Source organism: Canis lupus, chromosome 25 (genome assembly GCF_048164855.1).
Source record: "Canis lupus baileyi chromosome 25, mCanLup2.hap1, whole genome shotgun sequence".
Taxonomy (NCBI): Eukaryota; Metazoa; Chordata; class Mammalia; order Carnivora; family Canidae; genus Canis; species Canis lupus.
In genome coordinates this window covers 17,001,819-17,073,907 of record NC_132862.1, presented here as the reverse complement: position 1 = coordinate 17,073,907, position 72,089 = coordinate 17,001,819, and the positions used below count along the sequence as shown (strand labels likewise).

Sequence of the window (72,089 nt, the reverse complement as noted above, 5' to 3'; positions counted from 1 at the left end):
GTCATAGTATTTTCACAAAGACATATATGTTCATTTGGATATTTTCATTTATTTTGGATAAATATCTGAGAGTTAAATTGTTGGGTCATGTGGTAAGTGTATTTTTGCTCTATAAAAACTACCAAAAGGAAGTAGAAGAAAAGAAGAAGAAGAAGAAAGAAGAAGAAGAAGAAGAAGAAGAAGAAAGAAGAAGAAGAAGAAGAAGAAGAAGAAAGAAAAGAAAGAAAAGAAAAGAAAAGAAAAGAAAAGAAAAGAAAAGAAAAGAAAAGAAAAGAAAAGAAAGAAAAGAAAAGAACTACTAAACTGAGAATGGGGAATCCTTTTGCACTGTTGGTGGGAATGCAAACTGGTGCCCTCACTCTGGAGAACAGTATGGAGGTTCCTCAAAAAGTTGAAAATAGAACTACTCTACCAACCCAGCAGTTGCACTACTAGGAATTTACCCAAAGGATACAAAACACCAATTCAGAGGGATATATGTACCCCGATGTTTATAGTATTATTTAAATAGCCCAATTAAGGAAACAGCCTAAGCATCCACTGATTGATGGAGATAAAGAACAGGTTGTATATGTACATATAATGTAATATTACTCAACCATAACAAAGAATGAGATCTTGTCATTCGCACCAACATGGAGGGAGCTAGAGAGTATTATGCTAAGTGAATAGGTCAATCAGAGAGAGACAAATACCATATGATTTCATTCATATGTGGAGTTTAAGAAACAAAACAAATGAGCAAAGGGGAAAAAAGGGGAGGGCAAACCAAGAAACAGATGTCAATTTGATGGTTACCACAGGGGAGCTGGATGGGGGGGTGGGTGAAATGGTGATGGGGATGAAAGAGGGCACTTGTGCTGAGCACCAGGTGATGTATGGAAGTGTTGAAGCACTATTGCTTGTGCACCTGAAACTAATGTTACACTGTATGTGAAGTAACTGGAATTTAAATACAACATTTTAAAAAAGAAAAGAAACTAACAAACTATTTTCAAAGTATTTGTACCATTTTTAATTTTTATTAGTAATTAATTAAAGTTCCAAATGCTCCACATTCTCAACAACACTTGGTATTGTTAGTCTTTTTAATTTGAGACACTCAGGTGGGTGTGAAGTGGCATTTCATGGTTTTAATTTGCATTTCCCCAATGACTAAATGATGTTATTTGCCATTCATATAACTTCTTTGGTAAAGTGTGTTTTCACACTTCTGTCTTGTTTTTTATTACTCTTGCCAGATTTGTGTATTCTTTTAAAATAAGTGTTCTTTTCTACTTGGATTTATTTTTGTTTTTGAGATGATGGGGTTCAGGACATCCTGCCCTAGGCAGCCTGGGTGGCTCAGTGGTTTAGCGCTGCCTTTGGCCCAGGGCCTGATCCTGGAGACCTGGGATCGAGTCCCACATCGGGCTCCCTGCATGGAGCCTACTTCTCCCTCTGCCTGGGTCTCTGCCTCTCTCTCTCTGTGTCTCTCGTGAATAAATAAATAAAATCTTAAAAAAAAAAAAAAAAAAAAAAGAAGAAGAAGGACATCCTACCCCTAAATATGACACCTTGGTATATGGAACATTTTAACATGAAAGGGTTTGAGAAGAAGGAAGGTCTCTTTGACCTTTCACCTGTCCTCTTCCTCTGAAACAGGTCATAAAAGAGGTGCCCTCCCTATGCTGAAGGAAAGGAGTATCCTTATCTCCAAGGACAGAGAAACAGGGAGAGGAATAACAATAAACAAGCCTTGCTATGTTTCTCCCAATTTACTATTATATTTCTAAAGGATTACCCACTCTTCACTGAACCTATCATAAAATACTCAGCTCTATTTCTTTGGATCTACATTTCCTAATGGAGGTTTCAATGTCACACAAAAAGATATAGCAAATAAATGTGTATGCTTTTCGTTTGTTAATCTTCGTTTAATTTTCAGACCCAACTGGGGACTCTAAAAAGATCAAGGAAAACTATTGTCCCCTACATTGATTGATTGTAGATGTTTATTTATTTTCTTTTATTTTTCTAATACAAGCTTTTTAAGTTTATACATTTCTATTTCTTACCTGCATCCTGCATTTGCCATCTGTAATATTTTTATATTCATTTTTATATTCACTCTTATGCTGTTGGTGGGAATGCAAACTGGAGCAGGCACTCTGGAAAACAGTATGGAGATTCCTCAAAAAGGTACAAATAGAATTACTCTATGACCTAGCAATTTTATTACTAGGTATTTAACCAAGGGATATAAAAATACTGATTTGCCGGGATACATGCACCCCAATGATTATAGCAGCATTATCAACAATAGCCAAACTATGGAGAGAGCCCAAATATCCATTGATTGATGAATAGATAAAGAAGGTGTGGTATATATAAACAATGGAATATTACTCAGCCATCAGAAAGAATAAAATCTTGTCATTTGAAATGATGTGGATGGAGCTAGAGTGTATTATACAGAGTGAAATAAGTCAGTCAAAGACAAATAGCATATGATTTCACTCATATGTGGAAGTTAAGAAACAAAACAGATAAACATAGAGGAAGGGAAAAAAAAAAGAAAGAGGGAAGCAAACCATTAGAGACTGTTAAGGATAGAGAATAAACTGTGAGCTGATGGAGGTAGGTAGGTAGGGGATAGGTTAAATGGGTGATGGGTATTAAGGAGGGTACTTGCTATGATGAGCACTGGGTGTTATATGTAAGTGATGAATCACTAAATTTTACTCCTGAAATCAATATTACACTATATATTAACTAGAATTTAAATAAAATTTTGAAAAGAAAAAAATCATTTGGTTCAACATATTATAATTTCCATTCTGAATTCTTAATTTGTGTCTTTCTTAATTTCCTAGCACATGGAGATTTTCTAGTTACCATTTTGTTGTCTACTTATAACTTAATAGCATTATAGTCAGAAAATATCAGCTATCTGACTTCAATTCTGGGAATTTTGTTGAGATTTGCCTTATGGCTAAATACATATTCACTTCATAAGTTTCATGTGTGTTGAAAGAGAATTAGTTTTTTTGCAGTTGTCAGTGCAAGAGTTCCATGATTTCATTATTTCAAATTTTGTAAGTTATGTATATCAAATCTTCTATGTTGTCAAACATTTTTTGTTAGTTACTACAGAAATATGATAAATTCCTTCACTATAATTATAGGTTTATCTGTTTCTTCTGTGATTCTTTCAGTCTATGCTTTATGTATTCTTCAGGCTTTGATTTTAGGTACCTATAAAAGAAATTCCTACCTATGTCCAAAATAGTGAAATTTCACAACAATGGCAAGAGGCTATCAGTGGGAATAGGAGGGAAAAGAAGTAATCTTCAAAGAATCCAAGTTAGTCACACCTGGTTTAGGGGCACTATAATCTACAAAACAATGAAGTGTTCTCTTCAATGTGATGAGAGTAAGTAACTGACAACCTGGAATTCTAAACCCAGTGAAAGTATCTTTCAAAAATGATGACAAAATTAAATCATTTTCAGGCACATAAAATGGAGTCTCCAAGATAGGGAAAACTTATTCAGAAGGAAAGTAATCCCAGATGAAAGGTCTAAGATACAAGAAGAAACAAAGGGTACAGAAAAAGTAGTAAATATTTGAATAAATCTAAACACATATCAATTATAAAACAATTACAATATTTGATGATTGTATAATTAAAAGAAAAAATCTAATTAGAATTCCTCACAGATTTCAGTGTCTTTGTCTAAAATATATAAAAACTAATGTATATATATATATAAAACAACTGCTTCTCTTGATCATTGGGCCTCCATGTGCACCTAATGAAGCTTTGTTTGTTTGCTTTTATTTATTTATTTATTTTAAATTTTTTAAAAATTTATTTATGATAGTCACACAGAGAGAGAGAGAGAGGCAGAGACACAGGCAGAGTGAGAAGCAGGCTCCATGCACTGGGAGCCCGATGTGGGATTCGATCCTGGGTCTCCAGGATCGCGCCCTGGGCCAAAGGCAGGCGCTAAACCACTGCACCACCCAGGGATCCCTGTTTGTTTGCTTTTATTCTGTTACTCTGTCTCATATCAATTTAATTCTTAGACCAGCCAGAGAATCTTGAAGGGTAGGGAAAAATTTTCCTCCCCAACACCTTGCTGACTAGCTGGCTTTCAGGAATATTGGGCTGTCTCTAATTGATTGGTTTTCAGAGGCATTTTTACAAAAGCAAATTGATTAACAGTGTTGCTTGTTATCATGGCAATAGAACTGTCAATCTTTCTTCAAGGAGCCTAAAAATACTCTAATACTCTAATACTCAGTTTTTATATTAAGGATATTAAGCTGTTGTCATATAAATTTTTGTTTTTAGTTTGTCTTTCAATTTGGAGATTCTTCAAATGTAAAAATCTACAGTTTGTCAAATTTCCTTATCTTTATGCTGCCTATCCTTTCAGTTTAAAATCTTTCAGTGCTCATGGTATATGATGGATGGGATATTTCCATTTTTTATCATTAATTTTCATGTTCAAGATGACTCTTTATACTGATTTATAATAGTTTCATATCTATATAATTTGTTTCCTTATCTAAAATTCCAAGCTTCATGAAATCAAGGTTAATCTTTTTTTTCCCTCCCACAGCACATATTATGGTGTATATATGATATGTGGGTTGGCAGTGTGAAGCCTGGATTGGAATAGGATTACACTGTAGACTATCTATTGGGATAAGAGTTAGTAATGATTAATGTAAACCAAAGACAAGTTGGATATGGGAAAAGATTTGATAAGAGGTAAATGAGGATCTAAATTTGATAGAACTTAAATTTTTCACAAAAACTAATTTTCTTGGGTAGAAAAAATTTCTATCATATTTTTATTTTTTTTTAAGATTTTATTTATTTATTCATGAGAGACACAGAGAGAGAGAGGCAAAGACCCAGGCAGAGGGAGAAGCAGGCTCCATGCAGGGAGCCCAATGCAGGACTTGATCCCAGGACTCCAGGATCATGCCCCAGGCGGAAGGCAGGCATTTAACGGCTGAGCCACCCAGGCCTCCCTCTATCATATTTTTAAAAATAATTCTACTCTTTTTTTGTTTGTTATAAATTCTGTGGACTGGAAATAGTGGAGTTCTCTTGTGGGATCTTAGTAAAGGTAAGATGGTTAAACATAAATTCTTGTCTTGTAAAAAGCATCCCTAACAACTGAGCTTAATAAATCCCAGAGGAGGATTAGAAGACTGAGGACTCAGGTGGCATCTTTATTTAAATGGCTACTTCTAAACCTAGCGGACAAAAGTAACCATTATTAGTGTGTTTATCCTCAGGTGGTCCCTACAGGTGCCTAAATCCCCAAGCCATACTGAGGCCATCCTAAGGGTAATAAAGATCAAGTTTTCCCAAAAGAGTCTCAAAAATTTTTGTACTTGTTGTATTAGGTTAAAAGACAGAACATTCTGCATCTGTGCTTCCTCTTAAGTGAGATCATGAATTTCCTCATGATGGTGAAAGAAAGGAGAGGAAAGGATAAGAGAAGAAAAGAAAGGGAAGGAAGGAATGAAGGGAGGAAAGAATGAGGGAAGAAAGAAAACAGAATAAAAAAGGAAAAAGCAAGTAGCCTAGAAATTAAAAGTCAGGGGCACCTGCGTGGTTCATGGTTGAGCATCTGCCTTTGGCTCAGGTCGTGATCTCGGGGTTCTGCTTCTCCCTCTGCCTATGTTTCTGCCTCTCTTTGTGTGTCTCTCATGAATAAATCTTAAAAAAAAAAAAAAAAAAAGAAAAAGAAATGAAAAGCCATACTCTGTGTCCTCACAGATGTGAAAGAATAAAGCCTGTAGTCTAGGTTTCCTTGGAAAAAAGTGCTCTGCCAGTTATGGGCTAATTGTATAATGCCATAGTTTGGAGATGCAAAGAGATCTAGAAGCAGCCTAGTTCAACTCTTCGACTTTTTAAAGAAAAAAAATCAAATGCTTAAAGGTTAAATTACTTGCTAAAGTTAGCTAGTACCAGGATTATAAGTATAATTCAGATCTTCTGATTCATAAACTAATGGTGTGTAGTTTGTAAGATGCTTTGTTATACACCCCAACCCCTCTCTCTTAGTTCAGCAGCTAATAGGTGAGAGAGCAAACTCATCTAAACAAAGAGTTTAGCTACCTTTTAATGATTCTGGATAAGATGATATCTCTGGATGAATTCCTGAGGATGTAATTAATATTTCCCAGGAGTCTTAAAGTCAATTTTTCAATTCCTTATGCACCTCACTTGTTCTAGGTTTGTTAGGCCCTGTGAGGAAGAGAAGTCATTTATGGTGTCTCTGATAAATATAGTCTTTGCTTCCTACATCTTGCAAAATAATTAATGGGTATGAAAAATAAAGTTTTTAAGGAAAAATTGCCTTATCTTGGTTATGTGTGATTTTTTCCTGGTAGGACATTCTATTCTTTTGCAGTAATAAAACCACACACATAAGAAGATTTATTTTATTCAGATCAGAGTATCTCATCAGGGTTGTATTGCCTTTGACTTTTATAAACAAGGGTAAACAAGCTACAGTTGGGGTGATTTACAGTGGAGGTTGTTTTGTAATCAGGGGATGTCTCAGTCAGTTATTGGAACAAATATTTTTCTCTCTAGTTAGCTAGTTCCAAGAAGACAAATAGTTCTAATCTCAGGAGACAAAGAATGGAAAGTTGGTGAAGTAGAAAGCAGGTTCAGGCAAAAGGAAAAAGTATGTGTTTGGCCTCGTCACAGCCTTTACCTAATCAACAATTATAGAATCACTTGTTCTTTTTTCTTCTTTCTTTCTTTCTTTCTTTCTTTCTTTCTTTCTTTCTTTCTTTCTTTCTTTCTTTCTTTTCTTTCTTCCTTCCTTCCTTCCTTTCTTTCTTTCTTTCTTTCTTTCTTTCTTTCTTTCTTTCTTTCTTTCTTCTTTCTTTCTTTCTTTCTTTCTTTCTTTCTTTTTTGAAGGATTTTATTTTCTTTTAAAAGATTTTATTTTTGTAAAGAGAGACAGAATGCAAGTGGTGGTTGGGGGCTGGTGGGGGTGGGGGACTTGGGGAGCAAAAGAAGAGGGAGAAAGAGGAGGAGAGAATTTCCAAGTAGACTTCAAGTGCAGAGCTAGACATGGGACTCAGCCTCACAACTCTGAGATCATGACCTGAGACAAAACCAAGACTTGGACACTTTACCAACTGAGCCACCCAGGTGTCCCTGAATCATTGTCATTTCTTGATTGAACTAGTAGGTTCCTAAATTAACCAGATCTTCCATTATCTTGGTCTAGTCTTGGAAAGCTCTCTGTTATAAAATTAATTTATGGAAAATATAACAGTTTCTTGTGAATGCTTTCAAACTTTTAGTTACCAGTGTTTTTGCAATTAAGGTTGTCAACCAGGAGCTCTCAGAATGGACAGACTTGGTAAGTAGCCACAAGTAAGATAAATATAGGAATAACTTAGAGGATAGTGTGATGGTTGTATAACTTTGTGAATGCACTTAATGCCACTGAAGTATATACTTAAAAATGGTTAAAACGGGGAGCTCATTCAGTTAAGCATCTGATTCTTGGTTTTGACTCAGGTCATGATTTCATGGGTCATGAAATGGAGCCCTATGTTGGGCTTCCTGCTCAGCAGGGAGTCTGCTTGAAGATGCTCTCCTTTTGCCCCTCCCTACTCATGCATACACTCATTCTCTCTCTCAAATAAATAAATAAACCTTTAAACAAAACAAAACAAAACAAAGGTTAAAATGGTTAATTTTATGTTATATATATCTTACCACAATTTAAAAAAGTATATATAAAAAAATAAATTAGAAAACATAATGCAAAGATCTTTATAACAGTAAAAGAAACTAGACTATCTAGGAAGAAAATTATAGCATCATATAAAAAGGCATAAAAGAACACCTGGATAAATGGAGAAATATACTGTGCTCCTGGATTGGAGGACTCAATGTAAAAAAAAAAACAACAAAAGCACAAGAAAGTTCTCCTCTAATTTATCTATGCATTCCATGCAATACAAAGAAAAGTCTTTATAGAATTTATATACATATATAATATAGGTAGATAGACACACATACACATGTACAAAATCTGATTCTATAATTATCAATAATCTGAAATGGATTATTCAATAAGTAGTTTTATGACAAGTAATTAGCCAAATAGAAAGTGATAGCTGAACTCCTACAGCTCACCATACACCAAAATTAATTGCAGGTGGATTAAAAATGTAAACTTAAAGCTGTAATGGAAACAAAGAAAAGATAGACTTCTCTTTCCCAAATATACTGAAGTCTTCAATAGACATTACATAAAACAGAAATTCCAAATGGCAAATAGGTAAATGTGCTAAGTCCCATAATAATCAGTAAAAGCATAGGATGTATCTATATCCACAGTAAGTTATGTCTATATACCCACCAGAATGACTGAGTTTAAAAAGGTTAATAAAGCCATGTATTGGTGAGAAAGTGAGCAATGCAAACCTTTGTGCCCCACTGTTGGGAGTGTAAACTGGGACAATTTTGAGAAAGTTTGACATTAAACATATCCAACAACTCCAAAATTCCACTGATATCAATTTAAAAGAATATAATTTATTAATAAAAAAATCTTCTGGAGGGTAGGTTCATATAAATATTTTGAATAGAAGAATAAACATAGGGGACATGCTCTCCTAGATAATCAAAATATAAAGTTATTAAAACATTGTAATAATGAAGCAATTATAAACAAATTGACCACTGAAAGGGTAGAAATTTCAGAAACAGTTAAGGACATATGTTTATATTGTGTAGTTACCTTAAGGACATATGTTTATACCATGTAGTTACATTAGGGATATATATTTATATTGTATAGTTACCTAAAGTTTCATCTCAAACCAGTGGGGAAAGATGAACTCTTCATGAAGTGGTGTTTTGTCTGTTCTGATGAAAAAAAGATTCATACATCATGTCAAAAATAATAAATGTTTTGAGGGGCACCTAGACGGTTCTGTCAAAAGAGCATAAGACTCTCAATCTCAGGGTTGCGAGTTCAAGCCCCATTTTGGGTGCAGAGATTACTTAAATCAATTAAAACTTAAAATAATAATAAATATTAGGGGGAGACTTCAAAAGTAAACAAAGATAGAAGTTTATCATTAAAACATTTTTAGAATATCTTTATAATTTTGAAATGACAAGGGATGTGTGTGTGTGTGTGTGTGTGTGTGTACCTTAAATATACATTGTATATACATTGTATATTTATTTAAGGAAAATTAATCTCAAACTTGGAAAGAGGTAAAATGATAATTAGTTGATTTTTTTAATACGCAGTCAGTCTGCTTGCCCTGATGTTACCTGAAACTGGATTCACCTCTTGGTGGCTGTTGAGCCAAAAAGATACAATGAAGCCAAAGAACCAGAAAAGAAGGGTTTTGCTTGCAACAAGTGAAGAACATAAGCTATTTCCCAAATGAACAAATCTGGGGAAGCTTTAAGCTAAGGGTGCATACATATTCATGAAAGGGCTTGTGCAATGAGGAATTTAGCATGGAATTGGGGCAAAAGTCATCTTAAGGTGACAGAGTCTAGGTCTTAGTTGATTGAGGTTATGAGGGCCCGAAAGGGTCAGAATCCTCAATTCTCTGGCTCCAGCAGGTCTGGTATTTGAGTGCTCAAAGAGGTTTAAATCCTGCAAAGATAACTCAAGAATGTGCATAAGGTCAATCTTTACTTTTGAACCAGCACTGGGAGTTTTACTACTGATTTATTGTCTCTGATATGATTAGGCTATCTCCTGGCCTGATAATGGCTGTTTGTTCTTACATTCTTTTGTTCTCTTAAAATCATTAACTACTGAGGTCTATTCTTCTGCCATTTTAATATCCCAGGAAGTTCTGCAAAAAATGTGCTGTGGACAAGCATTTTGATCAAGCAGAGATCACAAGATGGCCAGGCTCTACAATGACTTTTCTTATGTCAAGAAAGTGATATCTCATCTTTCTTTTCTGGAGCCCCCCCTAACTCTACACTAATGGGATATGGAATATGGCACTATATATTTGACAAAAATCAATATCTGATAAAGGTGCAGAAAGACAACTGCTCTATAAGATTGGAAGTCAACATGTAAACCTATTAAGTTGTTAGGATACTTACTACCTGCTAGAGCTGTTAACCCCAAACGTGATAGGCCTTTATTGCTTTGAGAAAGTTAACCACATTTATAAGTAATTTTGCAATCTTACTTGGCATGTTTTTTCTCCTCCGACTATATAAATAAAACTCTGTTCTTCAAAAGTTTACACTAGCTCTTTTCTTACATGCTGGTTCCTTCACAATTTAATAAAAGCTTGGCAAGTACTGGGGCACCTGGTGTCTCAGTTGGTTAAACATCTGCCTTCAGCTCAGGTCATGATCCCAGGGTCCTGGGATGGGGCCCTATGTCAGGCTACCTGCTCAACAAAGAGTCTGCTTCTCCCTCTCCCTCTGCCCTTCTGCCCTCATGCTTGTGCTCTGTCTCAAATAAATTTTTAAAAATCTTAAAAAGAAAAAAAAAAAAGCTTTGCATGACCCTACAGATTTATCTAAGAATTCTGCCTTACAATATAATTGTATATTCACAGACAACACAGACAAAGCTTTGGAAGGAGTGCACAGAAGAAAATTAGACGATGGTTTTACTTCTGGGGATGCAAGTAGGAAATTTTTATATTTCTTTATTACTTTTGTATTTTAAACATCCCTTAATTGGGAAACACAAAAATGTTATTGTGTCTAAGTAAAAGCAAAGAAAACAGAATGTTTTCATGAACTCTGTGTTCACTAGAGAAATGATTTAGCAAACTATTAAAATTACATTTGTGAAGATTTTATTTATTTTATTTTATTTTATTTATTTATTTATTTTTTTATTGGTGTTCAATTTACCAACATACAGAATAACCCCCAGTGCCCGTCACCCAATCACTCCCACTCCCCGCCCTCCTCCCCTTCTACCACCCCTTGTTCGTTTCCCAGAGTTAGCAGTCTTTACGTTCTGTCTCCCTTTCTGATATTTCCCACACATTTCTTCTCCCTTCCCTTATATTCCCTTTCACTATTATTTATATTCCCCACATGAATGAGAGCATATAATGTTTGTCCTTCTCCGACTGACTTACTTCACTTAGCTGAAGATTTTATTTTAAAAATTTTATCTTTTATTTATTTTTAAAAGATTTTATTTATTTCCTTGAGAGCAAGAGAGTACAAATAGGGAGGAGGGGCAAAGGAAGAGGAAGAAGCGGACTCCCCACTGAGCAGAGAGCACCAACTCTATCCTAGGACCCTGGGATCATGACCTGAGCTGAAGGCAGACACTTAACTGACTGAGCCACCCAAGTGCCCCTAAAGTGTTTATTTTTAAGTAATTGATATACCCAACGTGGGGGTCAGTTACATGCTCTACTAGAGCTAGCCAGTTTCCCCAAAGATTACATTTTGTTTGTTTGTTTATTTATTTATCTATTTAATTTTTTAAAGATTTTATTTACTTATTCATGAGAGACACAGAGAGAGGCAGAGAGAGAGAGGCAGAGACAGGAGAAGCAGGCTTCATGCAAGGAGCCCCATATGGGACTTCATCCTGGGACTCTGGAATCACGCCCCCAGCCAAAGCCAGATGCCCAACCACTGAGCCACCCAGGCATCCCCCAAAGATTACATTTTAATATGTAAAACTATTATAAAAAAAAACTCCTATGCATAGAAAAGAAATCATGGGAGGAAGAAACCAATATATTAATGATAGTTATCTTTAGGTAATGGGCTATTAATATTTTTAATAATTTTAATTTTTATTAATATTTTTATTTTATTTTTCAGTATTTTTCCTCATTGTCTAATGAGCACATATTACTTTAAGAATGAGGAAAATGTTCATACAAACAAAACAGCATGTTCAGCCCATCCCTGACTCTTTTGAGGATGTGTGATGCAATAGTTTGATCTTTTGTGACTTTTACAAAAACTTATAGTTTGTGTTCCCTCCCACAACTAAAAATCTTATCCCACATAATGGATATTTGATAGGTGACTTTTTTTAAAGGAGTGCAAGTTAACATTTTAAACTGTGATTGAATTAAAGTCTTGCAAGTTTTGTCTAAGAAGACAACATTTCCATACTGTGTTGTTAAAGGAACTTCTTTAGATGGTTTACCTATTTGGAAAAAATATTTTTAATATATATGGGGAGGAAAAAAGCTCTACCTCTTTAGGTTTAATGCCTGGGGGTATATAAATTAAATAACAACAGGAGAAAAGGCACTTTTTTTTTTTAAGTGCTCTGTCTTAGTGCTTAAGTGTCTGTCTTAAGTGCTCTGTGTATAGGAGTTCATAAAAAAGAAGTGAAACTCAAAGAAGCACTGCTTATATACTCTTTTAACAAAAGAAAGGGAGTTTGGGCTTCAAAGGACAATAAATGCTGAGGAAGTGAAACTGATGGAAGATAAGGGCTATTTTAATAAGGTTTTGTTTATGCAAACTAATCCTGGTGATGGTTCCTTGGCTTGGACAATAAGTCACCTTTGTCTTTGGTGGTGGTGTTTGCGGGTTGAGGTAGGAGTCTTAATGTCTTTACCACAAAAATAATCCTTATGCCAAAATGGCATATTTTGAGGTGGCATATTTAGATCTTTTTCAAACAAAAATCAATAAAGTCAAAATGCCTACTGGGTAAAAATTCACCATTCTTTTTTTTTTTTTTTTTTAATTCACCATTCTGTGTACAGAATTTTTTTATTTTTTTAAAGATTTTATTTATTCATTCATGAGAGACACAGAGAGATAGAGAGAGAGGCAAAGACACAGGCAGAGGGAGAAGCAGGCATCATACAGAGAGCCTGACGTGGTACTCCATCCAGGATCTCCAGAATTACGCCCTGGGCTGCAGGCGGCGCCAAACCGCTGTGCCACCGAGGCTGCCTCTGTGTACAGAATTCATTGCTGTGCAGAATTATGTTTTTAGGGGAGGCAGGAAGCCACAATGGTTATGAGCAAAAAGTATTTTTTTAAAGTTAATTAATTAATTATATATTTAAGTAATCTCCACACCCAACATGGGGCTCAAACTCATGACCCAGAGATCAAGAGTCCCATGTTCTTCTGACTGAGCCAGCTAGATACTCCTGACCAGAAACTCTTGATTGCTTAGCTTTTCATATTCTAGTAGTATACCATTCAGCAAAATTATTAATCTCTTTAAGCTCAATTTCTTCACCTATAGGATATTATTGTGGTAAAGATCAAGCAAGATAAGTCATAGTTAGCTAAATGTCTGGCACGTAGCAAACAATAAATGCTACCAATGCCACTTTATGTTTCTCTCTAGAAGATATCTGTTTCATAAGTGCACCGAAAGTGTTAGATTTGAGAAACTATTAATAATAGAAAAAAGAGTTTATTGTAGGCGTTGGAACTTAGATAATTATGGTAGCTGGTTAAGAGGCTGTTGTAATGAGCCTGAGGTCATGCAGGCTGGCAATCAGGGAGCTGAATGTTAAGTAGGGAAGAGAAAGAAGTGGATTCCATAGAGAGAAATTAGATACCACAAGGATGTGTGATGTTGGGTGACTTGTGATAGAAGCTGATGCTCTTCATCATGGAACTCTCCACACACCTGGCCCAGGATTAGGAAAAGGTGAAGGAGGTATATGGTATGTACTTGGAGAACTATGAACTGAATATTTCCATTTACCACTAGGTGAGCTAGGACATCATCAACATGTGCTCACTACCACAATACCTGGCACCACTACTTGACTTTTAGTATGGAAAAAAAAATGACAACTGCTTCACTTATGCCTTCTAGATGAGATCGGGCATGTTCAGGGTGGTATGGCTGTAGACTCACTTATGCCTTCTAAAACACACTCCTATTTCTCCTGTGGCCAAGTATAACTCAATCACACAAGGAAAGAAATTCTGGGAAAGTTAGTTTGAAGTTAGCTAAGTTGACATAGTACAAAGTCATGATACTCCTTGTTTGTAATCCCATCTACTTCACTCTGAAACTGAAAAAGCACCATACCATTCAGATATTTTAAGCCTAACTCTTGTATTTTGAGATTTGGGGACTTCTATTCACCACAATTTACTTTCTCTATTCTATTTGATGAATCTGTAATGAAGAAAACAAATATCATTTATTTCAGAACATGTAATTTCAGGTGAATCAGGCATCATAGCATACAGAAACTTGTTTAGCAAAGGGCTATCAAAGTCTTGTGCAGAATTGGCCTGTGGGAGAGGATTGAATCCAAGGAAATCTGAGTAGGTTGTAACAGCATATCCAGCACGATAGCCTTCTTGTTTGGTTCTCAAACAGTGCCCATCCACGAAGAACTGATTGATTGATTAATTGATTGATTTAAAAGATTTTATTTATTTGAGATTTTATTTATAGAGAGAGCACTAGCATGGCAGGGGACAGAGGGAGAGGGAGAAGTAGACTCCCTGCTCAGCAGGGAACTCAATGTGGGGCTCAATCTCAGGACCCTAAGATCATGACCTGAGTTGAAGTCAGAAGCTTAACCAACTGAGCCACCCCGGCACCCCTACAGAAGGCTTTAGATATAGATCACTAAAGGAGTTTCAAAGAAATGAGATTGTGGTAGGTACAATTCCCAAATAAGCCCATGACAGTTATGAGGTTTGCCTTCTTTTGAATATGGAAGAACAGTGGTGGGTTCTAGAGTTCCTACAATGAATAAATAGGTATAGGGGAAAGGAGATGATTTTTTTAGGAAGCCAATCTAGAAGAAGAAAAATGCTAGCTACTTTCATTTAAGAATAAATGTCTGAGAAGCCTCAGGGACCATGAGGTTAAATGCAGATAATAAGGCTAAGTCACCAGACTGTGGCAGCTGCTGTCATCACATGCAAACAAGGTGGGTGTCCTTTTGCAATGGGGTCAAATAAGGGGACATAATCAATGGATCTCCAATGTCCATTATGCTGTTAAGACCCCTAGAGTATGTCCTGATTTTTTATATACAAATAGGAAGAAAGGGTTGTGACAGTTAGAGAACCCAAGGGTAGTAAGTCTATTTAAGGCAAAGACTCAGCTGTGTGTAGAGGCCAAGCGCTGGCTGTCCTAAAATGCACCACTTTGGCATGAAGATTACTTCAAATTAAAATGCAATCAAAACGCAGTAGATTCAGGAAAAGCTCTTTACTTCCCTCTCAACTCTCTAAAAAGAATTTAGATAGGCAACCTGTTCCAGGAAAATAGTTGTTATAACCACATTTGGAGAGGAACTAGGTATGGTAACCAGGGAGGAACCTAGCAAGGCTGGTTTGAGCAAAGTCCTCTGTGTCTTGTTATTTCTGAGTGACCCAACAAACATATGTTTACCAAACATTTACTTTTTTCAACTTCCTGGGAATTGCATTCCTTCCTTCTGAGGTCCCAGAGCCCTACCCCCCTTCTCTTTAGTTCAGAACAATATAAACTCATTTTTGCCTGATCATCTGTGGAATTTCCATGTCCATATGGGTTCCCTGTACATACAAAATTAAATTGATTTTTTCCTGTTAATCTGCTTCATATCAATTTTATTCTTAGTCTGGCTAGAAGGACCCTGAAGGGGAAAAAGAAATTCCTGATCCTTGACATGTGTCAACTAAAGATCATATAAAGGGCAGCCAGTACAAAAAGTCAGGAATGTGATATCTATAATATCCCAGGAGTCCAAGAAGTCTTCCACATTATGCTTTGGTGATTAGTAAGGTAAAGTCATGAAAAGCTTCCACTCTGTGAGAAAGAAACTCTCCATTTTGTGCAATAATGGACATGGTCCAATAGACATGGTCGTGACCAAGGTAACATTTCTTGCCCTTATAGAATCAACATTTATTGGAGAATGCCAGGTATGAGAAGGCTCCAAATGAGCAGTCTCACTTGTAAAAGGATGGCATCTTAGCAGGAGGGGTCTGTTGAAGTTTGGCTAATTTGGGGAACAGAATGTCAAAAATGAGTCCTTGGGAAAGAGGAATAATTCTTGTGGATTGGTAATCATTGTTTGGTCGAGAGTAAAGCAGGAGGTGAAGTTCTTCTCTCACAGAGTCTAAGAATGAATCATGTGGACAAATAAGAGTGAGCAAAGTGATAGTTTTATTAAGCAAAGATACAAAGAAAGCTCTCCACAGCAAAGGGGTCCTGACTGGGTTGCCAATGAAGGCTTTTATTGGCATTCTTTTATTTAAAACTGACCAGGAAACCTGTGGCCTTGCAATTCCTATGACGTCTTTTGTTGAGCAAGGATTTATGATAACATCTTTAATGGTTAACTTTTCCTTTGAGGACTGGTCATTTCTTTTTGTGGTCATTTTCTATTTTCTGTGGTCACAATGTAATTATCACCAAACATTTCAATCCTAGCAGTTGGGGCAGGGTGGTCTGATTTTTCTTCCTGATTTTTGTTTTTGTTCTGTTTCAGTGTCTGCATACCTGAAATACCCACAGAGTCTAGTTGGGATACCTATTCTTTCCCTACCTGAAGTCCTATCCTTTCCCTATTCATTCCTCCCCCCTAGGATAGGATCCCTAACTGTTAGTAGGAGGTAAGGGCAATGATATCTCTGACTTCATGCGAGAAAGGGATGGTGTGAGGTGAGGGTAGGGCAGTCAGGATCTACCCGGAGATTGGTCAAGAGGTTCACAGTATGGCTCCAGGAAGATGTTGAAAGGCATAAGAAGACAAAAGCACTGGCAAACAGAGAGAAAAACATAAACCAACAATTATTTCCATCAGCAAAATGGCATCCCTGAAATAATGACCCCATTCTCTGAGCCAATTGAACAAGCCAGGAGAGATCCTGACTTTGTCCGTTTGGGCTTGAATGTTATTTATTAATTGTGAGACTTTATGAGAATTGTCAGTTATATTAAAATAGCACATGTGTGGAAAATCTTTACAACCTAAGTGATGTAGAGGTAGTAAGGAATCAATGGTTGCCTGATTCTCCAGAAGTCCTGCCCTAACTTTTCTCAGTTCTTGATTTAGAGCATCTAACTCTTGGGACATGTCATTTAAGGTTCTACTGTGTTGGGATGCGTGGGTGGCTCAGCAATTGAGCATCTGCCTTTGGCTCAGAGCATGATTCCAAGTCTGGGGATCAAGTCCCACACTGGGCTCCCTGCATGGAGCCTGCTTCTCTCTCTGCCTGTGTCTCTGCCTCTCTCTCTCTCTCTCTCTCTCTCTCTCTGTCTCTCATGAATAAAGAAATAAAATCTTTAAAAAAAAATAAAAGGTTCTACTATGTTGGTGGAGAGTTTGTTTTATCTCATGGTGTAAGATTTTTCCAAATGCTGGGAGTCCCACCAGGGCCAAGGTTGCTGTTTCCCTGTCTGATATGAGAGCCACATTATTGTCCCAATGGGAGGTGGGGGGTAGAGGAGTCAACTCTCGTTGATAATATGTCATTGGATATGACATGATCAATAATCCTAGTTTGCCTATTGAACACAGCCCCAAGAATCATTTAGGGATGATGTAATAATAGGCCATACCAGCACAAAACAGATCCCATCGCTAGGTAGGTATAAGTTACTAGTTGGGGATGGAAAGTGTAAGGTAAAGTTGCATTGAGTAGTGGGCTCATTACAGGCTATGCATATGCAGTTGGCTCTGATTATATGCTGTAGATGTATTGGGGTCTGAATTGTAGGGAAGTTTTCTGAACTGAGTGGCAAGACTAGTGAATTGTAAAACTTTGGCCTGGGTGGCCCCTACACCCACCAGGCTATCGAAAAGCAACTTTTGTGGGGAGTTACCATGAGAAACACAAAATTGAAATTGATTCATAATATTTAGAACCATATGCATCCAAAAGTTGGATGGGGCCAATGGTCTTATGGGGTCCAGGTTTATAGTAACCATAATAGGGAGGGAACTTTTATAGTCAAATACAAATACAAAATACAAAAGTCAAATACAAAAGTTCCTTTTGTATTTTTACTAGGTGTGTTCTCCTGCATTTAATAATGTGCTGGAGGCCAATTGCTGACAATCCTCAGTGTCTCTAACAATATTCAGTGTTACTTGGGATATCACTATTTTTTTAATTTTTTTTTAAATTTTTAATTTTTATTTATTTGTGATAGTCACAGAGAGAGAGAGAGAGAATGAGGCAGAGACGCAGGCAGAGGGAGAAGCAGGCTCCATGCACCGGGAGCCCGACGTGGGACTCGATCCCGGGTCTCCAGGATTGCACCCTGGGCCAAAGGCAGGCGCCAAACCGCTGCGCCACCCAGGGATCCCGGGATATCACTATTGAGAGTGAATTGACCTAACAAAACTAGGCTGAAAATCAGTCTTTAAAAACTAGTTCCCTAGAGTGGTGGAATTTATGCCACTTGACCATGAATCAGAACAGAATAGTGATTGGCTATTAGCATCTTACATTCAGTCTCCCAGACTCAAAGCTCTTAGCATCTGAATTGCTGGACTATTTTCCTTTTTGACTCTGAGCCCTATGGCCACTTCCTACCCTTTTTGCTTTTTGTTTTCAAAATTGGCCTTGAATTTTGTTTTTTAGTTGGTAATTCAATGCACCAGATTTTTTTTTGACTGTTCCAATAAACAAAACAAGGAGATCACTTTACATAAATTGAGAAGTTAATAGCCATTGTTAATGATGAGGAAAGGATAACTTTCTGGATGTTAATGGAGATTCTTATAGCCTTAAAAGGAAATAATCTGGCAATACCTGTTAAATTAAAATTACAATTCAACCCAATAGTCCTCCTCCTGGGAATCCTTCCAATACTTATGAGTTGCAGCAAAAATTGGAAACAATGTAAATCTCAATTGGATAATGATACATTTTAACTAATTATTAAAAAATGACTTATGGCAATTTCCATGATCTGGAGGCATTGCTATGGTTTGTTGAATAAAAATACAACATTCTCCCGGTTGTAACTTCTTTTTTTCTTTCTTTCTTTCTTTCTTTCTTTCTTTCTTTCTTTCTTTCTTTCTTTCTTTCTGGCTATCCTTTGTCTCTTTAAGGCTTATCCTTCTCTCTTGACATTAAGCATTAGAGTTTTTTGAGGCTTGGTCCTCATCTCATTTCTCATTTTTCATTTTATATAAGGTAATATATTCCTTTATATCCAGAGTTTTAATAAACTTCTAAAAGTTTGAAATTTACTTCTCTCTCAGTTAAATAATCTAGGTGTTCCAGGCTGGTGGCGAGTTCTTTACAGACCTTTCAGTATCTATTTTCCTTCCACTTTGTTCCCTAAATATTGCCTTGGGTAGGGGTTATAACCTGGAGTCCATTACATTACTTCTTTATTATTGCCATAATAAATTACCACAAACTGAGCTGCTTAAACAACACCTACTATTATATCTCACAGAGTTCACTTCTAAGCCCATTCAGGTTGTTGGCAGAATTTACTTCCTTTTCATGTTTTCCTTGTAGTCCCCTCCATTCAAGCCAGCAACAATGAGTTGAGCCTTGCTGCGCAGCATTGGTGGTAAAAAAGTAAGCATAGCTGCTTCCAATGAGTTGAGCCTCTCTCACACTTTCAGTTTCAGAACTCCACCTCTGCCACATTTCTCTAGTCTCCACCCATTTTCTGCTTTTAAGGCCTCATGTGATTACACTGGGCTGGATCCACCCAGATAATCCATATTCATTTGATTATTTTAAGGTCAGCTGATTAGAAATCTTAATTATCTGCAAAATCCCTTTTGTATGTAAGTAACATAACCATGGAGTAACATCAGGAGGTCAAGATTACAAGGGCCAAAATTTTGTCTACTACATTCATGGATAGAATTTAGTAATACCATGAATTTGGATGGTGAAGGAGTTGAAGACAGTAAGACAGTTCTACGCCCCTCTCATCCAATGTGCCAATTTGGCATGTGGACTATTTTGATCTGAAGGCAATCAAGATCTTGTAGGTTTAGGAGAAACTTTTGCCCCTCCCTTTACTACATAGAAGAATCTAAATTGAAGGATCTTTCCAGAATAAGGATAAATTTTATCTGAGTGAGCCATCTGTATGGCAGGGCAAATATCTAATTACCAAACATCTGCTCTATTCTTATTACCCTGTGAATTACATTCCTTTCTTATGAAGTCCCAGACCCTTATCCCATTCTCCTTAGTTTAGCATAACACATGTACCTTATTTTGCCTGTTTTTGGAATTTCCATGTCTATGTGGATTGAGGAATCCACATACATATGCTATTAAATTTTATTTTCTCCAGTTAATCTGTCTCATGTCAATTTGATTCTCAATCCAGCTAGAAGGACCCTTGAAGGAATATCTACTCCCTGGTAATGGCAAAACAATTAACTATTTTCATTAACATTTTAATGAAATGTACCATATCCTTTTTTTGATCAATCAAGAAAAGGCTGTGAAGCAACCAAAGTCTTTATTTGGGGTCTTAGGGGTTGCAATCTGGAAGATGCAGAGTCCACTGAAATCCAAAGTATGCTTGAATTGGGAATTTACAAATTATGAGCAGAATTGCAGTCAGAGTTTATTATTATTTTTTAGTTTTTTATTTTTAAAGATTTTATTTATTTGTTCATGATAGACATAGAGAGAGAGAGAGAGGCAGAGACATGGGCAGAGGGAGAAGCAGGCTCCATGCCAGGAGCCTGATGCGGTACTCAATCCCGGGACTCCAGGATCACGCCCTGGGCCAAAGGCAGCCGCTGAACCGCTGAGCCACCCAGGGATCCCCAAACTGACTAATACATGATTGGTTATTTAGCTAACAAGTTTAAGTTTATTCTCTACTTCATGCCAAAGTAGAAGGATGTGTCCCAGGAGGTGGTCCTGTTGCAACTGACAAAAGTCAAGAGTTCATGGTGTTCTGAGAATTAAAACAGGAGATATACACAGGACTTACTTCCTCAATATCCTTCTAACTCTATTTTGAATGACTATCTTAGCAATGGTTACTTCATCTTGAATTTTCTTTCCGACCTTCAATTATGAATGTTGGCAAAAAAAAAAAAAAAAAAAAAAAAAAAAAAAATTCCACAGTAACACAGCAGTATTAACAGTAAATTTGTCACCATAAAAAATCACAGGTATTTTTGTTACAGGAACTCTTTCTCCGTTGGTGCATGTGGTTCTTGAACATGCCACTTCGAAGAACAAAATGGTAGACCTGACAGAGTAGTAGGCAGCAAAACAAGGGGTATTGAATGATAGCAATAGTACAAAGCTCCCAAGGAGGGAAGGGACCCTAGGCGGTTGCCCTCAGAGTTTCTAAGTCTTGGGGTTTCTATGGGCTGTTTTAATTTGATTAACCGTCCCTCATCCAATTAACCTCATCCAATCAGGTTTTTGTCACCTATCACATGGGAAAGGGTGGAGGGCTCCATCCAGGGTGGTAAAAAAAATGCTTTTAAGGATGGTCTCCCATTAGGGCTGTGGTGGGGGAGGGGTGCTTGTCCTTGCCTGCCTGCCTTCCAACTAGCCTTCATTTTCATGTTATTAGAGTTAATGCAGATGATCTTGAAATATCATTTAAGTTCATTGGTTAAAAAATCATAGTTGTTTTGGATCTGCTACTAGATCTTGTTAATACAGAAATACATATTATCATGTCACAATTTGTTTTCAAAAATATTTTGAGAAGGGGCACCTGGGTGGCTAGTGGTTGAGTGTCTGTCTGGCTCAGGTCATGATCCTGGGCTCTTGCGATCGAGTCCTGCTTCAGGCTCCCGGCATGAAGCCTGCTTCTCCCTCTGCCTATGTTTCTGCCTCTCTCTCTCTCTGTGTGTCTCTCATGAATAAATAAATAAAATCTTAAAAAATATATATTTCGAGAACTTTCATATTGAATTAATTTCCTTTGTAATCTTATGTATTTTATTTTAAGCATTCCCAAACATTATTCTAACTAGGAGTCTATGGGTAGGAGTCTATGGGTTTTACTAAGCTAACCAAAGAGGTTTATGGCCCCAAAAAGGAAAAGAATTCCTGTCCTCAGGAATTATTTTCCTTTGTATGGTTGAACTTTAGTTATTGCTTTTTCTATGTTGCAGTCCAAACAAATGAGAATGATAGAGGAATTTCAGGTAAAGCATTCCCTTAGGAAGAAGTTACATACAACATTTGTGCTCATACTTCATTATGAGAATTAAAATGTGGCAATACTTAGCTGCAAGGGAGGCTTGGGGAATGTTGTATCCAGTTATGTGACCCTGTATCCAGTTAAATAATACTAACAGGAAGGGGAAGCAGAACACAAGGGATAGCCAAGAAAATAAAAAGGAATCCAATGACCTAATTTGCCACTTAAATGTATAATCATCTTTTGTACACCACTATAATTTCTTACTATAGACATGCTAATGATGTCATGCACTTTTTTTTTTTACAAGAGTTATTTATTTTAGGGATCCCTGGGTGGCGCAGCGGTTTGGCGCCTGCCTTTGGCCCAGGGCGTGATCCTGGAGACCCGGGATCGAATCCCATATCAGGCTCCCGATGCATGGAGCCTGCTTCTCCCTCTGCCTGTGTCTCTGCCTCTCTCTCTCTCTCTGACTATCATAAGTAAATAAATAAAAATTAAAAAAAAAAAAAAAAAAGAGTTATTTATTTTAGAAAGTGAGAGTGCACACAGTGGGGAGGGGCAGAAGGAGAAAGCAAATTCCAAGCAGACTCCCCATTGAGCATAGAGCCTGTCATGGGCCTGTCATGGGACTTGATCTAATGACCCTGAGACTATGACCTGAACCAGATGCTTAACCAACAGAACCACCCCAGAGCCCCATGTCATCCACTTTTCTAAAACATGTCTTATAAATTTAGGAGTTAACAAACCTTGAGGCTAAGTATTGTGCTTTTAAAAGATTGAGATCATATCTACAGTTGAATTGATTTTTGAGTTTTTGCTTTTGAATGTTGGGAAACATAGGAAGATGATGTGTAATTTATGATAGTAGACATAGCATACAGCAATCTAATCTTTTGGGGAAATCTTTCCTCAGCCTGTTGTGCCCAAGATCGGGAATCCGAGAAACCACGAGGAGCCGACACTGATGCAAACACACGAGGGTTTATTTACAAGCTCGAGCCTGGGTCCAGGTGTACCTGACACAGCGGAGCAGGGACTTGACCCCGAGACTATGAGGCTTAGCAACTTTATAGGGGCCAGTGGCCAATGGGATACGCAGAAAGTTGCACAGTCATGCTGGTCCACTCGCAGGTGGCCGATTGAATTACATTTTACCCTACAGTATCTATTTGAACTGGCCTATCACTGAGCCGGATTTCCGGTTAGGGTGTGCCCTGGGCTTGACTAGGGTGGGGCAGTGCCCTAAGCAATAAGCAGGTCGGCCTATCACTGAGCCGGATTTCCAATTAGGGTGTGCCCTGGTCTTTGACTAGGGTGGGGCAGTACCCTAAGCAATAAGCAGGTCAGCACAAGGCGGGTGCAGCACAAAATAGAGTCAGTCCTGCTCTGCTTGTCCAGGGATAAGGGATTTTGTTAAATTTCCTGGGTCCCACAAGCCTGACCATCTGGATAATATGGTTCTTTGGAACACTGTGCCATAAGTACGGTAAACAGAAGTCAATGTAAGATCCAGCCCTGTATTAAATATACTTTCAAGTCCTAGAGATTGTGTCTTCCCTCTGCAAGTCTCCTTGCTGGTGATCCTTCAAGGCTGCTAAATTGATGAATGCCAGTTGTACTTTAGGATTTGTGGAAAGACCAAACACTTTTTGGAAGTCAGACAAGCTTTACTTATCTAAAGGAGAAAGGAGAAAGTCAGCATAAACACAGACAAGGATACATGGCAGAGAGATCAGTGACTTCATCTCAAATAAAGTTGTAGCTTCCTGGGCATTAAATCTTGCTGGGCATTAAGCCTTCCTTAGGCTATGTAGGAGTGGGGTCTGCATCAGACTTTCTGGCAATAGAACTCCCTCTCCCTTGGGTTGATTTCTCATAGTCTATCTGTATGGCTTAGGCTCTGGAAAACCCCTTTTCTGAGCCAAGTATACCACTCCATGCTCCAGGAGATGTCCTAAGTTAATGCGTTAATTTATGTAATGGTCTCAATAATCCTAGAAAGTAAGTACAAGTATCCACTGCTTTTCACTATTTTTTTTAAAAGATTTTTTATTTATTTATTCATAGAGACACAGAGAGAGAATGAGAGTCAGACACAGGCAGAGGTAGAAGCAGGCTCCATGCAGAGAGCCTGACGTGGGACTCAATCCAGGGTCTCCAGGATCACGCCCTGGGCTGCAGGCAGCACTAAACTGCTGCGCCACCAGGGCTGCCCCACTGCTTTTCACTTTTTGAAAGGTTTCCTTATGCTACTTTGCTTTTACGAAAGACTTACATTAGTACTTGTTTGTGCTAACCCAAGGAAATCTGAAGAAGATGTTTGCTTTCCTGCAAAAAGATGATAAGTGAGAATAGCATTCAGCGTTTGTGATGCGGAGTGTACCCGGAGCAGCCAGAGTGGCATCGCCAATTCACCTTCCTTGGGAACTACACTCGGTATCTCAGCATTGAGCTGCTATAGCTTTTAACTATGTGAGCATCTGTGCTTTATCCCAACTTATTCTGTGCATCTGTTAGCAAGATGTGTCCTAAGGAAAGCCTAAAAGGAGTTGTTCTTTGGGTCTGGGAATGCTCAAAAATGTTTCCACATAAATTAATGGTAATTGCTTCCTCACTTTACACCGCTTTGGCTTTTCATATGAATTCTCTACTTTCAGACAGCAGGAGAAACCTGCATTCCTGTTATTCTTCTTTTACAGGCAGGAAAATAGCAGAAACAGATTAAGTGATTTTCCCAAAGTTGTATGTCTAGTGAGTGGCAGAGTCAAGATCCAGACCTGGGGGTGAAGGAATACCCTGCCTTCCCTATGCCAAGAACTAACCACCTCTGCCTTTTCTTACGTTTAACCACTCAGACATATTCTCTCATTTACTTCTTCCTATAAAACCCCTCATAAAAAAAAGGCCTAACTTTTGGAAGTTTCCTCTGCATTAATTGTCGTTCTCCCTATTTCAATGACCTGAAAAAAAAAATTATTTACTTGGTGCGCTTCACTTGGTGTGCTTTCTCTTTCACTTGTTTTATATTAAGTTTGCTGACCCCATACCCTGTATCATTGGCTCTGAGATCAGCAGCAACAGCCTATCCCGGGAGCTTGTTAGAAATCTACCCTTTCAGGAACATCTAAGTGGCTCAAGGGTTGAGCATCTGCCTTCAGCTCAGGGCGTGATCCCAGTTAAGGGCTTGAGACCCCATCCGGCTCCCTGCATGGAGCCTGCTTCTCCCACTGCCTGTGTCTCTGCCTGACTCTCTCTCTCTCAAACCAATCTTAAAAAAATAAATCTGCATTTTCAGCCTTACTTTAGCCCACTGAATTGGCAATTTTGCAAGGTGGTGCGCTTCAATCCTTTTTAAGGAGCTCTCTGGATGCTTCTGATGTGAGTGAAAGGCAGAGAACCACTGATAGAGACTTTTTTTTTTTCATTCAAATTTAATTTTTTTGCATATATATATTTTTAAATGTCTTATTTAATATATATATTTTTAAATATCTTATTTATTTATTCATGAGAGACACACACACAGAGAGAGAGAGAGGGGAGCAGAGACACAGGCAGAGGGAGAAGCAGGCGCCATGCAGGGAGCCTGATGTGGGACTCGATCCCAGGTCTCCAGGATCACACCCTGGGCTGAAGGCGGCGCTAAACCGCTGAGCCACCCAGGGATCCCCTGTATATATTTTTTTATTGGATCCGATTTGCCAACATAGAGCATAACACCCAGTGCTCATCGCGTCAAGTGCCCCCCGCCCCCCCCCGGCCCGCCCCCGGTCCCTCCATCCCCCCGCCCACCTCCGCTTCCACCACCCCTGGTTCATTGCCCAGAGTGAGGAGTCTCTCACGATCCGTCACCCCCACTGATACTTCCCACTCATTTTCTCTCCTTTCCCCTTTATTCCTATCAGACACGGGAGCGGGCTTTTGCAAATCTCGCCGCCCGGGACTGGAAGGCCCGACCGGCCGCCGCCTTGCTTACCCGGGGGGCACTAGGACCCGGGCGCCGCCGGCCTCCGGGCGGCCGCCCACGGCCGGGGGCGGGGCCCAGCCGCGGGAGGAGCCGGGGCCTCGCCGCTCGACCCGCCCCCGGAGGCGGCCCGAGCTGACTTAAACTCAGGGGCCCGGGAGGCCGGAGCGTCCTCCCCGCTGGCCCGCGCTGGGCTCTGGGCCCGTCGGTAAGTGTGCGGCCCGGCGGCCCGCGGCCCCTCGCTCGCCTCCGCGGGTCCGCGCGCCCCAAGCCCAGGCGCCCCAAGCCCAGGCGCCCGCGGGCGGCGGCGGCGGCCGCTTTTGTTCTGAGGCGCGGACGGAGGCGCGGGGTCGCGGGCGCTCGGGCGGCTCCGGGCCTCGGGCGGGGAGGCTCGGGCGCGCGGCCGCCCGCGGCTGGGCGGGCAGCCTCGCTCGGGGCCCCGCCGGCCGCCGCCAGACTCGGAGCCCGCGCCCCAGGGCGGCGCCTCGCGGGCTGTTTGCTTTAAATCGCCTCAGTCCGCGGTGGAGGTGGCGGGTGCGCGTTTTGTGGCGCCGCGAGGCGATTGTTGAGGCGGTGGGTGTGAGAGAAGCTTCTGTTTTTAATTATTTCCTGCGTCGTGGTCGTGGGAAAAAAAAAAAAAAAGTCTTTGTTTTTGCATTTACTGTTTCTCGAGCGTTTCCTTCCTCCGCGGCTCCGTCCTGCTGACCCTCCCGAAGCGGGACCGCCCGGCGAGCGTCTCCCAGGGGCCGGCGGACGCTCCCCGCGCTCGGCTCCTCCGGGCGTCTGTCGCTCTTGGGTGTCCTCGGGGGACTCCGGTCTCGACCTCAGCGGCGACCTTTGCGGGGGGGGGGGAATCGTTTCCGTGAAGACAATTCATTTGTGATACTTGTCAAGAGCCCAGCTTGAGAAGAAAAGAGGGCAGCCGGCGTCGCGATTCAAGCTCGGGGCGCATTTCAGTAGGGAGCTTGTTTGGGGATTTTTCTGTTTGACGTTGGTTGTAAATGGTACCAGCGTGAACATGCAGGAATGTTAAGGTTTTACTTCACATTCTTTTATGATTATTATTATTAATTATTTTTCTCTGTGCAGTCGGATTCTCCGAACTCTTCCAGTGAGGGAAATTGCCGTGCAATTGAAGTATTTGTTCTAGAACGGTCGGACAGCAGTGAACCTGGAGGACCCCCCCCCCCCCCCCCACACACACGAATTCTCATTTTAAGCAGTGAAGGGTATTCGAGGCCACACCTAGTTTGTGTTTCTGTCAGGTTGCACACCTAGTAGGAATTTTGCAGACTTAGTGCGTTTTTTTTTTGGTGCAACCTTACAGGAACACACTCTGGCCCGGCAGTTGTCCTATCAGGGTAAACAGATGAAACGTGTGCTTTTATTGTGACTGTAAAATTCATTATAAATAAAAAAAAAAAAAATATATATATATATATATATATACGCTTTATATTAAACCGCTAATTGCAGAATGTTTCTTGCTCTTCCTAGGACCAAAGAAGTAAAAACACTGTGTGAAGGGGGAGCACGTGTTTGGAGGGAAATGGGAACGTACACAATGGTAAAAGAGTAAGATTATACTTAACAAGTAAGTATGTTACCTCCAAGTAGCCTCCTCTGATTTTTCTGTTGTGGAATGAAATTATTAATTAAACGAATCAGCATCAGTTAGACAATTAAATGGCAGGATACAATGGATTCAGTGACAGAGCTTGAGGACACATGACAATGGTTGACCTAGCCTAGAGAATTCAGTTGTTAATCTTTTGTGAATAAGGAAGAGTAGATCATGGTGAGGTGACTGGGTCAAGTTACTCAGGCAGAGGTCTACTTAAGATGGTTCTGTTTCTTCCTTTTTTAAAATTTGTTTTTATTATTTCTGGCAAGGGGTTGGGGTGAGGCAGCATAGAGCTCAACTCTAGGAGAACCATTCTGAGAGAGGACAACCTCTAAAACCAGAGTGATCATCTCCAGGGCTTCCATCCTGTAAACACCCAAGTTGTGTCAGGAAATATTCTGTAATGATTAAGACCATGGCCTTGCATCCTTTGCTGAGTTTCAGGTCTTGGCTGTACCATTTATTATCTGTACAACCTTGGGAAAATTATCTAACCTTTTTTTTTTTTTTTTTTTTTAAGATTTCATTTATTCATTCATGAGAGACACAGAGAGAAGAGAGACAGAGAGAGGGGCAGAGACCCAGGCAGAGGGAGAAGCAGGCTCCATGCAGGGAGCCGATGTGGGACTGGATCCCAGGTCTCCAGGATCACACCCCGGACTGATGGTGGTGCTAAGCCACTGGGGCTGCCCAAAATTATTTAACCTTTTGCCTCTGTTTTCTCATCTGTAAAATGAGGATAACAGTAGCACCTGCTTCATAGCATTGGTGGGATAAGTTACATGATTTTTTATTCATATGACCTACTTGGAACAGCTGCTGGCTGTAAGTGGTAAGTGCTCAATAAATTTTAGCTGTTGTCCTGTTAGAGGAAAGATATTATGGCTTGTATTTTATATAAGGAAAGATGTATTACGTCTAATAGGAAATTCAGTTTGCTTTAAGCTCTAAAGTTTATCAACTCTAAGTCAATTTAACAGCTTTGTGTTGATTAAACCTCTCACTATAGAACCTGTTGTAGGTTCAGTTTTTGCAAGGAAGTACCAGAACGCAAGTCTATAGTTTTTACCTGCAGGTTTAATTTGAAATCAGGGACACCTCCATTAAATTCTTTATTGAGGGCATATTTGCCCCACAGCCCTGTTTTTCCACATTATTGTGTGATGTACAGGAATCTCTTCCCATTTAGATTATTGGTATCTCGTACAAATAGAAGCACAGATATTTAGCAAATTGATCTTGCTGTTTTAAAAGGTATTTATAAGGGCACCTGGGTGGCTCAGTCAGTTACACATCTGACTTGGGCTAGGTTCATGGTTTTGGAGTCCTGGGATTGAGCCCCACGTCGAGCTCTGCAACCAGCTTGGCTTTGTGTTGGGCTGGGAGGGATGCTTGTTCTTCTCCCTCTGCCCCTCCCCTTTCCGTACATATGCCTGTGCTTGCTCACTCTCAAATAAGTATATAATAAAATCTTTAAAAATAAGTAAATAGAAAAAAAAAAGTAAATAGGTATTTATAAAGTTGGATTTCCAGATTTTTTTTGTTGTAACCAGGCTTTCTCCACTGTCCTGTCCCATCCCCACCATGTAAGGCATACTTTTCAGTTTGAGGTAAAGAGATAACAGTTTACCAACTCTGTCTCCAGAAATGCAAGTTAAAATTTGCTTTGTAATAAGCCTTGTAAAGAAAGAAGTAATCTTGTGGACTTTGAGGAATTCTGAATGCTTTTTTTTGGAGCCATCATTGTAGTGTGTATATTCTTGAGATCTTAAATGTGCTTGTAAATTGAAGGGCAATGTTGGAGGCTGGCCTGTTGAGGTAAGTGTCTCAAGTGAGACATTGCTCATTGTTGTAATTACTGCAAACATTTAATGATAATCACTAAGATTCTCTTGAGATGTATTAAATTACAACACTTCATTTGTAGATAAAATCTTTATGGTTAAGGTTGCAAAGTGTGTTATAGGATGTATTTTCCACTATAGGTTATAAGAAACAAATCATAAATTTTTTTTTTTAAGCCTCAAAACGTAATTTATTGGATCACATCATTTAGAAGTTCAAGTGGCTCAATCTTCATGTTTGGCTGGATTCAGCATCTGAATCTAAGGAAAGAAAATCTTTTTTTTTTTAAAGATTTTATTTATTTATTCATGAGACACACACACACACACACACACACAGAGGCAGAGACACAGGCAGAGGAGAAGCAGGCTCCATGCAGGGAGCCTGACGTGGGACTCGATCCTGGGTCTCCAGGATCACACCTTGGGGTGAAGGCGGCACTAAACTGCTGAGCCACCGGGGCTGCCCAAAGGAAAGAAAATCTTAAAAGACTTTTGAGATACTCTATCTTTGCTGTCTTCAACATTGACTTAATTCTCAGGCACACCCTCCCCCTTCATTGAGTGGCTGCAGTATCTCCAGGTATAATATACATTCAACTTCAACTTGAACAGACATGCCTTTCATATGATTGCTTTATCAAAAGTCTAGAATTAATTTCATTGGGTCATGTGCCTAAGTTAATAACAGGGAAATGCTGTGTTTGCTTTTTTTTTTCCAACTACAGTTCAGAGATATAATTCATATACCATATTCATATGATTGAATTTGCCCATTTACAGAGTACGGTGGTTTTCAGTATATTCACGGGGTATGCAGCCATCACTGCAGGTTAATTTTAGAACAGTTTCTTGACCTCCAAAACCATCTCCATGTTCATTAATGGTGTCAATCTAGATGATAATGAGGCTGTAAAGCAAACAAAAGGGTTTATTTGGTGTCTTAGGGACTGCAGTCTAGGACACCCAGAGTTGACCAGAATTCAGAGTATGCTCCAGTGAGTGGGGAGTGCATGCTTATATAGGCAGAAACCACAAGGCTATATAACTTGTTTTGGAAGAATAATGGTTGGTGCTAGCAGAGTTTTTTTTTTTTTTTTTTTTTTGCTAGCAGAGTTTAAACTAACTGTAACACATGATTGATTATTTGGTTAATAGACGTGAACATTCTCTATTTCAGTCCAAAGTAGGAGGATGTATTCCAGGAGGTGGTCTAGTTGCCAAAAGTCAAAAGTTCATGGTGTTCCAAAAATTGAAACTGGAGACCAGCATAGGCCCTGTTTCTTCACTATCCTTTTGACTCTATTTAGAGTGACTCTTTATAATGCCTGTATTTTGGAATCTTCTTCACAAATAACTTCCCTTTCCTCCAACCCAAGCATTCCCATGCAGCTATTAATCTAGTTTTTATCTCTAGATTTGTGTGTTCTGAACATTTCTTTTAGATGAATTAATAATAATGATATGTGATCCTTTGTGACTTTTCTCTCACTTCACATGTTTTCAAGGCATATCCATGTTGAAGCATGTCTGTACTTCACTGCTTTTTATTGCCAAGTAATAGTCCATGGTATAGATATGCCACATTTTGTTTCTCCTTCTGTCAGTTAACAGACATTTACATTGTTAGCATTTGCTGCTGTGAGCATTGATGTACAAGTATTTGTGTAGTCCTACATTTTTAATTCTCTTGGGTATATGCCTAGGAGCAGAGAGTTGCTCCATCATATAACTATATTTGATCTTTTTGAGAAACTGCCAGAGTGTTCTTCAAAGTAGATGAACCATTTATATTCTCAACTACATGCATAAGAGTTCCAGTATGTCCACATCCATGGCAAATACTGGTCTTTTTGTGATAGGTACTGTGTTTTTCATTGGTGGTTAATGATGTCGAACATCTTTTTATGTGCATATTTGCTATTTTTTATATCTTTGGGAAAATTGTCTATTCAGAATTTTTGTTAACTTTCAATTTGAGTTGTCTTTTATTGTTGAGTTTTAAGAATTCTTTACTGAATTCTAGTGACTGTAAATATGATGGTTTATTTTTTGGATTGTCAGTTCTGTTCAGTACTACATGTTTTGTTACGTGGTTTTGTAGTAAATTTTGAAGTTGGGAAGTGTGAGTCCTCCAGATTTATTCCTTTCAAAATGAATTCTAGGATTAGGTTCTAAATTTCTGAAAAGACATCTAGGATTTGGTAAGGGTTGCACTGAATCTGTAGATGAATCCAGGGAGTATTGCCTCCTTAATAGCATTAAATCTTTAATTGAACATGGGGTGTTCAATTCCTTTTTTTTTTTTTTTAGGTCTTTAATTTTTTTAATAAAATTTTTTTAGTAATCTCTACATTCAACATGGGGCTCAAACTCAAATCCGTAAGATCAAGCGTTGCATGCTCTTCTAATCGAGCCAGCCAATATTTTGAATTTTTTTTTTCTTTTTTTTTTTTTTTTTTTTTTTTTAAGTAAACTCAGTACCTAACAGGGCTTGAATTCACTCTGAGATCATCAAAAGAGTTTTATGCTCTACGGACCCAGCCAGCCAGGCCCCCTTGGTTTTTAATTTCTTGTAGCAATGTTTTATGGAGTATAAATTTTTCATTTCTGTTAAATTTATTCCAAAGTGTTTGATTCTTTTTAATGTTCCTGTAATGAGATTGTTTTCTAGATTGTGTTGTTTAGAAATACATTTGGCTTTTGTATATTGAGGATGTACTAGACAGCCTAGCTAAACTATCTTATTATGTTTTTTATGGGGTTCCTTATGGTTTTCTATATATAAGATGTCATCTACAACTAGAGATAGTTTTACTTCTTCATTTCCAATCTAGGTGTCTTTTATTTCTTTTTTTTTTCTTTTGCTTAACTGCCGTGGTTAGACCCTCTGGTATAATATCTAACAGAAATAGCAAATACAGGCATCTATTTTGTTCCTGATCTTGTAGAGGATAAGCATTCAGTCTTTCCCTGTTCATTATGATATATGCTGTGGGTTTTTTGTAGATGCCTTTTACCAACTCAGAGAAATTCCCTTCTACTTATAGTTTGTTTTTATCATGAAAAGATGTTGGATTTGAAGGTGCATTTAATTTCTATCTTATTTGATCCTTCTGCATCTACTGAGATGGTCAATTGATTTTGTCCTTTATTCTATTGATACATTATATAATATTTTTTTTAATGTTGAACCTGTCTTGCATTTCAGGGATAAGTCCCACTTGGTTGTGGCGTATAATTTTTATATGCTGATCTATTTGGTTTGCAAGTACTTTGTTGAGGATTTTTGCATCTATTCATAAGATACTGGTCTGCAGTTTTATTGTGATTTCTTTTCTGTTTTTGCTATTCAGACAATATTATTAGCCTCATAGAATTAACTTGGGACGTATTCTCTCTTTTGTGTTTCAGAAAAGTTTGTAGAATTGATTTTTAATATTTAAATTTTTGGTATGATTCACCAGAAAGCTGTATGGGACTAACCATTTCTTTTTAGGTAATTTTCTGATTACTAATTCAATCTTTTTATGTAGTCCTATTTAGATTTCCTGTATCTTCTTTTTTTTTTTTTTTTTATTTTAAATTTTTTATTTATTTATGATAGTCACAGAGAGAGAGAGGCAGAGACATAGGCAGAGGGAGAAGCAGGCTCCATGCACCAGAAGCCTGATGTGGGACTCGATCCTGGGTCTCCAGGATCGCACCCTGGGCCAAAGGCAGGCACCAAACCGCTGCGCCACCCAGAGATCCCCGATTTCCTGTATCTTCTTGAGTTAGTTTTGGTCAATGTCTTTTGGGGTCTTCTGGGGTTGTGCACTTAATTCCACTGTATGTGGGGGGAGGGTCCCCCCACATCAACAACAAGCAATTTTCTGGGGACACCATGTGGGTATCCTACTGTTCTAAACCATTCTAACACCTGGAAGTAGCATCAGATTCTGTAGGTTGAGGGCTCAGACCCAGAAGACTGCCCTCCTCCCCCATTTAAGATAGCAGTCTGAAGCCCAGGTTTTCCCTTGTGCTTCTGACCAAAAGGCTGTAGATTGGAGGTTTCTCCAACCCTCCCGGATTTCAGATGCCAATTGCAAGTCCAGGTTGTTCTTCCAACTAACTGGCTATAGAACAGAGGTTTCCACAAACCCTTCCATGGAGTCTATTAATTTGCTAGAGGGGTTCACAGAACTCAGAGAATCATGTTACTTACTAGGTTACTGGTGTATTTAAAATGATTTTAAAGGATACAAATCCACAGTCCTAGAAGAGATGCATAGGGTGAGGTATGTGGGAAGGAGAGTGAAAGTTCTTTGCCTCCTCTGAGCATGCCATTCTCCCTAAATCTTCATGTGTTCACAGACCTAGAAGCTCTCTCGTTTGGGTTTTCATAGAGGCTTCATTACATAGTCATGATTGATTAAAAACATTGGCCATTGATTCACTTTCCATCTCTCCTTCCCTCTCTGGAGGTGGGGTGGGGTGGGACTGAAAGTTCTAATCCCCTGATCACAGGACTGGTTCTCCTGGCAAACAGCCCCCTCTTTGGGCGTTATGAACATAACAAAAGACACCTTTAACACATCACTTAGGAAAACCCAAGGATTTTAGGAACTCTGTGCAGGAAGTGGGGACAAAGATCAAATACATATTTCTTACTATAAAATATCACGGTGGTCGTTTTCATCCAAATCATTAAATATATTGGCAAACAGTTCATGGTATTCTCTCTTCGTTTTCAGTGAAGGGTTGGTAGTAATGTCTCTATTTCCTGATTTTAATAATTTTGAGACTTCTTCTTGGTCAGTCTAGATAAAGGTTTGTCAGTTTTGTTGATCTTTTCAAAGACCCAAGTTTTAGTTTTGTTCCTTTTCTCTACTTTTGTATTCTCATGGTTAAAGTTTATGACAGCAAAGGACACAATATATGTCAAACAGAGAAGAGAGAGATGCATGGGCAAGAGTCCATGGAAGTGAGGTACATGCTTCCAGGTTCTCCTTCCACGAGTACTGAGTGGGTATGCTATCTACAGCTACAGATGGAAAGGACAGGTGGTCTCAGGAAGCATTTATATACATTAGAAATTCTTTTGGACCCCAAAGAATATTTGTTTATGTAGGTTCTATTAAATCTGTTTCTGCATTCAATTTTTTGCATGTGTTTTTAGTTGAAGTAGTTGAGGGTGTTTTGGATGTCTCAATAGGTCACTGCTTCATTACAGCACTGAAGATTCATTGCCACAACTTCTATCGGTTTTTACATTTTCCTTCCATGCGATAGTGTTACTGGACAAAGGATTGTGGCTTGGGTGGCTTAGAGCATAGGATTGATCAGTCCACAATTGACTGATTATCATTCCTTCTCCCCCAGCATAACGGCATAGTTCCCCTATGGTAGTTGGAGAAGGAAGACAATAGACCCAGGTGGGATCAGGGTTGGGGAAATAGGCAGAAACTAGTAATCTAATTTACCCCAGGCTGTTGCTACCTACCACCCTCAATCAACATACTGCTGGCCAGGAGAAGATCTTAATCTAAGGACTCCCTACAGTCTCTCAGCTGTTGCTGAATTTGGGAATGAAGGTCTTGGGAGTGGTATCCTTTGGACCAAGGCTTGTATACCTTATCCTGTTAGTCATGACTTCCATTGGTTCCCTGATTAAGGGAAAGCAGTTCCCTTGTATACAAGTTCTCTTGTATATATTGTCTAAACTACAGTTAATGGCTCTGAATTTAAGTAGATCTGTCATCCCCTGCCTTGATCCCGCTAGCAAAGTAGATTCTGTCCAGTAGGTCTCTTGGGTACTTCAGATCCCCTTGCATTATTAATCTCAACTTTTAATTTTATAAAATCTGGATCTTAACTCCATGCCAACAAAATGCCTCTGTTAAAAGTTCTTGCAACTCTAAACCTCAGACAACCAGAGTAGACAATAGAATGTTACCTATAATGACAGAGGTAACTAACAGGGTGTAAAAGTTTTCAGATTTTTCTTCAGGGCAATTGAGCCTGCTTTACGGCAACTGTTTAGTTCTTTTCATAGAGTTTGTCTACCTCAAGAGGCACAGAATTGGCTCACTCCTATTATAATAGCAATACTTAAACTTTGTACTCCAAACGCATGTTTCATCTTAGGTTCCTTATACTTGCCTGGCAAACTGCTCATGTATACGTGAGGCACTTGTCGGGGATTTCTAGGTATTTGAGACCATTACCCCTCTAATGATTCCTGTTTCTTTGAGGTGGATACCTGGAGCACTCTAAAATGAGTTACTAGGCAGCACTTGAAGGAAAGATAACTGACTTTTTCATGTATGCTCTGGAATCATTAATTCCCACTGTAGGATATAATACAACTATAAATGAAGTCTGAAATTTGTCTCTGACCTCTGCTCTAGAGACACAGGAAAGTGTAAACTTTGTAACCTGAATGATAGATGCATTGCTCTGGACTTGGGACTGGCCAGTCATGATGGGATATATGTGACTGCCAGCACCCCATGCTGTACCTAGATTAATCCGTGAGCAAAAGTAGAGCTGTTCCCACTCCCTTGTTCTTCCAGGGAGAAAGCCATGTGGCTGTCATTGGTGAACCTCGATGATACCTGGGACATAGTTCACTGGCTTGGCTTGGTGTGGGGAACTTGGTTGTAGTCTGACCTCCACAAAAGGCCTGATCATCCCGCCAAGGGTCAGGGTCAAGTCACTTTTCAGATATTGCCTGAGAGAAAGTACAGTTAGGGTATTTGATGGAGTGTCTGAATAGAATTTGTAGCTGGACACATAAAAGGTGGAGGGTAGAGTTGGGGGGCGGGCAGCTTTACCATGGTACTCTGATTACCTTTGTCTTGTCATGGGCTGAACAGGCAAAACATAATCTCTGTCTAACCCATACCTTGGCAGGACACCCTGCTTGTCTTCCTGGGAAAAGGTTGATAAGAACCCTTGTGAAAAATGGCCTCAAGGATAGTTTTTTTCTGTGCCCCAGTGTGTCAGTTGAGTACTGGACTTTACCACTTCCCTTACCCTTGGGATAGAGCAGTAGGCTATAAAATGGTTGTTTCTGAATTGGCTCCTCAGCAGCCTGTATTCTCAACCACTTTGGTATCACCTTCTGGGAATAGGGACACTAATCTTGGTTTTTCTGTTTGTGTAAGTAATAAGTTGCACATGAAATTATAGTCTTGTTGCCTTTCTCTGGCACTGTGGAGAGTTAACAGCAGTGATAGTGGGACTTGTATTCTTGCTAGCCACTGCACTTCTGCCTGGCTTCATTCATTTGTTCTGTCAGTTGAATGTGATAATGTATTTAAAGCATTCAGCACAGACAGTTCTTAACATATGGTAAATTCTCAAATGTTAGCTGTTATTTATAGAGTTGCATTATAAATAACACAAAACTTAGAATACTTTTGAAAGCCTAATTCAAGGGTTAATAGCCTAATTTATCACGTGACTAAGGATACAAACAGCCAGAGCTAGAATAGGTTAAGTAAATCACGATACTTTTGGCATTCCTGAAAAGTGTCTTTTCCACTGAAGTGTTGGTGTTTGTGGTTTTGTTGATGTTATAGAAGTATCTCTAAGCTTTTTAAAATGCTAATTAGTTTTTCAGTGGAAAATACTGGCTTTCCTCAGTTTAACCACATCAATAGGTACTCCAAATAAACTTTGGTTTGTGGAGCACATTAGAAATGGAACAATTCTTGATGTGGCTTAGTTTGTCCTGTTCTTTCTTACTATTTTATCTGATTTATAGTAGGCCTGGCCATGGCAAACACTAATATAACAGATCCTTTTTCTTAGAGTTGTGTTCATGGGGTGTACACTTGTGCATTTGTTTAGGATAGATATTAATATGATTATTTCTCCAAACTATGATTTTTTTTTTAAGATTTTATTTACTTATTCATTAGAGACACACACAGGGTGGGGGGTGGGCAGAGATACAGGCAGAGGGAGAAACAGGCTCCATGCAGGAAGCCCGATTTGGGACTCGATCCCGGGTCTCCAGGATCACACCCTGGGCTGAAGGCAGCGCTAAACTGCTGAGCTACCAGGGCTGCCCCTCCAAACTATGATTTTTAGGGATTTTTTTTTTGCTTTGTAAATTCCTGTCATAAGGCTAAATTACAGATAAGCTTCTGGGTTGACAATTTTTTGCTTAAACTACATTCTTTGTGTTATATGGATATAGAATAAAATGAAAAAATTCACAAATCTTTTTTTAAACTTGGTGAGGTCTTTATGAAATTATACGAAAATCAGATGCATTGTTACATGTAGTCTCCAGCCATTTCTTTTTTTTTTTTCCTGCTTCACAAATTATTTTTGCAATTCACAGCTTGCTATTCACAGCTTTTTATACTTTGAATTTTTAGTGACATGCTTTCTTCCCAGTTTTATTGCAGGAAGTAATGGTAATAGTATCAAAACTTAAAGCCCCAAACTGTTAAACCTAAAGGTAGTTTATCTAGGGACACCTGAGTGGCTGTCAGTTAAGTGGCCAACTCTTGATTTTGGCTCAGGTTATGATTTCAGGGTTCTGGGATGGAGCCTGTGTCACGTTCCACACTCAACAGGGATCCTCTACTTGAGGATTCTCTCCATCCCTCTGCTCAAATAAATGTATGCTCCTGTATGTGAGCATTCTATCTCAAATAAATCTTTAAAAAAAAAGTTTGTCTATGTCCAGGATATATTTTTTTTGGTTTTTTTTAGTTAAAAATTTTAAAGTCATTTTCATGATGACATACAAGGAAACCTCCATGGATGTAGGAGTATGTGAATTATGGCTCTGAATTCCCTCAGTTTGGTCATAGGACTTTATCAGGGTCAACATACAAGGGCTGCTTGCCTCCCAGTGAGGGCCACCACATCTTATCAGCATCAACATATTGGTATTACCTATTCTTTATACTGCAAAACCTGCCAGATGGGTGGGGTTGGTAGAGCCAGACTTTGTGCTAACTGTATCTAGGGTCATTATTCAGGGTTTGCTAATTTACCTATAGCTACTAATAGCAAGGATATTCCTAGAATTTCCTACAATTGAATATAAAAATCCATTGCTTTTGTGGCCCCGTGACATCCGCTCTCATTACTGGGCTGGTTGCTGATCCTTTCAGCACTTGACAAAAGAATTTGAACTATTGTTGCCAAAGAGAGAGCCTTAAATCTACAAGGCAACTAATGGGCAGTTATTTGTTTATTTTAAAGATTTTATTTATCATGAGAGAGACAGAGAAGCAGGCTTCATGCAGGGAGCCCGTCGTGGGACTTGATCCTGGGACTCCAGGACAGGATCACACCCTGAGCTGAAGGCAGCGCTAAACCGCTGAGCCACCTGGGCCTCTGTGGACATTTATTTATTAACAACTTAAGATACTCTGTTTTAATCCCTACTAGAAACAAATGTGGGTGTGTATAATGTGTTCAGTACTTCTCTTGTAGATTTTTTTTGCCAGTTCTATTCATTATTGAAAATGTGGAATTGAAGTTTTCAACTCTTGGTGAATTGCCTATTCCTTGTTTTTTATTTTAATTATCTGTTAAGTATTTCTAATTGTTATATCTTTTTCTTGGATTGACCCTTTTATAGCTTAAAATATTCCTTTTTATCTGTAGTAAGATTTGTTTAGGTTTTTTTTTTTTTTTTGAAGATTTTATTTATTCATGAGGGACCCAGAGAAAGAGGCAGAGACATTGGCAGAGAGAAGCAGGCTCCCCCTGAGGAACCTAATGTGGGATTTGATCCTGGGACCCTGGGATCATGCTTTGAGCCAAGGGCAGCTGCTCAACCACTGAGCCAGCCAGGTGTTCCTGTTTAGTTTGTTTTGTCTGATAATTAGCATAGGCCTTCCACATATCTCGCAGCTGCTGTGTTTGCATCATCTGATACCTTTTGTATTCTTTTATTTTCACTGTATTTCTTTCTTTGGATCTAAAATGTGTCTGGAGACAGCATTTAGTTTTTTTAAAATCTAGTTTGTCTTTTGGATTGTTGAATCCATTCACATTTAATGTTATTAATATGGGGGGGATATACATCTGCTGTTTATGCTTTTTGTTTTCTAGGTCTTGTGTCTTTCCCCCCCCTTAACATTTCTTTGCATTAAGTGAATATTTTCTAGTGTACATTTCAATCTCCTTAATGGTTTTTTTACTGTATATTTTGTGAAAACACAAATTACTTTTAAAAATCATTTTTATCTGCATTTAAGGTGTTAAACATTTAAAATCTGATCTATTTTTATTTATTTATTTTTGATATATTTTTTAAATGCTTGTGATTTTAAAACAAACTGAAAAGGCTGTCACTAGTACAGAGGTAGGGAGGTGAAGAGTATGGGGCCCAATGAGGTTTGTTTTTGAATCCTGCCAGTCCTAGAATATGTGTGCACCTTTGTGGATGGCCTAATCTCATAGAGTCAGGTTGATATCAGGAATAAAGGGAAGGGGAGTAGGATTTTAAATTTAGAGATTTGGTAGGAGGAAGGTCAGCTCTGTCATTGGAGATGCATATTCCAATTACAAGGGTGGGCTTTATAGATTTGATGATGGAAGGATGGAGAATTGGTGCTATTTCTCCCCTCAAATATAAGGAGCTGAATTAGGGCAGGGGGAGCATGGTTGGAGTGGCTAGGGACCAGGGCGGAGAGAAAAAGTCGTAGAGCATGGGGGAAAAAAATTCAAAAAATGAAGTAGAATTGTGAGCGGTGTTAAGTTTTATGTTTTTGTTCATAAAGTAAAATTAGTCGGCTGGCTTGTGTCAAAATTTTTTTTTTCCCCAGAAAACTTCAGCTATTCCTGTGCAGAGAAGGAGATTCTTAAGTTCAGCCATACTTGGGATTTGTCAGGTAAGTGCCATGCTGGAGTTGGGTGGAGATTTTGGCAAAAAGTTAATTTTTTTCAAGTGAAATTAAAATGATAGACCATGGAAATCCAGTCTCTTGTACTCTCCACTATAGTATATTTTCAAAAAGTTTAATACTTTGTATCTAGAAGTAGAGACTCTGCAATCTGAAATAAAGTCAGACAACTTTTGACTCCTTCCCTCTAAATAGGTAGTTCAGGGATGATTTTCCAGGCTTTAGTTTCCTTGTGTGCTAGCAAAGCAGAGAGAGGAATAAAGTAACCCCAAATTACTCAGAGCGTTTGTCTGCCTACCCATATGCTCTGTATTGGTCCTCTACCGGCTGCTCTCTTGTAATCACAGACTTGGTGGCTTAAATAACACCTGTATTTCTCACAGATCGAGGTATTTGGTTTCTCCTGAGGCCTCTTGGCTTGTAGTCAGCCTCCTTCTCTGTGTGACCTCACATGGTCTTTCCTCTGTGCATATGCCTGCTGTCTCTCTTAAAGGACACCAGTCCTGTTGGATTAAGGCCCTGTCCTTATCACCTCACTTAAATTTAATTACCCCCCTGAAGGGCCTGTCCCCAAATATAGGGGGTTAGGGCTTCAACATAGGAATTTGGTGGTAAAAAGACACAATTCACTCCATAACAGCCTCCCACCCTAAGTATGCATAAAAACTAAGGGAAACTTATTAGGCATCATTAACTCTAGAAGTGCTGCTTTGTATTACGCCTGTGCCTGATCAGCCAGTTTTTTTTTTTTTTTTTGAGTAAACTCTGTCCCCAACCTGGGACTCAAACTCATGACCCTAAGGTCAGGAGTTGCATGCTCTACTGACAGCCAGCCATTATTAAGGAGCTTTCCTGGGAGAAGGCATGTGAGGAATACAGAGATGTCTCTTCCTAGGATCTTTTTGTTTGTTTTTTAATTTTTATTTAAATTCTGTTAGCCAGGGGATCCCTGGGTGGCTCAGTGGTTTGCCGTCTGCCTTCGGCTCAGGGCGTGATCCTGGAGTCCCAGGATCAAGTCCCACATCGGGCTCCCTGCATGGAGCCTACTTCTCCCTCTGCCTGCATCTCTGCTCCCCCCCCCCCCGTCTCTCTCTGTCTCATGAATAAATAAATAAAAAATCTTTAAAAAAAATTCCCTTAGCCAGCATATACTGTGTCATTAGTTTCAGACGTAGAGTTTAGTGATTCACAGTTGCATATAACACCCAGTGCTCGTCACATCAGGTGCCCTCCTTAATGCCCATCACCCAGTTACCCCATCACCCCTGTCCCCTCCTTCCAGCACCCCTGAGTTTGTTTCATATAGTTAAGAGTCTCTTATGATTTTTCTCTCTGATTTCTTCCCACTCCGTTTTTCTGGGATCTGTTTTTAATTCAGATGGATATATGCCTTCTTCAATCTTTTCAATCTTGTTTTTCTTCTTAGTGAGAACACTATGACCCATAATTTAGTAAGTCTTAAAGATCTATAGATTGTTTTGGATTTTCTCTATTACATCTATTACATCTGTGAATATCCATTTTATGTTTTCCTTCCCAATTCTTATACTTTCCAGGATCTCCAATACAGTGATTAATAGAAGGGACAATAGTGGTGTATTTGTTTTATTGTCAGTCTAAATGTTTAAAGCTAACATTTATCAAAATTAAGGAAATTTGTGTTGTTTGATAAAACTGTTCTAATGAATGTGAATTTTTTGAAAAGTTCTTGCATCTGTTGAATTTAGGATTTTAAAAATTATTGTTATTTGGTTAATTTTCAAATGACAAATCTTGTATTTCTGAAATAATCCTAATTTGATCATGATAGGTTATCATTTTCATGTCACCACATTTGGTTTGCTTACATTTTGTTTAGGATTTTTGTTTTTACGTTTCTGCAAAAAATTGGCTTCTAATTTTCCTTCTTTCTGGCTTTTGGATGACAGCCTCAATGAATGAGCTCTAAAGTGTTCTCTTTTTTATCTTTTTTCATATTAGATTATTTCTTTCATAGATTGTTAGCATACTCCAGCAAAGCCGTATTGGTCTGGCATTTTCTTTGTGAAAAGAGACTTGATTATCAATTAATTGGTACTTAAATGGTATTGTTACCATGTCAATCCTGGTTAGGTGTATTTTTCGAAGAATTTCTCTATTCTTCTAAATTTGAAATGTATTGGAATAAAATTATTCAAAATAAATACTTAGTATTTTTAACATCTATAGGGTCTAGTAGTAGTCTCTATTGCCAATATTGCACTTTTTAAAAAAAGATTGATTTTAGAGATAAAGTGAGAGTGTGCTCGCAAGCAGGCAAACACGTAGAAGGAGAGAGAATTCCACAAGTAGACTTCCTGGCTGAGCATGGAGCCTGACTCAGAGCCAAAAACAAGAGTTTACCACTTAACCAACTGAGCCGCCCAGGGGCACCCCCTCACCCCCAGTATTGCACTTTTATTTTTATTTTTTAAGCATTTTTTAAAAAAGATTTTATTTATTTATTCATGAGACACAGAGGGGGGGGGGGGGCAAGAGACACAGGCAGAAGGAGAAGCAGGCTCCATGCAGGGAGTCTGACGTGGGACTCAATCCCGGGTCTCCAGGATCACACCCTGGGCTGAAGGCGCTGCTAAACCGCTGAGCCACCTGGGCTGCCCTATTGCACTTTTAAAATGTCATGATCAGTATTGTTAGAGGCTTATTGATTTTTATTCTTTTTTTAATATTCTTTTTTAAAGAATTACCTTGTGACTTGTTGAATCTCTACATTTTTGTTCATTATTTTATTTTCACTCTCATCATTTCTTTTCTTAGGTTAGCTTATTATGATAAATGTGGAGTTCATGTCCCAGTCTAATTTTTATTTTATTTTATTTTTTAAAATTTTTATTTATTTATGATAGTCACACAGAGAGAGAGAGGGGCAGAGACACAGGCAGAGGAAGAAGCAGGCTCCATGCAGGGAGCCCGACGTGGGATTCGATCCCGGGTCTCCAGGATCGCGCCCTGGGCCAAAGGCAGGCGCTAAACCGCTGCGCCACCCAGGGATCCCCAATGAATATATTTGTAGTGCAATGATAAGGTATCCTAGATACAGTAATGAAAATCAGACAAAAAGACAGGGTTTTCTCCATGTGTTTGCTTTTTATGTATAAAGTTTTCTGAAAGGGAAGGTAGCAGTAGACACCCTTAGGGAGTTAGACAATGGGAATAGACAAAAAGGACTTTTTACCATGTGTTTGACTTGTTCGTTTTGTTTCAGTGAGCATGGGTTACTCATAATAAAGAGCCTGTTAGAATAAATAAAAGCAGAAAGTAGTTGTCACTTCAGTGTAACAAACAAAATACTTTTATGTAGAATGAATGCCTGTAAAACACCCTAGACAATTTTTTTTTTATATTTGCTGTATTTATTATATCCTCCTTTGCTCTTTTGTTTCTCTTCCCCAAATTAAAGATGAAGCTTTGATCTGAGGTTTCTGGAATTATGATAGACATAGCATTGGTATCAAGGTAAACTAATTTTCTTGGGAAGTTTTATGTAGATAAATTTTTAATAAAAGTTCCTTATTTCCTACAGATTCCTGACATTCAGAACAACTGACTTTTAATACACTGCTACTACATCAAATCAACAATGAATTGGAATGTAAAACCAGAGAATGTCACCTTACCACCACAGTATCCTAAAAAGCAGTCATCTTTTTTGGAGCAGGCTTTAATAAATACACTTAATACAACATCTCAAAGTTCTTTAAACTATCCTGGAAGTAACCAAGAAGCATGTATGTTTCTTGGTAATTCAAATACAGTTTCACAGCCACTGCTAAACATCAGAAATTATCCAGCTCCTCAGCAAATCCCTATTCCTGATATGCATAATGGGACAGTTGTGGCCTCACAAACTTCAGTAGAAGGAATCACATATGCAAATGTTAAAGGATCCAAACAACTAAATCACAATTTGCAAATGTCTTCAGGAGTTACACAAAATATATGGTTGAACTCTCAAATGAGGAATTCTATGCTTTCTCATACAGGGGCAACTGTGTCCCATCAAACTGGTTTTGGAACTAATACACCTAATTTACATGCACTACAGAATCAATTTGTATCATCAGATTCCTATTCTATGCAACTACAAATGATCCCTCCTAATTCTGCCAGAGTTCCTGTAACTTATCAAGGAGCCCCAAGACTTAACCCATCTTTATCAGAACGACAGGCTGATTGGGCACAACAGTATACATCCAGTGGACTGACTTACCCAGATTACAGATCACTTCCAAAGCAATACAATTACCCGTCACAAAGCTTTTTGCAAGATCCCACTCATCAGAAACAAAATCCTATGCCATCTACATCATTGCAGATGAAAAATAGTCACCCTCCAGATTCTCCACGGACTTTACAGTCAAAGCAGACTGCAAGTATACAGTCCTATCAATGTGCAGTTACTCATACTGACAAAAGACCACTTCCTCCGCCTTCTGACTGTAGATATGTAAGCCAGCCTTTTCAAAGTACTCAGCATGTTATTAAACAGACTTCTCTGGGTGTTTCTCAGAGTCAAGAAATGCACTTACCTGAAATGAGGAGAGACTTTCCTAGAAACTTTCAACAGCATTGGCAAAGCCTTAATGAAAATGTCAGCACAGTTGGAAATTCCTGTAACTTGAAAATAAATACTAATGTCACTCAGCCTTTTACTGAACCTGTTAGATCTTCTATAGATGGTGTTCAGACCCTTGCTCAGAATAATCAAGAGAGAAGCGTAGACTCTTGTGATCTATCTTCAAATCAAATACTGGACACAAATGCCACAAAAGAGAAGTTAGTGAGGGATATTAAAACATTAGTAGAAATAAAAAAGAAGTTTTCCGAACTTGCAAGGAAAATTAAAATTAATAAAAATCTTTTGATGGCAGCAGGTTGTATTAAAACAACTGATACCCCTTACAATGAATTAGCTCCAAATTCTGAATTGTCTGTGAAACAAAATGTCCAAATCCAGTCTGGGCCACAGGTAACCCTACTGACTCCAGAGAATAAGCCACCAACCATAATGGAATCTGCAAAAGAAACAAGTAGAACACACACTACAATGAATTCTAACATTCAAGACCTCAATTGGGGAAATTGTAACCAAGTGAATTCTACTTTACGAAATTCTGTCTATTCAGAAAAGTTACCAATGCCAGACCAGTTAAATGATATGAAAGTTAGGACTTCTTTAAAGTCATCAACTGTTGAGATTACCCAGACAACATTAAATAACACCCAGGTTTCATCAGGAAATGTCAACGTTGAACCAAATGTGCCAACAAATTCTGAAACAACTTCTGTTCCTCAGTCTACATCTTTTGAGGAATATGTTTCAAAATACCCAAATAAAAATACGCTGATTCTCAGTTTACTTACATGTAGAGATAAACTACAGGAGAAATTATTTAAAAATACTGGTGAAACTATTCAGGGCTCTAAACCACATAGTTTTGAAATTAGTTCAAATACCCAAGTCACTGGTAACCAAACGAATTTGAAAACCATGGAAACTCCAAGTCCTTGTAATATAAATACCAAGGTTTTAGACAACTCTTTTTGCCTTGAGCGGAAATCCTCGAGTGGAATGTCTTCTAAAAGTGACCATCACTTTTCCATGGAATTGCTAGCAACATGTCTTTCTCTGTGGAAAAAGCAACCTAAAGAACCTACAGAAGAAAAACAGTATAATGAGGCAAAAAACAGAACAGCAGTTGGATTTTCAAAGCCTGTGGAAACCTGTGATAAGAGTCCATTTTTAGTTGTAGGAAATTCTCAGAATAAGATGGTAAACACTTCCCAAGAAACATCTTTGTCAACAGTAGTACAGAATTATGAGTCTTCCAGTGCAACTGTTACAAAGGGAACAGAACTTCAGGTTGCTGTAGTGTCACCCTTAATTCTTTCAGATGTCAAAACATTGTCTGCCAAAGGTGTAACACCTGAAGCGGTACCTGAAACACTGTATCCAGTTATTAAAGAAGGCAGTGTTTGTAGCTTACAAAATCAGTTGGCAGAAAATACCAATGTTACTGCTGCGTTGAAAGCTAATGTTAATGAACCAGTAGCAGATACCACAACAAATACAAAGATGTTCTCATCAGTTCAGAAGGAAGATCAAAATGAATCGACTAATTCAGAAGATACACCTAATAGCCATCAAGGAGATCATATCAAATCCGAACCAGATCCCCACTGTTCTGTGAGTGAACAGCAGGCCTCATATAAGTCAAGGAACAGTGATATTGTTAGTGGTGATATGTTACATATTGACAACATTTGTTCTCTTGTTGAAGGTGATACATCTTATAATTCCCAAATAGCAGAGATATTCAACTTGCCTCCTTTGAAAAGGGTTGAGCCACAGAAATCTTCTCTACCCAATCATCAAGTGATTAGTAAAAAAGAGCAAATAGACAGCCTCACTGAAAATAAAGACTTTGGTTTTCAAAATGGTAATTTTTCACTGTGTGTAGATGTTTCACATAAAATAACTGGACCAGCAGAATCACCACAACATCCAGAATCGTTATCTTTGAAGTATGTTAAAGCCAACAGTGAAATTCTAGAGGAAAGCAACGTGGAACATGTCACTAAAAAAGAAAGCACAGCTAATGATACATGTTCATTGTCTGCTATTCCTCAGGAAGGTGATGCGTCCTGCAATTATACTGCCCAAGATCCTGCAAGAAGTGAGATTCTCAATGATAAGGCATCTTTCTCATACCTACACGATCAGCTGTCAGAACTTTTAAAAGAATTTCCCTATGGTATTGAAGCTGTGAACACAAAGGAAGGTTCTGTGGCCCAACAGATAACCAACCAAATCTCAAAAGATCAAACTGGTTGTGACTTCAAGGACTCAACAGAACAAATACAGATTACGGTATTAAACTCTGAGCAAATGAAAGAATTATTTCCTGAACATGACGACCCACTCTGTGAGGTTGACAAGTTGACAGAACATCAGAAAGAAGAGCCTATAAAAATAGAAGGGAGTCCGTGTGACCCACAAGCAGATACAGATGGAAAGACTGATGATAATATAATGGATTCAGAGAAAGATGATGTTGGTTGCTGTACATTGGGGTGGCTGTCTATGGTTTATGAAGGAGTACCCCAGTGTCAATATAATTGCATCAATAACTCAGCTTCAAAAGAAGACAAAGGGGAAAATCAGTGTTCACCTTTGAAGATCAAAAGTTGTAAGGAAGGAGAAAGAACTTCTGATAGAAATGTCTCTCGTGGATGTGAGAGTCCTCTAAATAACAATCTGAAGATTCCTTTGACTTTTCCAGATAAGAAAAACCATTCTCCTGAAATAGAGCAAGGCAAAAATATAACTGAAATGCCCAAAACAAAACACAAATCACTGAGGACAGAACAAGAATTATCAGGTCAGTTTTTTTCTAAAGGTGATAAAAAACTAGATTCCATGCAAAGTCACAAAAGAAAAGGAAAACTGCAGTTTCATGAGATAACTTTTCACACCAGTAATAAAATGACAAAATTTTCTCAAGAGAGTCTGCACCAAAAGCTCATGGCACAAAACTCACACCCACTAAAAACAAAGGCAGGCTTCTTGACAAATAAAAATAAAGATTTACATATGAAAAATGGTTCTTTGGTACAATCAGTATCCTCAGAGAAAAGATTGAAAGGTGGCTTTGGAACAGAAGTTTCGGATAAAAGGAAGTTAGATGATGGGAGCATACTTGATTCAAAAGTAAAGAAGAAGAAATATGATAAACAAGAGCAGAATAAAAATGGGGATGGAACATTTAAATTATGTAATATTTTGTCAATCCCAAATGAAAGAGCCAGGGTTAAAGAAAAGACTATGTCAAATGTTAAATCCGCAGCCTCTAAGGGTAACTCATCTAAAATTAATAAAGTTCTAACACCAAAGGAATATTTGCAAAGACAGAAACACAAAGAAGCAATGGGTAGCAACGCATCAAAGAAAAGCTGTGTGAGAAACTTACAGTGTGATTCTCAATACATGAAGTCTAATAAACTTTCCACGCAAGTAGGGAGTTGGGAGAAATCAAATGAGAGACACAATAGCAGTGTACAGACTTGTAAGGAATCATTAAATATTTGTGCAAGCCATGGTAAAAACCTCAAGACTGACTCTTCAGAGGAGTCTAAAGCATACATTTCAAGGGATGCTAAGGGAATAGTTGGTGGAAATCAACCTGAGAAAATGTGGATTGATAAAACCAAGTTAGACAAAAATTCAAACAGTGAAGTGGAATTCAGTCAAATGCCTCCCCAGTCAAAGGATCAAAGGAAAACGTATCTGAACAGAGTTGCATTTAGATGCACTGAGCACGAGAGCATTTGTCTCACAAAATTAGACAGTTCACCAAGGAAGTTTAATAAAGAGAGACCAGAAAATAAACCTCAGAGTCTCTTACCTGTGAAAGATACCACAGAAAAACCAAACATGCTGGAATTTAAGTTATGTCCAGATGGCCTGATTAAGAATACAAATTCTGTTGATGACTGGAAGGATCTGCAGCCTTGTCCTAGGAAGGAAGAAGCCCCTGTGCAAGGTCTAGTATGATTTTTTTGATGGTGTCTCCCAACACTAAAGCATTGTAGGTGAACAGTGGGTTAGCACTACTTATGCCATCTGGGTAGCTAGCAAAGACTTAAATGCATTTGCCATTCCTTGGTATTTGCTTTTCTAAATCAATGGTTCATTGGGCACTATTTGTTTTATCGCCCTCTTCCTGTAAATTGTACTCCATTTGTATTGATGACAAGTGGTATGTAAAATTGTAGGATTTGCCAAATACAAAGATTTCCTTTTTCACCAAGAAGCCTATATTATGGAAAACGTTCTTTGTGCTAAGTTAGAAAAGTGTTTTTACATTATTTCATGTGTTTTGTTGATTCTCATTTGGACTTGTAATTTCAAAGCCCTGTGAATTGAAATTTTAGTCTAGATATGAGGGAATAATTATTATATATTAGTGAAAACTTTTATACATAAGGAAATGTATAAAACTTATTGTCATCTTTGAAATAGTTGGCGACTGTGTTACCAGAAAAGTTAAAGCGCTACTGTTGGCTGAATGATAGAATTCTCATCATAGTGCAAAGAAAGAAGAAAATAGATGACTAATGATTTGTGATAGTAAGGAAACGTTTAGGGGTTGTGGATATTATATATATAATAACATGTTGAGAAATTGAGATTGGAAAACTAAAGGATTTGAATGGCAATCTTAATTTCTCCTGTGCTGTTCAGATGGAATCTGTTGGAGCACAGAAAGTTATGATGTAAATTAAGGTACATTTTCTTGAAAGGAGATAGGGATATGATAAAATAGGGTATATAATTCATTTTGTAAAGCATTGGTGATTTTACTTGGCCATAGAAGTAGATCTTTGGAAACTGAGGCATGGGTGTAACAAGAACATTAAAAGTGGAGTTGGGGGCAATGGGAGTGACTTTCTGTTTCCTGTGCCCTTAAGTACCTTGACATTTGTTGATATTCAACCTAAGTGGGAGAGACATAATTTCATGGTGAAAACAAACTTTTTTTTTTTTTTTTTTAAACAAACTTAAAGCAACTTATTTTTCATTTATGAGATACTCAGGCACTTGAAATGGAAGAAAACATTTTTTTTCAGGCTTCTTTTAGACTTGTGTTATACATAAATATATTTAATACCTTTCAAAGTCTATTTTACGTTCACCTGATTTTCCTTCACAATACTAAAAGAGATGAATAGCAATTTCTAGAGCTCTGAAAATGAATATTTAAATAGTTACAGGAATAAAAAGTACAAAAGAAGACTGGTTAAGAGGTACAACTGAGGAGAAAAGGATGCCAGAAGCCAAACAAGAAATAGGTAAAATTATCATCTATTTAAATTTTTATTTTATCTATTGGGCACTTGGTCATCTAGAAGCTGAATTATAGTTAAACAATTCTGAGGTTTGGTTTTTATCCATGTTTTTAAAGTGATTCAGTGTTTGTATGAGTGGTTGGAAGATTTTTTGGGGGTATTTTTTCTCATGCTGTGGAGAAGGAAACAGTGATCTATTTCCTCTTAGCAAGAAAATGTTTCTCATCATGAGTTAGGTAGGGTAAGGGGTTGGCATACTTTTCTCCCTCCCTAGGACTAGATGGTGAATATTAAGTTTTTCGGAATGTAAGTTCTCTTAAATACTTGTCTCTTGACACTGTAGTGAGAAGATAATTATAAATGAATGTTTATGGGCTATGTTTCAATTAAACTTTATTTACCATCTCAGGCTAGAGGCTAGGCTTGGCCTACAGGCCATGTCCTGTTTGCCAGCCCCTGGTCAAAACAAGATAGGCAAGGATGTTTCTATTTTATCCCTGGGAGGTTAGATCATTTTATTGAAATTCCATGACTAGTAACTGAATAGGGACTTGAAATAGATCCCCACTTTTCAAAGTTAATTAAGTGTGGAATCTGAGTTATTTTGATGATGAAAGATGGAGCCTCCTAGTTCAAATTTCTTTCTTTTTATAGGGGAGGATTTTGGGCCAAGGGCCAACCAGAAAAGGCAGAGCTTTCAAGTATCTGATTTAAGTAGTGAAATGAATGTACTTTGTTTTTAGGGTTTCATATTGAGAACTAGAAGCTAGAGTTCAGGAGTTTTACCTTAGTTTGGTTAACTGAATATGTAAAGATAAGGGTTTAGAATTCCTTGAGAATGGAAGGAAGCAGAATTTTACCATGAGCAACAATAAAGAAGCACATTTCTTAAAAGGGAGGAGTGTGACAAAATTGAGAAGAGAGCTTAAATACATAGGCTTATAGAAATTGAGTTTTACGTATTAAAGGTGCATATAGGAAAAAACTAAGTTCAATAGAAGACTCAAAGAAGGAAGAAATGCACCCTTAATCAGAACCGAAAAACAGTTGAAAGAGGGGAAAATGAATTTTAAGACTCCTGAGTGTAGAGAACACACTTCTAAGGGTGGAACACAGGAATTAAAAAAAAAAAATGAGAAAGATAGAAATGGTCATGGAGATTAGGCAAGGAAGGTCCTTGGAAATAGTAGACACCTTACCTCACAGAGAAGGTGAGAGGCATGGTTGGGACCTGAATCTGAAAATATGGATGCCTGTACAGATTGACCAAAGATAAGCGTGAACTAAATGAGAATTCTAAAGATAACCACAAATAGGAGGAGCAATAAGCTGAAGTTGAATAAACCTCAATACTCAGAATCACTATGAAAAAAAATACAAGTTGGGGCACAAGCTCTAGGAGATCTGATGTATGGTAGAGAAAAGCCAAAATATGAGTCACAGCTCTGTCAAAAGTGTAAGATTGAATCACTGGGTTGTACCTGAAACTAATATAACACTGTATGTCAGTTTTATTTCAATTAAAAAGTAAAGGCAAATAAAGTTCACCTGTAATCCAAAAAAGCCTGATAAGGTTTAGGAAAAATGTGAACAAATACCAAGATGAAGGGTGGACAATGTGAATTAGTGTGAAGAGAAACAAAAACAAATGTCATAAATTCCCAAACAGATGCAAAGAAACTTTTTAGATAATCATACATCTAAATTTGGTGGCAAAGGTTGGAGTGTAGATGGAACAAGATGTGAAACTATATCAAGTCAGGGTAAAGTACAGAGAAGAGGGAAGTAACAATTCAGTGGAAAATGACTTAGGGACCCATCTTAGCTATCAGTATTGCTGACATCAAAAAGAATGCTAACAAGGACGTACAAGAATTTGAAACAGTTGAAGGACCAAGAGGACAGAATACTTGACTTCTTAGAAAAAGGTAAAACAAGATTATTATACAGAAAGGAATGGCTAGAGCAGGAATGAAAACCATGGGAATTGTAAATAGGGGGAATGGCTACTGAGATGTAGAGGTACATCTAGAAATATAAGAAGTAGGAAAATTGGACCCATCAAAAAGATAATGAGACTAATGCAACACTGAAATGGTCTAACCAAACAAAAACTACAGACATGTCTTAGGATACCTAATACGTAGCAAGGCCAGAATATTAAAATAGTCTTTTCCATTCACTGAGTGGAACCAGCTTGTGCTCGTGCTCTTTATATTGCTAGTTTAAATAGCTTTTTAAAAAGGTCACATTTATAATAATCTGCAAATAAAAGTAGAATGGAAGAGCCCTGGACTGTGAAGATGGCATGAGAGTAGAAAATAGTTCCCAAAAGAGAGGCAAGATGTCCTGTGTGTATAATTTACCATTCTAAGATTAAAAGCCATAATTTATCAAGCTCCTTGTCCTAAATTGTATCCCAAAAAAGAATGCAGGTTTTCCTTCTTCATTTTAATTGATTATATATTAGTCACTAATACTGAGTAATAAAGTTTCTGTTTTCTTAGATAATAATGTTTTGACTAATTCAAGACTCTCGAAGAGAAGCTTCGGTGCAGATGGATTTGAGACACTACAAAATCCAGTAAAAGATTCAAAGGCAATGTTTCAAACCTACAAAAGGATGTATATGGAAAAGAGAAGCAGAAGCCTTGATAGCAGTCCTTTAAAACAATTCTGAGGCTAATTTTTTTGATGGTTCTATAATTGACACCAGAAAATTTCTGCCATTTTCTGTTCAGAATATATTGCTGGAAATGCTTGGAATTGCCATGATAAAATATCAAGAGAGTTTAGTTACCACTTAGTTATGTAAATCATTGAAGTTATTTAATAGGGCTTGGGGATCTTACCTGTGCATACCAGATATAAGAAATAGACGGTATTTGTCAGGGAAACCATAAGGTATTGAATTTTGACATTATTGAACAATATTTACCAGTTTATTTTGAAATGCTAACTATCCATCCTGAGGGAGGGCTGTTCTCAGTTAAGTACTTGCTTATTTTAGCTGGGACTGTAAATATGTTTATTTCTAAAGCTTATTAGCAAAACTTATTTTTTAAAAACCCTCACTGTGAATGTCAAAGTATATTCTTAAGTATTTTATACCTAATTGTAAACTTTGTCAGAAGTCTTGTTTTGTACTTGTTAAGCTGGACATAATTTTTGGATAATGTTTAGACATTACTTTTCATACTTGAAATAAACATTTATTTTTAAAATATATATAAATATATCATAGTGGTCTGTATTTGATTTTCTATCCTCACAACAGGACACATTTTAGAAGGGTGTTTTATTTATTTTATTTATTTATTTATTTTTTTAAGATTTTATTTATTCATAGACACAGAGAGAGAGAGAGAGGCAGAGACACAGGCAGAGGGAGAAGCAGGCTCCATGCAGGGAGCCCGACGTGGGACTCGATCCCGGGTCTCCAGGATCACGCCTCAGGCTGCAGGTGGTGCCAAACCTCTGCACCACCGGGGCTGCCCTAGAAGGGTGTTTTAAGAAGAAATTTTAACTAAGCTGTTAGAAGTAAATATTTTCAGGTTACACTCAGAAGAAGAGCAAAAGAAAACATGGAACGTGAAATGTTTCTGGGTTTTACTTAATGACTAGAAAAGTGTTGGTTATTTTCATAAAATCTCAAAGTTCTACGTATAGTTCATATTTTAAAAATACACTTTTGAGAGTAGGGAGAAATAGGGAGTTTGAGGATACAGTTTCAATTTTGCCATTATGTGCATATTCTTAACACTACTGAACTGTACACTTAAAAATGCTTAAGATAGTAACTTTTTTGTATATTATGTTACAAGTTTAAAAACTTTGAAGACTTCAGACTGGGCTTCTCAAAATACTAAGCTGCTTTGCTCATCTTGCATAATTGATGGTTTCATGTCAATAAAAGATTGAATTAGAAAAGCAATAGTTGGGGAAACAGCTGGCACCATAGCACCAGTCAAGGCAATGGCTTCAAACTGTGATGGTCATTATAATTGATCATTGTATTATTCTTTACTGCTGGAAACTCTCAAACATTTCAGAAGATTTTGAAGCCGAAATACACAAGCAATGATAGTCCAAATGCAATTGCAGAATTGGTCCCTTGGAACATAATTTTTTATTTGAAGAAATTATTGACATTTTTCTCAACTATGTCATCCTGACGTTTCAAGGAAAATAAAATATTTGTCAGTGATAAAACTTGAGCTTTCCAAAAAAACTAGGATTTTGGAAAACTTGTATCTGAGACCAAATTTTAGCATCCTACTACTAGATCTCTGTTGAGTTCATTGGAGATATTAAAGTAATTAAAAAAAATTTTTTAGAGTAGGCTCCACATCCAACGTGGGGCTTGAATTCATGACCCTGAGATCAAGACTCCTATGTGCTCTACAGCCAGCCAGCTAGGCATCCCTGTATGTAATTATTTTTGAGGTATGCTAAAGTATGTCAACACTTGGAAGATCTGCATAACTTCATGAATTAGTATTTTCTGATGACAATGCAAGTTGATAAGAGATTACTCATGACAGGTAGACTAATGGATTTCGATAGAAGAATGCAGAAAGATCCATCATATCAGGCTTCCATGTTGGAATCAACCTTTAGGAAACTCAGCTTTTGGTGTATCAAAAGAATATATAGATTATCTGAAAAGCTGGAGGAATGCTCTTGTCCACACAAAAAGCCATCTATGTGTGTGAGATGGATTTTCATGATATACTTGAACCAAGATGTAGCTCAACAACAGGCTGAATGCACGAGTAGATAAATTCAACTGAGTTCTATGAAGTCAGACCTTAAAAGATTTGCAAAAATGAAAAAAGATCTTTCATCGATTTTTTTTGATAAATTTTTTATTAAGATTTTATTTATTCATGAGAGACACACAGAAAGGCAGAGACATAGGCAGAGGAAGAAGCAGGCCCCATGGAGGGAGCCCAACATGAGACTCCATCTCAGGGCTCCAGGATCACGCCCGAGCCAAAGGCAGATGCTCAACTGCTGAGCCACCCGGGCATCTCTGGTAAATATTTTTAATAAAAATTCTATTTATATAACCATGACATGATTTAGCTTTAAATGAAAGCGCTGTTTGAATTTTTCATAGAACAAATGTTGATAAGTATCTCAATTTCACAGTTTTTAAAATGGTTAAAAATCTGGGTGGTCACAGTGGTGATGCAAGAGCAAGCACAATTAGATTGCTATGTTCAGTCTTGCATTGTTGCCGAGAAATCAGCATTAACTTTCAAGTACTTAAGTAGTATAAAGGAGTTACTTAGAGTTGCATATAAAGTAGTTAACAGTGTTGAATTGGCAATTGGCTGCTATTGTTACTTAATTGTTTAGTAGTTAACGTTTTTATGTTAGGTGTGGCTTTTACGTGTTAAGGCTAAAGCCTTATAGGTACCAATGAATGTTATTTTATGACATTCAATTTCAAAGATTAATTTCAGAACTGGATGAGAAAAACCTCCATAATACAACAAAAATTAGTAAAAAAAAAAAAAAAAATTTTTTTTTTTTAAAAGAAAAGAAAAAGACACCTGAGTGGCTTAATGGGTTAAGTGCCCACTCTTGATGTCAGCTCAAGTCTTGAGTCAGGGTTGTGAGTTCAAGCTGTGTTGGGCTCTGCACTGGGCATGGAGCCTTCATTAAAAAAAATAAATTAGTAAAAAAATAAGGGGGGGGGTGTCCCTGGGTGGCTCAGTAGATTGGCCGTCTGCCTTTGGGCTCAGGTCGTGGTCCTGGGGTTGAGTCCAGCATTGCTTTTCCCTCTCTCTCTGCTGCTCTTCCTGCTTGTGCTCTCTTGCTCTCTTGCTCTCTTTTTCTGTCAAAATCTTCTTTAAAAAGTAAAAATAAGTAAAATAAATTCAATCCTTTAGGTGTTTGAGGTTCCAGACAGCAGTGTGTAAAATATTCCTTTATGCATAATACAAATGAAAGACCTGCTCAGTGAAAGAAATACCAATGATATTCCTTCAGGAAGAAGGAAATTGAAAACAGAAGGGAGATGCAAGGGTGAAAGGTCAAATTAAATGGACATTCATTTAAAGAATGATCACAGAAAGAACACAATAAAACTAATTTTAAAGGAAAAATAAGTGAAAAATCCGTCTGAATGGCAACACTGATTAGGGTGTTACATATATCTTATTTCCTGGAGATGGAGGTAAATTTGCAAATTCTAAATAACTATAATGTATAAAGCTTTGTGGAAAGCATGGTACTACTATAGAAGCTGCAAAAATGAGTAAAACAAGTTCTTAGGATTCTCCAATCTAGAAGATGAGAAGAGGCAAGTGTCCAAATGTCAGTACTTGTGAGAGGCATAAATATTTGGGGAGATAAAATGAGAGATAAAAAACAATTACGATAGAAGTTTTCTTACTGACTTTGGAATGCCTTATATTACCTTACCACAGCCAGGTTAATCTTCTCTTGCCTATCTATATCTAGATGAAAGTGGCCAAAACCAACTGCTCGTCTTACCAACTAATTTTCATTGGAGTTTCTCTTCAAGGGAAGGGTCCAGAGAAAGAAGCACAAATAACATGTTATTATAATAGAAGCATAAATAATGTTGATTTGTGGTTATTTCCATGTTTAGGAATGCATTCAAGGTTCATTTTCTTCCAACTCAAGATATTTACAAATAGAACTTGGAAAAGTATTTGAAACTTTTAACTATATTAAATTTAGACTGCAGAGCAGAGATTATGGAGTGTGAATCAGGATTACAGTGAAACTATATACATAAATGAAGACTATCACATCAAAATAGCCATTAGGCCATCAGGACTCAAAAAGCCTCTGAAATACTTGAAGATAGCTTGAGACTGACCATCAAACTATTATATTTCAAGATTGGGAAGGTGCCTTGAAAAGGGTATGAATACACCTTTAAGAAAGCATTACTAGAGGGGTGCCTGAGTGGCCCAGTTGGTTAAGCATCTATGATCCCAGGCTGCTCAGCAGGGAGTCTACTTCTCTCTTTCCCTTTGCCTTCCCCACCCCCACTCGTGCTCTTGTTGGCTTGCTCTCTCAAATAAATGAAATCTTAAAAAGAAACCATTGCTAAGGAAGCTTAAGAATGATACAAATTGGGCAGTCCTGGTGGCCCAGTGGTTTGGCGCTGCCTTCAGCCTGAGGTGTGGTGATCCTGGGGGCCCGGGATGGAGTCCTGCATCCTGCTCCCTGCATGGGGCCTGCTTCTCCCTCTGCCTGTGTCTCTGCCTCTGTGTGTGTGTCTTTCATGAATGGATAAATAAAATCTTAAAAAAAAAAAAAAAGAATGATACAAGTTAATAGCATTTTGATAATTCTGTAATCCTAGTAACCAGAAAGTAGTCAACAAGTCAGCTGTTCGGTATGGTAGCTTGTTAGCCTTGTGTGTAGGTATTGAGCACTAGAATATAAAATGCGCTAGACAGTTTGGATCTATGTTCTGGAGGAAGAGCTACTAGAACCTGATGATGGATTAGATAAGGGAGAAAAAGAGGAGAATCTTGTTTCTAGACTGTGCCACTGAATGGGTAGGAAGTCTTTAGGCTGACCAGGAATTGATTTCTTTAAGCATGTGGCCAGTTTCCATGGAGCTTTTACCTGAAGGCTAACCTGCAAGGCAGTAATCTTGGATAAGTTTTTTAAAGATTTTATTTGAGAGAGAGCACAAACCGGGGAGAGGAGGAGATACAAGCTTCCCCCTGAGCAGGGAGCCTAATGTGGGGCTCAATCCCAGGACCCGGAATCATGACCTGAGCTGAAGGCAGATGCTTAACTGAGTCACCAACATTCTTGAATAAATTAACATTTATTCAAGTGCTCCAACATTCTTGAATAAATTAACCCACAACTCTTAGTGGTTGAGGAATGGACTCATACTCAGGGCACAAGTTTTCCAGACATTTTCATAACCGATATTTCAAGGTAAATTTTAGAAAATAATTGAGGCTTAATTTGAAATCTTTGTAATATCTCCCAACTTTTGTTTTTCCTGAGTAGAATGGATTTGTCTATGAGATAATGTATTTTTGTTAGCAAGAAACAGATTGTTGACCTGAATTGAGCATTGCCTTTTCTAAATCTTTTTCTAAACCTTCCTGTCTTCTATTATCTGATCTCTCTATAACTCCAAGTTGATACCTTGCGTGAGATTCCAGGCTGTTGTAATTATGGGGACTCAATGATCAGAGAACTACTACTGTCACTTTGGCAACATTTTTAATGTGTTATATTTCATTGATCACTGGGAATTTGCTCTGATTGCTTTGAATTATATATTCAAAATGTGACTTCTAAAAAAAAAAAAAACAAAAAAACAAAGAAAAAAAACAAAATGTGACTCCTACCTTGTTCTAATTTTCTGAGGTTCATAAACTCTTAACCACTTCTAAGACCCTCATATCAAATATAAATCATCTACTTATGACTGCACGGGCTGAGCAAAATATTAACTTCTTATGCTTGATGAGAATTAACTCCATTCCTTTTGGATGCTTCAAAGACTCTTGGAGGAAACAAAATGTAGAAGCCGTTAAGTTTTATGCTCAGATTCAAGTATGGCCTTCATTAATATACCTTTACTCATTGCCTATCATGAATGATTATTTCTTGTTCACAATAAACCAGGAAGTCATATTGTCCTAGTATACATATGAGAAAACTGAGCTCCAGAGAAATAAGGTCAAACAGCTTTAATGTAATAAAGGAGCACTTAAAAATTGATATAGTCATCAAACAACTTCTAATTTGGTCAAAAACACGAAAATCAGTGATTATAATCTGTTTCTCCCCTAGGAACATTTCATTACATGATAGAGATGAACACTTGTCCCTTCTACAGTATTAGAAGTACTGGACTAGGGCAGCTCTGGTGGCTCAGCAGTTTAGTGCTGTCTTCAGCCCAGGGTGTGATCCTGGAGACCCAGAATCGAGTCCCACATCGGGCTCCCTGCGTGGGGCCTGCTTCTCCCTCTGCCTGTGTCTCTGCCTCTCTCTCTCAATGTGTTTCTCATGAATAAATAAAGAAGTACTGGACCAATTTGCCTGACTATGTCTGCTAAGTAATCTCAGCACAGTACTCACAGATGGCGCTTCGGCTTCCATGTCTGTTTGGCTTTGCACTTAGAATTTCTAGTGGCCTGGTGCTTTTTACCCAAATTAATCCACTTTGTGTCAGTGGGATCTTTAACTTCCCCTTTCTGCATTTGTGATTTAGTACTATATACCAACTTCATGGATTTAGAACATACTGTTATTATGTGTTTATCCTTTTGCAGAATGAAGCTTATTGTTAGATCCCTGCATCAGTTATTGTCACTGTGTAAGGCTTAAACATTATGTCACAGTTCCTAAAGGACAAAAATTGGTGTGGCTGGGCTGGGTTCCTCCTTAAGGTCTGTCACGAGGTTGAATCGTGGTTGTCGGCTGGTTGTCAGCTGGGATCTTAGACTCATCTGAAGGCTTGAATCAGGAAGGATCCACTTCCAAGCTCATGCATGTGATTGTTGTTAGGTGTTTTGGGCTGGAAGGCTCAGTGTCTCAGTTCCTTACCACTCTTGGCCAGCATCCTCCTTCAATTCCTTGCCATACTGGTCTCTCCAAAAGGCAGCCTGCAACATGGCAGCTGACTCTCCTCAAAGCAATAGAACATGAGTGTGAGAAAGAGCAGACAAGAGACATCACAGTCTTTTTTTAACTTCAGAATTGACACCCTGTCGTTTTTTGTTACATTTACTTGGTAGGAGTGACTCACAGAGTTGCAGTCCACATTCAAGGTAAAGGGGTTTGGGGTCACTCAGAACCACCCTAGTTGCTGCCTACCAGTCTTTGCTAAATTAATCTCTAAATTCTTTTGTTGTATGTGAATGGAAGCATGACCTTTCTTTTTTGTTGTTGTTGTTTTTTGAAGCATGACCTTTCTGTTAGATATATGTAGCTCTGTGCTTATTCCAAGGAAGCCTGGAAGTCTGGCTTCTTGCCCAAAAATAAGGATAGACAATGATGCAGTTGATTAAACGGTTAACCTTGCTTGGGTTTAGCTCCCTGGTGTGGAATATATGATCATCTTGGCATCCCTGAAATTATACTATCATGCTCCTATGTTGGTGATTCATACCTGAAAAACCCAAGTATGTTCCGTGTGATTGACAAAGGGCCCTGGAAGCTGTGCCTAGAAGCCCCTGATCTCTCTTTGTCTATGCTTTCTTTGTTTTCTGTACTGTATCTTTGACTTTTTTTTTTTTTTTTTAGATTTTATTTATTTATTCATGAGAGACACACAGAAAGAGGCAGAGACACAGGCAGAAGGAGGGGAAGCAGGCTCCATGCAGGAAGCCTGATGTGGGACTTGATCCCAGGAACCCAGGATCAGGCCCTGAGCCAAAGGCAGATGCTCAACCACTGATCCACCAAGGCATCCCTCCTTGACCTTTTTTTAAACCTTACCTGAGTACATCCTGTGGAATCACATGAGCCCTTTGAATGATCCAGTCCCATGTAATTATTGCATTTGGGGAGGACTCTAACCACACTGTGTGTATTTCTTATGAAGACACCGAATCCCAACAGCATCCAGGTGGCTATGGAAACTTGCATTAGTCAAATTAATCATGGGGCTGCAAAGAACTTCTTTAAATGTGTTTCCCTAAAGCCAGTTTTTCTGTGAGAAGAGCTCTTTCTATCCTGCTGTCCATACCATTCCTCTGTTGTTTCTTTGTGCAATACCAGCTTGCTGAATTATTATACTGCTGCAGGAATGCTTATGACATTATGTTACAATTAGTCTCAATTTCTAGACAAATTAGGAGCTTCTTGAATGCAGGGACTCTGGCTTAGTTATATTTGTATTTGCAGTGCCTTATTGTCAAGCACAATGCCATCCAACAGAAATGAAATGTGGGTCACATATGTAAGTTTTATAATAGTCACACTAAAAAGTATTTAAAAAATTGGTGGAAATAATTTTAATACGGCATTTTATCTAACCAATATATTTAAAATATATTGTCAACATGCAATATGAAGATTATTGAGATACCTTATATTTCTTTCTCTTTTTTTTGATACTGAGATTTTGAATTCTGATGTTTATTTTATATTTACAGCACATCCTAATCAGATACTCAGTAGCCATGTGTAGCTTATGGCCACTGAATGGGACAGCACAGGCTAGCACATAAAAGGTGTTCAGGTATCTCTAGGTACATAAGAGGTACTCCATCCTTATAGGATTTACCAATTGCTATGCCAATTTGTTGCTTGATACTTGGTATATACTATCTCAGTGCACACACAACCTTGAGAAGCAGGTATCATTATCCTCAGTGTTAAACAGAAAACCATTTGTTTTCTTCACCATTGTATACTCAATTCCTGACTTATTTTTAAAACTAATAATTATTTTATGAATAAGTGAATGACTATCAATGAGGGAACATTTGAGCTTAAAAGTTTAAATAACTTCTCCAAACTGAGTGACAGTCAGGAGTCAAATGCAGCTCTCTGACTTGACCCCTGGGCTCTTGACTCTTCTGCTAAATGCCTCTTCGATGGCCAGGTGAAAGAACTGATATGTTAATTAATAAGCAGCACATTAATAAGGACATGGAACCCTGCCAAAAATGCAAGAATCCAGCATGTATCACTTATGTGAAGCACCTGTTGAATAACTAAATTATCTGTCACAAAATGTTTAGAAGTGAGGTTATTAGAAAAAAAATATCAAAAGGCACTTGCAATACGTATGTGAGCAATAAAAAATAAATTTTTACTGCAGTAAACCTTATGTATGTCCTGTCACTAGAAACAGATGAGAATAACTCTTATTTTTTTAAAGATTTTATTTATTTATTCATGAGAGACACACAGAGAGAGAAGCAGAGATATAGCAGAGGGAGAAGCAGGCTCCATGCAGGAGGCCCCATGTGGGACTTGATCCCGGGGCTCCAGGATCATGCCCTGAGCCAAAGGCAGACACTCAACTGCTGAGCCATTCTGGCGTCCCTACCTATTTTTTTTAATTGAAGCATAATTGATATATAATATTAAATTATTTTGCTCTTTGCTATGTCGTATGCTATGCTTACCACAAGTGTAGCTACCATCTATCACCATGCAACTGTTATACCTACATTGACTATTCCCTATGCTGTACCTTTTATCCCCATGGCTTACTCATTCCATAACTGGAAGCCAGTATCTCCCACTCCCCTTCATCTGTTTGCCCAACCCCCATCCCCTCCCCTCTGGTGACCATCAGTTCTCTACATTTATGAGTCTGTTTATTTTTTGGGTTTTAGATTCTACATAAAAGTAAAATAATATGGTATTTATCTTTCTCTGATTTATTTCACTTTTTTTCATTTATTTCACCTTCTCGGTCCATCCATGTCACAAAGGCAAGACCTCATTCTTTTTTATGACTGAGTAGTATTGGTTGTGTGTGTGTGTGTATGTACCACATCTTTATCCATGCCTTTACTGATGGGACACTGCTCCTTCCATTTTGGTTATAAATAATGTGCAGTTACCATAGGGGTGCAGGTATGTTTTCAAATTAGTGTTCTTGTTTTCTTTGGGTAAATAACCAATGGAATTACTGGATCATATGGTAATTCTATTTTTAATTTTTTGAGGAACTTCTATATTGTTTTCCACAGTGGGTGTACCAATTTGCATTCCCACCAACAGTGCACAGGTGTTCCTTTTTCTCCACATTCTCACCAACTCTTTTTGATTCTTGTGTTTTTTATTTTACTATTCTGACAGGTATGAGATGATATTGCCTGGTGGTTTTGATTTGCATTTCCATGATAATGAGTGATGTTAAGCATCTTTTCATGTGTCTGTTGGCCAACTGTAGGACTTCTTTAGAAAATGTCTATTCAAGTCTTCTGTCCATTTTTTAATCTAATTGGAGTTTTCTTGGTGTTAAGTTGTATGAATTTTTTAAAAATTTTATCTTATGCTTTTATTTTTTTAAAGATTTTATTTAAATTCAAATTAGTTAACATATATTATTAATTTCAGAGAGAGAATTTAATGATTCATCACTTGCATATAATACCCAGTGCTCAGTACAAGTGCCCTCCTTTTTTTTTTTTTTACATTTTTTAAATTTGAATTCAATTTGCCAACATAAGTGCCCTCCTTAATCCTCATCACCCACTTACCCATCCCTAAACCCACCTCCCCTCCCACAACCCTCAGTTTGTTCCCTGTAGTTAAGAGTGTCTTATGATTTGCCTTCCTGTTTTTTTTTTTTTTTAAGATTTTATTTATTCATAGAGATGCAGAGAGAGAGAGAGGCAGAGACACAGGCAGAGGGAGAAGCAGGCTCCATGCAGAGAGCCTGACATGGGACTCGATCCCAGGACCCCAGGATCATGCCCTGGGCTGCAGGTGGCGCTAAACCGCTGCGCCATGGGGGCTGGCCTTTCCTCTGTTTTTATCTAATTTTATTTTTCCTTCCCTTTCCCTGTGTTCATCTGTTCTATTTCTTAAATTCCACATATGAGGGAAATCATATGGTATTTGTCTTTCTCTGACTTATTTCACTTAGCATAATATATTCTCATTCCATCCATGTCATTGCAAATGGCAAGATTTCATTCTTTTCAATAGCTGAGAAATACCACATCTTCTTTATCTGTTCATCAGTTGATGGATATCTGCACTCTTTCCATATTTTGACTATCTATAGAGCATTGCTCTACAATCATTAGGATGCATGTGCCCCTTCAGATCAGTATTTTTGTATCCTTTGCATGAACACCTAGTAGGGCAATTGCTGGATTGTAGGGTAGCTCTATTTGTAACTTTTTGAGGAACCTGCATACTGTTTTCCAGAGTGGCTGCACCAGCTTACATTCTCACCAAGACTGTCAGAGGGTCCCTCTTTCTCCACATCCTCACCAACATCTGTTGTTTCTTGAGTTGCTAATTTTAACCATTTTGACTGGTGTCAGGTGGTATCTCATGTGGTTTTGATTTGTATTTCCCTGATGCCAAGAAATGTGGATTATTTTTTCAGGTGTCTGTTGACCATTTGTATGTCTTCTTTGGAGGAATGTCTGTTCGTGTCTTCAGCCCATTCCTAGATTTTTTGTTTTTTGGGTGTTGAATTTGATAAGTTCTTTACAGATTTTAGATACTAACCCTTTATCTGATAAGACATTTGCAAATATCTTCTCCCATTCCATAGATTGTCTTTTACTTTGTTGTTTCCTTTGATGTGCAGGAGCTTTTTTTATCTCAATGAAGTCCCAATAGTTCCTTTTTGCTTTGGTTTCCCTTGCCTCCAGAAACATGTCTAGTAAGAAGTTGCTGTGGCCAAGGTTGAAGAGGTTGCTGCCTGTGTTCTCTTCTAGGATTCTAATGGATTCTTGCCTCACGGTTAGGTCTCTGATCCATTTTGAATTTATTTTTGTGTATGGTATGAGGAAATGGTCCAGTTTCATTCTTCTGCATTTTGCTGTACAATTTACCCAACACCATTTGTTGAAGAGACTATTTTTTTTCCTTTGGATATTCTTTCCTGCTTTACTGAACATTAGTTTACCATATAGTTGTAGGCCATTTCTGGGTTCTCTATTTTGAACCATTGATTTCTGTGTCTCTTTTTGTGCCAGTACTATACTGTCTTGATGATTGTAACTTTGTAATACAGCTAGAAGTCTGGAATTGTCCTACCTCCAGTTTTGGTTTTCTTTTTCAACAATACCTTGGCTATTCAGGATCTTTTCTGGTTACATACAAATTTTAGAATTGTTTGTCTTAGTTCTATGAGAAATGCTGGTGTTATTTTGATAGGGATTATATTGAACATATAGATTTCTTTGAGTAGTATAGATATTTTAACAATGTTTGTTCTTCCAATCCATGAGCATAGAATAATTTTCCATTTCTTTGTCTTCCTCAATTTCTTTCATCAGTGTTCTCTAGTTTTCAGAGTACAGATCTTTTACCTCTTTGGTTAGGTTCACTCCTAGGTATCTTATTGGTTTTGGTGCAAATATAAATAGGGGATTAATTCCTTGATTTTTCTTTCTTCTGCCTCATTATTTGTGTATAGAAATACAACAGATTTTTGTACACTGTTTTCTATTTTACAGTTGCTGAATTTCTTATCAGCTCTAGCTATTTTTTGGTGGAGTCTTTTCAGTTTTCTACATAGAGTATCATGTTATCTGCAAAGAATGAAGGTTTGACTTCTTCCTGATGATTTGGATGCCTAATTTTATTTCTTTTTGTTATCTGATTATTGAGGCTAGGACTTCTAGTACTATGTTGAACAATGGTGGTAAGAATGGACATCCCTGTCTTGTTCCTGACCTTAGGGGAAATGTTCTTAGTTTTTCCCCATTGAAGATGATCTTAGCTGTGGGTCTCTTGTATATGGCCTTTTTGATGTTGATGTATGTTCCATCTGTCCCTAATTTGTTGAGAGTTTTTTATATGAATGTGTGTTGTATTTTGTCAAATGCTTTTTCTTCATCTATTGAGAGGATCATATGGTTCTAATCCTTTTCTTTTATTAACGTGGTAATATCGTCATGATGATTAATTTGTGAATATTGAACCACCCTAGCACCCCAGGAATAAATCCCACTTGGTCATGGTGAATAATCCTATTAATATACTCTTGGATTTGATTAGCTAGTATCTTGTTGAGAATTTTTGCAACTATATTCGTCAGGGATATTGGCCTATAATTCTTTTTAGTAGGGTCTTTGATTTGAGGATCAAGGTAATGCTTGCCTCATAGAATAAATTTGGAAGTTTTCCTTCCATTTATGTTTTTTGGAAAGTTTGAGAACGGGTATTAATTCTTTAAATGTTTGGTAGTATTCTCCTGGGAAACCATCTGGCCCTGGACTCTTGTTTGTTGGGAGATTTTTGATTACTGATTTAATTTCTTTGCTAGTTATGGGTCTGTTCAGATTTTCTAGTTCTTTATATTTCAGTTTTGGTAGTTTGTATGTTTTTAGGAGTATATCCATTTCTTCCAGGTTGCCTAATCTGTTGGCATATAAGTACTCATAATATTCTCTTATAATTGTTTGTATTTATTTGGTGTTGGTTGTGATCTCTTTAATTCATGATTTTATGTATTTGGATCCTTTTTCATTTTCAGTAAGTCTGGCTAGGAGTTTATCAATTTTGTTAATTCTTTCAAAGAACCTGCTCCTCTGAGGGGCACCTGGGTGGCTCAGTTGATTAAGTGTTTGCCTTTGTCTTGGGTCGTGATGATGGGGTCCTGGGGTGGGGCGCCATGTCAGGCTCCCTGCTCAGCGGGGAGCCTGCTTCTCCTTCTCCCTTTGCCCTATCCCGACTTGTGTGCTCTCTCTTTCTCAAATAAATAAATAAATAAATTTTAAAAAGAACAAAAAAAAAATATATATATATATATAAAATAAAGAACCAGCTCCTAGTTTCATTGATCTGTCCCACTATTTTTTAAATTTCTGTATCATTTATTCTGTATCATTTCATCTTTATTATTTCCCTTCTGCTGGATTTAGGCTTTTTTTTTTTTTTTTTTTTTTTTTTTTTTTTTGGATTTAGGCTTTATTTGCTGCTCTTTTTCCAGCTTTAGGTGTAAGATTAGGTTGTATATTTGAGACTTTTCTTGCTTCTTGAGAAAGACCTGTCTTGCTATATACTTTCCTCTTAGGACCACCTTTGCTGTGTCCCAAAGTTTTGGACTGTTGTGTTTTCATTTTTGCTTTCTTCCATGTATTTTTCTTCTTTAATTTCCTGGTTAGTCCATTCTAGTAGCACATTATTATTATTATTATTATTTTTTAAGATTGTGTTTATTTATTAGAGAGAGAGCACTAGAGGCACAGAGCAAGCATGAGTAGGGGCAAGGAGAGAGGGAGAAGCAGGCTTTCTGCTGAGCACAGAGCCCAATATGGGTTTGATCCCAAGACCCTGGGACCATGATGTGAGCCAAAGGCAGACACTTAACCAACTGAGCCACCCAGGTGCCCCAGTAGCATGTTCTTTGATCTCCATGTATTTGTACTCTTTCCAAATTTTTTCTTGTGGTTGACTTCAAGTTTCATAGCATTGTGGTCTGAAACTATGCATGGTATGATCTCAATCTTTCTGTACTGGTTGAGGCCTGATTTGTGACCTAGTATGCGATCTATTCAAGAGAATGTCCCATGTGCACTTGAAAAGAAATTCTGATGCTTTAGGATGAAATGGTCTGAATATATCTGTGAAGTCGATCTGGTGTAGACTGTCATTCAAAAGCCCTTGTTTCGGGAACCCTGGGTGGCGCAGCAGTTTAGCACCTGCCTTTGGTCCAGGGCGCGATCCTGGAGATCCAGGATCGAATCCCACGTCGGGCTCCCGGTGCATGGAGCCTGCTTCTCCCTCTGCCTATGTCTCTGCCTCTCTCTCTCTCTCTCTATGTGACTATCATAAATAAAAAAAATAAAAATAAATTTTAAAAAAATTAAAAAAATAAGTCCTTGTTTCTTTGTCGATTTTCTGTTTCTATGATCTGTTCATTGATGTAGGTGGGTGTTAAAGTCCTCTATTAGTGTATTATTATTATTTTTTTAATTTTTATTTATGATAGTCACAGAGAGAGAGAGAAAGAGAGAGAGAGGCAGAGACATAGGCAGTGGGAGAAGCAGGCTCCATGCACCGGGAGCCTGATGTGGGATTCGATCCCGGGTCTCCAGTATCGCGCCCTGGGCCAAAGGCAGGCGCCAAACCGCTGCGCCACCCAGGGATCCCTATTAGTGTATTATTATCAGTGAGTTTCTTTAAGTTGGTTATTAATTGATTTATATATTTGGCTGGTCCCAAGTTAGGGGCATAAATATTTACAATTGTTAGATCTTTATCATTAGATCCCTTTTTTATGATAGAGCCCTTCTTCCTCTCTTATTACAGTTTTTTAAATAATCTAGTTTGTCTGATGCAGGACAAATTATTCTCTATCCTTTCACTTTCAACCTAGAGGTGTTTTCGCATCCAAAATAAGACTCCTGTGGGACGCCTGGGTGGCTCAGCAGTTGAGTGTCTGCCTTCAGCTTAGGGCATGATCCCGAGGTCTGGGATCGAGTCCCATGTCAGGGAGCCTGCTTCTCCCTCTGCCTATGTCTCTGCCTCTCTCTCTCTCTTTCATAAATAAATAAATAAATAAATAAATAAATCTTTTTAAAAAATAAATAAGCAGCATATAGATGGGTCTTGGTTTTTTTTAATCCGTTTTGATACTTTGTGTCTTTTGATGGAGCATTTAGTCCATTTCCTTTAAGAAAAAGTATTGAAAGATACGAATTTAGTACCATTGTATTATCTGTAAAATCACTGTTCCTGTAGATTGTCTCTGTCCTTTCTAGTCTTTGCTGCTTTTGGTCTCTCTTTCTGGCTCAAAACATCCCCTTTAATATTTCTTGCAGAGCTGGTTTAGTGTTCATGAACTCCTTTAGTTTTTGTCTGTCTCCAAAACTCTTTATTTCTCCTTTTATTCTGAATAACAGCCTTACTGTATAAAGTATTCTTGGCTGCATATTTTTCCTATGTAGCACATTGAATATTTCCTTCTACTTCTTTCTGGCCTGCCAAGTTTCAATGGACAGATCTGCTGCTAACTTCATATGTCTACTTTTGTAAATTAAGAACCTTTTGTCTGTATCTGCTTTTAGAATTCTCTTTATCTTTGTATTTTGCAACTTTCACTATGATATGTCATGGTATTGACAGGTTTTTGTTGATTTTGAGGTGAGTTCTCTGTGGCTCTTGGAGCTAAATGCCTGTTTCCTTCACTAATTAGAGAAGTTCTCAGCTGTAATTTGTTCACATAAACCATCTGCCCCTTTATCCTGCTCTTTTTCTTCTGGGACTCCTGTGATATGGAGGTTATTTCTCTTTGTGGAATCATCGAGTTCCCTAAGTCTACCTTTGTGATGTAATAGTTTTCTTTCCTTCTTTTTAACTTCATTATTTTCCACAATTTAATCTTCTATATCACCGATTCTCTCTTCTGCTGCTTCAGTCCTCATTGTGATTACATTCTATTGGTTTTGCATCTCAGTTATAACATTTTTTATTTCACCTTGACTGGTTTTTATGTCCTTTATCTCTACAGCAGGGATTTCTCTGATGTCTTCTATGTTTTTTTCAAGCCCATCTGGTAGTCTTATGACTACTAAATTATTGTTCTAAATTCTTGTTCAGATATATTCCTTATGTCTGTCTTGAGCTTGTCCATGGCTGTGATTTCTTCTTGACCTTTCTTTGGGGGAATTCCCCCATCTTGTCATTTTGGCTAAGTATCTGTCTTTTGTGTGTTATGAAAGCTATGTTGCCTGGACCTGGGAGTAATGCTATATTAAAAAGGCATCATACTCTGTCAAGGTTTGGCACTTCAGGAGGTGTTTCTGGTGTATGCTGTGTGCACCCTGCTGTTGTGTTTTGGATGCTCTTTCCCACTGGTCAGGCCCCTGAAGAGTTCCTCCTTGTTTGTAGTGGGGAGTGTTTGGACCTTTAACTAGGTGTGCTTTGATTTGTTTGTTGAAACAAGCTTGGAAAAAAAAGAAAAATCCTAATCCGAAAAAAAAAAATAGAATCCTGATTCAAAAACTAGAAAAGAGGATGAAAAACAGACAAAACAAGCAAAAAACTATAAGCCTGATTCCAAAGGAAAAGAAAAAAGAAAAAAAAAAGCCTAATCCAAAAAAAAAAAAAAAAAGAAGAAGGGAAATGAGAGAAACTAACAATCAAACAAAAAACACTATAAGCCTGATTCCAAAGGTAAAAAAAGAAGAAGAAAAAAAATACGGCCTGGTCCTATTTCCACTAGAACTGAAGGTGACACTTTGAAGGACCCTATGATCAGTAGACTTGGTGCATGTAAAGCGCAGCCAGTGCTGGTCTTCCAGGGCAGAGGCCGGCTGTACTGGCTTGGAGGCAGTGCTGCCCCAGTAAAAATGCACTTGCCAGGCACAGGGGACAGGATATGGTATAGGCAGCTTCTGCCTTCACTGGGGGCACTGTGTTGTTCTCTGAAGTCTGACCATGTTGATGGTGAGGGTAAAATGGTGCTACCTCACTCTCATCTTTGGATGGGGGATCTCACAATCCCTGCTGTTCAGGAAGCCCTCACAGAAAAGCAAGGGCCATCAGTGCACCCACCAGGTACCACAGCTCTTCTGCATTTTATCTTTGGTGCACAGCCAGGATTCAAAACTCTACATCTTAAAGGACCCAGCACCACCCAGATCTGCTCCCTCCTCTGAAGTAGAGCCTCCCCACCATGCTGTATCTAGTGTCCTTTGTCCAAAAAAACAGCCCACACCTGTGTGGTGCATGGAATCTGTCATAGCATCACAAAAAGCAGCAACCAGGTTATTTACCCTCTGTGTGCCTCTGTCTCCTGCCAAGGGAAAGGCCATTTGCTGGTATCTGCAGGGATTTTTGTTCTTGAAGAGGCAATATACCCTCTTCCAAAAGTACTCCAGGAAGGGGAATGTTCTTTCCCTGTACAACCCAGGAGATCCCTACACCACTATGTGGATTTTGTGGCCAGTGCCCTCCTTCTTCCCAGGAATGCATGCCACAGCTCCAGTCTGACAAAAGTCATGCACTTCCAAAACCTCAGAATTTGAGCACCACACACTGTTTCCAAAAATCTGTGACCCTCACTTCCCCTGCTTCCTGGTTCCAGGTCAGGAGAGGTTTTTTTCTTGTGTAGACCCAACATTGTACTCTCAATCCCGCTCTCTCTCCCTTCTCTCTCCCCTTGGAAAGGGCTCCCTCCCCACCATGGCACAACAGTTTTTCTCTCCCCCAATTCACTTCCACATACCTCTCTCCTGTCATGCTGTCTCTCTCCAACCATAGAGATCTTGCTTACAATCCTCAGATCAATTTCCTGGGTGTTCCAGGTGATCTGACCTCAATACAGTTATGTTTGAGGGATGAGGAAAGCCCAGGGTCCCGTACTTCTCTGCCATTAACTCCTGAGGAGTTGTATAAGTTCTTTATATATTTTGGATATCATTTGCAATATCATCTCCCATTCAGTAGGTTGCCTTTTAGTTTTGTTGATGGCTTGCTTTGCTGTCAAAAGTATTGTATTTTGGGATAGTCCTAATAGTTTATGTTTACTTTTGTTTCATCTGCCTGAGGAGACAGATCTACAAAAACATTGCTAAGGCTGATGTCAAAGAAATTACTGCCTTTTTTTTTTCTAGAATTTTTGTGGTTTCAGTTCTTACATTTAGATCTTTAATCCATTTTGAGTTTGTATGTGGTATAAGTGGTCCAGTTTCATTCTTCTGCAGGTAGCTGTCCAGTCTTCCCAGCAGCATTTATTGAAGAGACTGTGTTTTCTCTAAGAATAAGTTTTTAAGTAGGCTCCTCGCCCAGCATGGAACCCAACTGTGGGACTTGAAGTCATGACCCTGAGATCAGACCTGAGCTGAGATCAAGAGTTGGATGCCTAACCAACCAAGCCACCCAAGTGCTCCTCTGAAAATAACTTTGATATAGTCTTTCAGTTAGTATACTCCAACATCCTGCAGACCTTTCTTTTATGCATACGTTCTTGGATATGATTAAATTTAAAGCAGAAGGAGAGCACTGGTTCATTCACCTGTGTATCTGCTATAATCCGGTGTAGTCAGATAGGGCAAAATCACCACTAAGTGACTAGCAGAATTAGCAGAATCTGTGGAGGGATTGCCCTATTTGGTTTGATAGGCCTTTAGGAACCTTGTCTATTGGCTAGTTAAGGAAAGGTCACTGGCTACTCCTACTTTGGAGTAGCAGCACTTTGTATAT

The 72,089-nt window shown here is 38.2% G+C and overlaps 1 protein-coding gene across 4 annotated transcripts; it reads left to right on the top strand.

Moving 5' to 3' along the window:
* Positions 1–26,113: 26,113 nt before the first annotated feature.
* RESF1 (retroelement silencing factor 1) lies at positions 26,114–53,499 on the top strand. Of its 4 annotated transcripts, XM_072798429.1 has the most exons (7): positions 26,114–26,248; positions 27,538–27,634; positions 28,185–28,496; positions 40,296–40,361; positions 43,936–48,955; positions 50,181–50,264; positions 52,769–53,499. In XM_072798429.1, exons 5-7 carry the CDS (start codon positions 43,993–43,995, stop codon positions 52,939–52,941), a joined length of 5,220 nt encoding a protein of 1,739 aa, XP_072654530.1. In that variant the 5' UTR covers positions 26,114–26,248; positions 27,538–27,634; positions 28,185–28,496; positions 40,296–40,361; positions 43,936–43,992; the 3' UTR covers positions 52,942–53,499. The 4 variants fall into 4 exon arrangements, with proteins under 4 accessions (XP_072654530.1, XP_072654529.1, XP_072654532.1 ...); XM_072798428.1 differs by lacking the exon at positions 28,185–28,496; XM_072798431.1 differs by lacking the exon at positions 43,936–48,955.
* The last annotated feature ends 18,590 nt before the right edge of the window (positions 53,500–72,089 follow it).

Excerpts from the sequence above, each read along its gene's own strand:
- RESF1 (XM_072798430.1), top strand. The coding sequence starts at position 43,993 with ATGAATTGGAATGTAAAACCAGAGAATGTCACCTTACCACCACAGTAT. Across the intron at positions 48,956-50,180 it reads GGAAGAAGCCCCTGTGCAAG|TTACAGGAATAAAAAGTACA; the intron begins GTCTAGTATGAT and ends ATATTTAAATAG. Across the intron at positions 50,265-52,768 it reads AGAAGCCAAACAAGAAATAG|ATAATAATGTTTTGACTAAT; the intron begins GTAAAATTATCA and ends CTGTTTTCTTAG.